The sequence below is a fragment of the Panulirus ornatus genome, chromosome 46 (assembly GCF_036320965.1).
Source record: "Panulirus ornatus isolate Po-2019 chromosome 46, ASM3632096v1, whole genome shotgun sequence".
In the NCBI taxonomy this organism is placed as follows: Eukaryota; Metazoa; Arthropoda; class Malacostraca; order Decapoda; family Palinuridae; genus Panulirus; species Panulirus ornatus.
The window spans coordinates 40,611,552-40,683,640 of NC_092269.1; the positions used below are offsets into that span (position 1 = coordinate 40,611,552).

General features: G+C 38.2%; 3 protein-coding genes across 4 annotated transcripts; 2 read left to right on the plus strand and 1 right to left on the minus strand.

Moving 5' to 3' along the window:
- Positions 1-4,639: 4,639 nt before the first annotated feature.
- On the minus strand, positions 4,640-57,921 carry Hel25E (ATP-dependent RNA helicase 25E). Of its 2 annotated transcripts, none has more exons than XM_071689265.1 (10): positions 57,898-57,921; positions 18,925-19,136; positions 16,567-16,694; positions 15,844-16,120; positions 12,882-13,000; positions 11,025-11,156; positions 6,167-6,313; positions 5,482-5,619; positions 5,196-5,360; positions 4,640-4,973 (listed from the first exon to the last, which is right to left on the minus strand). In XM_071689265.1, the coding sequence occupies exons 2-9, from the start codon at positions 19,133-19,135 to the stop codon at positions 5,229-5,231; spliced, it is 1,284 nt and encodes a 427-aa protein (XP_071545366.1). In that variant the 5' UTR covers position 19,136; positions 57,898-57,921; the 3' UTR covers positions 4,640-4,973; positions 5,196-5,228. The 2 variants fall into 2 exon arrangements, with proteins under 2 accessions (XP_071545366.1, XP_071545365.1); XM_071689264.1 differs by lacking the exon at positions 57,898-57,921 and adding an exon at positions 20,773-20,909.
- LOC139763294 (uncharacterized) lies at positions 22,888-26,344 on the plus strand. Its single transcript, XM_071689261.1, has 2 exons — positions 22,888-23,325; positions 25,163-26,344. Exons 1-2 carry the CDS (start codon positions 23,238-23,240, stop codon positions 25,321-25,323), a joined length of 249 nt encoding a protein of 82 aa, XP_071545362.1. The 5' UTR covers positions 22,888-23,237; the 3' UTR covers positions 25,324-26,344.
- On the plus strand, positions 29,884-58,989 carry LOC139763295 (uncharacterized). Its single transcript, XM_071689263.1, has 7 exons — positions 29,884-29,978; positions 35,281-39,414; positions 41,163-41,246; positions 43,730-44,518; positions 45,719-47,847; positions 52,457-52,547; positions 58,714-58,989. The coding sequence occupies exons 2-7, from the start codon at positions 35,311-35,313 to the stop codon at positions 58,846-58,848; spliced, it is 7,332 nt and encodes a 2,443-aa protein (XP_071545364.1). The 5' UTR covers positions 29,884-29,978; positions 35,281-35,310; the 3' UTR covers positions 58,849-58,989.
- Positions 58,990-72,089: the final 13,100 nt, after the last annotated feature.

Genomic DNA, 72,089 nt, shown 5'->3' on the forward strand with positions numbered 1-72,089 from the left:
CTCCCCTGTGTCTGCCCTCAAGAAACTTCCTGATACACCCGTGGTCTCACTGCTGTTAGCTAACCTTGGCGGTGTGTGTGAGCGGCGGCGCCCGTTGGCCAGCATCATCCCGTAGCGCGTGGTAATTGCCCTACTACGTGTAAACCCTCTCAGGGGCCGTCAACCCCCGGTCAGTCCCCCCTCTGCTATTCAGTATAGGGTCTCCACGACCTCAGCCAAACTTCCGTGCATCACCCTCCCGTCCTTGGATCTGTAGGAGCCGCTACGTGTCCCCGAGTTCGATTCCCGACAGCGGCCTTCCCCAGCACCCGCTACCTCCGAGGCGACCGCCCTGCCACAGTCCAGACGCCTTCACAAACCAGGTGGTGTGGGTCAGTCACCGCCCTCCCCGCTAAGTGGGTGACATGACCGCTCCCTTCCAGGTCAACTCCCGTCTGACGCGGCTCCCTCGGTGTATCGGACATCTCAAAGAATCTTGGCATCAATGCAACGACCTTTCGCTCCACTGACAACAGGTCATGAATCTATCATGATTATTCTCAGACAATTACTCAAAAACTGAATATCAAATTTCTAGTTATCTTAAGCTAATTAGTAAATCCTTAATAAACATCATGATTTACAAATGGACACCTTATCATATATATATATATATATATATATATATATATATATATATATATATATATATATATATATATATATATATATATATATCACTACATATCTTGTAACGTCATTTTCCATATAGTATTCGCGTCAGCTTACTGTACGACAGTAAGTAAATACGGTTGGGAAGGGAAACACCTCAAGGTGAGATAACTGGCGAGAGATGTAACCCTGAGACCATCAACCTCTATAACGGTAACATTATTGGAGAAAAGATGTCTTGGTATAGTTGACGCATGTCAGGAATATGTCAGTGCATGAACTCTCGGTTAGCGGTCAAGGTCTTGGATGCGGCTGCAGGTGAAGAGAACTATTCTGGGAACGCGCCGGGTAAAATGTGCAGTGCGGGGACCATGACCCTGGCTAAGTAGCGGCCACCTGCGATCTCAACGCAACGGCCTACACGATGTTCTCTCACGACTGAGAATAATTGCCTTCAATTCGTAAAAAGGTTTATATATATATATATATATATATATATATATATATATATATATATATATATATATATATATATATATATATATATATATATATATTTTTATTCTTAGTGTATTATTTGTTGCTGTTTATAGTATTATGACAACAATTGTTATATGTTACGAATTTCATTCTCGTATTTTTTCCACTAACGTTACACTACTTTGGTGCCTGATAGCTGTAAAGCTCTATACTTTTAGTAAAACTGCAAACCAGACAGATTTTTACATTGAAAAGGTGCATCTGTCTCAGGATAAAGCTCGAGGGTTCACATTTCTGGCTTACCTTTTGGCGGCATCAGTACATTGATGTCATTACGTGTACCGGGGGGTGGAGGGTAGCGGGCAGACCGTGAATGACGTGGTCCGGGAGGACTAAAGACACTCTCGATGCCATCGTGCAACTGGTTCCATAACGGATGTTCAACCACCGACCTGAGTACGGTGGGAAAATTGTAAGTTCGTGCTGAGCAAAAGTGCGAGGGGCAAAGATGATGTTTATGGAAACTGTGTGACGTATGCGGAAACGGTCGCTAGCGGGGAGATAGGGGTGTATCGTGACAAACTGAAGATTGTGGCGTTGGTAGCCAAGCCTCTTGTGATACATAACCACACTCAACGCTCATGATCATCCAACAACTATTAAGACCGTGTACCCAGAAAAAGTTTAGTCAAACTGATAGTATCTTAATTCATCTATAGCATTACTTCAACTATCCATATATATATATATATATATATATATATATATATATATATATATATATATATATATATATATATATATATATATATATATATAACGGGACATCGTTATCATACATTGGATCCCCAACCATGCGGGGATCGATGGGAACGCGAAAGCAAACAAGGCAGCTAAAGCAGATACACGCTTTAGCAACATCAAGGTGCATGTTCCAGCAGGCCTGCAACACGTCAAACACCAGCAACAGAAAGCAGCAGGGCTCCAGAACAAGACACCTGGACACCTACAATGCCGGATCCTGTGAGCCAAGTGGTAGATGATGGCCACAAAATTAAAGCCACCATATAACAACAGAGAAATAAGTTTAAACCCTAGTCGATTTACACCGTCTATGACTAGGGTACCAATGTAGTTGACAAAGAATTGAGGGCATTAGCAGACGTGTGTTTACTGTCAGGAGCCGTCAACGCACCTACTGGACTACGAAGTGACAGTCTGAGCAAGTCCTAAACTTCAATGAGGAAGACCATGTAATATCAGCAACCTCACTACTTAACAAGACTCAAAGTAACCAAATGGAATACCTGCTCCGCCGGACCACAGCTGAATATCCACCTCCCAGATGAAAATAGCACGCCCAGCACCATCTTCAAAAGAGGTTGCCAGCATCTCAGACCTTGAACAGACACACAAGACACAGGAATACCATGAATAAAAACCAGGAAACGGGCCGCCAATAGGCAAAGGCCTATGTCTTACCAAGCAGAGGTACAACAATCTTAAAAAAAAAGAAAAAATTGGGAACTCCCTCAAGGGGGGTGGCCACAGTAAGTTTACATAACTAGCTAACTCCATAGTCACTTCTTAGCCTTTAATGCGTCACCCTGAACAGGCCACCAGCAGAGAACAATTCTAGCAGTGTTTGTATAGGTTCCTACTTTATGCTCCTAATGACTAATACTACCCAGTGCTCCCGCCTAATATTCTTACTAACTACTTCTACCTAATGCTTCTGCCTAAATGTTCCTAACCTACTAGTTTTGTCTATTGCTCCTACCATTTTGCCAAAAGGCAGGGCTAGCATAGAAAGCTTACCACAAGAAAATCTCGAGTTACAATGAACAAGCTGTGTAAGTGCTGGGTAATGTTACTGATGACAAAGAGAGATCGTATGTTTCTGGACAGAATGCCAGTAGTCCACATGTGGGCGAGGCAGAAAGGAAAGACAGCTACCTGAAAAGGCCTTGAGCGTTGAGTTCAAACATGCAGGAGGGTCAGGCGTGCATGAAACAGCAAATTGAAACAATATGGTTTACATGGGGTGATGTACTGTCAATGGGCTGAACCATAGCATATGAAGAAAAGTACTCAAGGGAAACCACAAGGTCTGTGAAGCCTGGTTGTGGATGGATGACTCTGGTTTTGGTGCATTAATCATGAGAGATAGGGAGTGGATGTGAACAAATTAGGACATTTCTTCTGTTCCTGGTACTGACTTGCTAACCCAGGATATGGCAATCAACACTACAAAGTTTCAACATCCCAGGATCCTTCATGTTCATAATACAACTACCATAAAGAAGGTACCAAACAATTACTACTCAACTGCCCGGCACTCTCTACAAATACATGCACATGCAACATTACAACACTATATTCTACAATACTCAATTGCCCTACACTATCTGCATACAGATGAATAAGTAGCATTACAATACTTCATGATCTTTGGTCCAAAGCAGTGTATATGGCCAGCCTCCTGAGTTTTGCAGAAGGCTCATAAAGATAGAAAAGACTCCTAGAGTAGAAAGAAGATGTAAAAGACCTAACTTCCATTCTCTACCTGTCAAGTGCATTGCACCGAAACCACAGCACCCTAGACTTTTCCATGATTTCCCTAAACTGCTTCATATGCAATACTTCAGTCAGCTGACAGCATGTTGCCCCTTGTACACCACAGCACTCTAATTTACTCTATACCATGGTTGCCTTTCACCTTCTTGTATGTTCCAGCACTTAGCACTCAAAATTTTTATCATTCCATCCTCCTACCTTCACTTTGGTCTCCCTCTTCTCCCCTCTACTCCTGACACATATATCCTTCGTCAACATCTCCCAACTCTATCTGTATTTCTAAATGAAACTCCTATCAAGGGGGTAGCAACAGCAAAAGTGTCTCCATCTATCCCTGCCTTTACGCGACTTTCTCGCATACCCATTCCACACATTCTACCCCCACATCATTCCCTACAGTATATTCCACTCTGTTCCTCACTCCAACCCTTTTCTTCGTGCTATCATACACCCCCTTTGTAAATTCGTCTTGTATTTTTTCACACATGTCCATACCAATTCGAGGCATTATGTTTCACCCACTGCACAATTCATTCCCTTCCATACAAAATCTCTCATAAACCCCATCAATACTTTCTTCATTCCATCTTGTCATACCATATGTCTCAAACAAAATAACTCATTTCCACATCCTGGATTCTTAACCTTTGTGACTCATCCCATGGCCATATTTCAGCAGCATAGGTCAGAGCCAGTTAGACTCATTCTCTCTATGTCCAAACCATTTCAACACCTCTTCATCTCTCTCACCCATACTCCAGCCAAGTTTCTTTTCTAAACTTTATGGAAATGGTGTTAAAAATAGCTACTTTAATGAAATTATGAAATTTTTTCTACCATTACAAAAAAAATTCATATGCTAGAAGGAAGTCTGTAACCATAACTATAATAAAAGAATGCCTGCATCCATTAAGGTCAAACAAAATACAGCTAACATACTTTTTTATTGTTAAAATTATTTAAGAATATACTATACACATAATGCTTGTACTTTAGTAGCAAATGTCGCTGCTAGCACTTGGATACAAAATTAGCAAATACTATAAAAAATCAGTGTCAAATCATTAGACCAGTTATACTAACATATGCAAACCTGAATACTTTGGTTTTATCTCAAAATAATTCTGAACATGAAGGGTGTTTTCATTGTCACAAATAGTAAAAAAGGAAAAATCACAAAACACAGTTCATCTGGGTGTTTGTATGATATGGACTACACGTACACAAAACTCCTCATTCTTCAAAGACGAACTCACACACATTACCTTGGGGAAAAAGTAATTGTTACATTAATGAAATTGCATGAGAAGTAAAATACAACTACAGAATGCTTAAATGAAAGTAACATCAATAGGTAAAAGGCTTTCATCTGAAGAGAAATACTGACATAATAGAGCAACACCTGGTATATCACTTCATGTTTCCTCCATCCTTTACATGTTCCACATCTGTAATGTTCATTAATATTTTCACCCTTATACATTTACCTTAAGACTAAACACTTGTCTCCAGTTGTGGATTTAGCGCCCTTCAATATATGATGAAAGGTCGATTTCATCAGGCAGTTCAGTGATATTAACATCAAATCTTTCTTGCACTTCATTGAGGGTCTTAGCATCACTCTCTTCACTGACAAATGTTACAGCTAAACCCTGTAAAAAATAATAAAACAAATTATAGACAAAATGTGTATGTGAGACAGAGATTTAAAATTAATACAATAGAACTGATAATGTCAAAGACAAAATCTTCAACAATTCTCAACAAACCTACCTTAGTACCAAATCTTCCTGCTCTTGCTACACGATGAAGGTATGTGTCACTATCCTCAGGCATGTCATAATTGAAGACTATGTTTACTCTCTCAATATCCATTCCACGGCCAAACAGGTTGGTAGCAACAAGAATCCGCTGAAAGGTTAACATCTGGTTAGTGCCTTGCTGATTATCACCAATGGGTCAAACTAACCTCTAAAATTACCAAGATTTCTTTCACATTATTTTGCCATACATCACATCACCTCTTCTCTTTTCATCAAAATAATTTCCATAACTTTCTTACTCTACTACACACTCCAAACACCCGATATCTACCATTCTATCATCTTACATGTTCAAGTCTTTCAAACTACCAACTCCATTTACTCTTTAACTCTTTTTTGGTCCATACCACGCATTTCATAAACAGTGCCAATAAGCATAAAGTTACAGAAATGGAGTAAATTTAGTTGGAATAAACTGTAAAGCTCAGGCTGCAAGTAATGATCATACTATTCTAACTTTACCTATAACATGATTACAAGAGAAAAGTTGACAAAGGCAGATGCACTGTACTCTAACAATGGGAGATACTTTAAAAAATTGACAGTATGTTTCCTCTACAGTCAACACTTAACATTAAACCATTTCAGTGTTAAACTTACAATAAACAGAACTTGAACTACATAAAATGACAAACCTTCTGAAAATCTTTGAATTGCTGGTAGCGGCTAAGTCTTTCCTCCTGCTGCATAGCCCTATGTATAGCAATGGCTGGGAAGTTCTGCTCCACCAGCAACTGGGCCAAAGCCATGCACCGCTGAACAGACTTCACAAATATCACAACCTGGAATAATGAACTTTCTTCAATGACACCTTAAACATCACACTATGTAAATAAACTCATACTAGGACCTTCTTATATTTCATCCAATTATAGTGGTTAACCTTTATAAAATCTAATAAGTATAACTCTAATACAAGCAATGTATTTACACTGACTCTTCGTTAATGAAGACTTCATATATGGAAGCAAAAACGTGCAAGGGGGTAGAGGGGAGGTCTAAAACATTATGGTCTGAGCGTAAACTTAAAAAGGGAGGATCTGGAGAAAGTGTAATGTTTTTGATACCTTGGAGTGGACAAGACACCAGATGGAACCATGTAGACTGAAGTTGTGTTAGAGAGGGCAAAATTTCTGGGTAATATACAAAGCACGTGGAAGGAGGTCTTGAAGCATGCAAAGGCAAAGATGGCTATGTTTGAAGTTACTGTATTCACATTAGTGTCGTATGGATGTCTTGGGTCTTGAATGCAAAAAAAGGAAGTGGGTATAAAAGTGGAACACGAAATGCCTTAGGAAAACATTTGTATGAGGACGACTGATTGTGTAAAGGGGCAATGTAGCAGCCACAAGTAAAAGGAAGTAGTCTGACAGAATGCTGACCAGGGAGTGCCAAAATGGTTTGGGTTAAGAAGATCTACGAGTCAGAAGTAGCAGGGGCTTTGGACAGGGGGTAAAATGAGGTGGAAGAATGGAATGAAGGAGGCTTTAGAGAAAAAGTGCATGAAAATTCAGGAGGGTGAGATGCAGTATTTATGAGGCAACGTGCTGTCATAGGCTGAATTATCACATATATTACATTCAAGGTACACCACAGAATAGTTAGTGGATTCAGAGCTCTTGTTTTTGATAAGATCAAGTGGGGCCATAATTTTTCTGTTCCTAGCACTATCTAATTAAGGTGAGGCAATGGACAAGTATGAAAGCTATCAAACAGAAAACGTGGCAAAGCAGCAGCAATGAATGGGTTCTAGTTGGGTTCCTCAAGAAAGGGGAAGACAGTGTTGATGGCTAGTTACTCAGGCTTTTCATCGTATGTATGGCACAAGGTGAAGTGCCCAAGTAGCAGAACGACTGTGCAGTTTCCACTACATAAAGGCATGGAATAAATCACAACCTCATATTACTGAGTTTTTCAGTCCGATGAGTTCACAAAGTAAGAGTGATGACTGAAAGGGTGGTGGAATGCATAGAGCACCAGACAGGGGAGGAATAATGTAGCCTCAGGAGTTGTAGAGCATGTGCGGACAATGTGTCAACTTTAAAAGATTTGAGACAAATAATTAAAGGAGGCATTTGTACTTAGCATTTATGAACTTAAATGAGACCAAACGATAAAGATAAATAAGAGAAACTTTGTGGAAGATGCTACTTTGCTGTGGGAGAAGAGTTCTTAGATGCAGAAATAAAGTATGTGAGCAAAGAGGAAGAGAGAGGGGGGTGGTTCCAGAGGTCTGGAGAAAAACTGGAGGAAGTGAAGTGTTTTAGATATCTGGGAGTGGATTTGGCAGCGGATGGAACCATGGAAGCGGAAGTGAATCATAAGGTGGGGGAGAGGACGAAAGTTCTGGGAGTGCTGAAGAATGTGTGGAAGTCGAGAACATTACCTCTGAAAGCAAAAATGGGTATGTTTGAAGGAACAGTAGTTCCAACAATGTTATACGGTTGCGAGGCATGGGCTATGGATAGAGTTGTGCGGAGGAGGGTGGATGTGCTGGAAATGAGATGTTTGAGGACAATATGTGGTGTGAGGTGGTTTGATCAAGTAAGTAATAATAGGATAAGAGAGATGTGTGGTAATAAAAAGAGTGCGGTTGAGAGAGCAGAAGAGGGTGTTTTGAAATGGTTTGGTCACATGGAGAGGATGAGTGAGGAAAGATTGACCAAGAGGATATCTATGTCAGAGGTGGAGGGAACGAGGAGAAGTGGAAGACCAAATTGGAGGTGGAAAGATGGAGTGAAAAATATTTTGAGTGATCGGGGCCTGAACATGCAGGAGGATGAAAGGTGTGCAAGGAATAGAGTGAATTGGAACGATGTGGTATACCAGGGTTGACGTGCTGTCAATGGATTGAACCAGGGCATGTGAAGCGTCTGGGGTAAACCATGGGAAGTTCTGTGGGGCCTAGATGTGGAAAGGGAGCTGTGGTTTTGGTGCATTATTACATGACAGCTAGAGAATGAGTGTGAACGAATGTGGTCTTTGTTGTCTTTTCCTAGCGCTACCTCGTGCACATGAGGGGGGAAGGGGTTGTTATTTCATGTGTGGCGGGGTGACCATGGGAAAGAATAAAGGCAGACTGTATTATGTACATGTGTATATATGTATACGTCTGTGTGTATATAGATGTATACATTGAGATGCATAGGTATGTATATTTGTGTGTGTGGACGTGTATGTACATACGTGTGTATGTGGGTGGGTTGGGTCATTCTTTCGTCTGTTTCCTTGCGCTACCTAGCTAATGAGGGAGACAGCGACAAAGCAAAATAATAATAATAAAAAAATAATAAGTTTGCGTGCCAAAGTATGTAAGCTGAAACAGGGTCCGGGAGTGGAAACTCCTCAGGTCCAAATCAAACGAGGGAGTGAATCAATACCTTTCTTTCTTTTCTCTTTAAGAAAACCAAGTTTGTAAGAGTGGATAACACTGTCAACAAGTGTGGCTAGGTTACCTTGTAAAAATGAAACCCTAACATGCCAAAGAGGATTAAAATTAACCAAAAAGGCAATGCAGAGTTAGTTAAATATCTAAATTCTCCATAATGTTTCTAGGTTATCTTGTTCTAATAAGCTTCATTACTTTTACTCAGGATAATTCAAGACCTCTAGCACTGCCTTAGCCAAAAAAAGGCTTGTATGCACACAGAGGAAACAATATCAGTCAGCCATAACATCAATGTGTACAGAGGTGATGAGAACACCAGAAAAAAGTGCTTATTGATGTCATGGGAAACTGTTAAGGAGCATGACCAGGGTAACACAATTATAGCTAGAGCATATAAATAAAAATAGGTTAAGGATCATGAAGGTGGTCATGTGACAGAAGAAGGATAAAATAACATCTGAAAAATAATGTTTTTGAGTACTCACAGTAATACAATTTAGAGTAGGGGATTCACATGATACAAAACCAGATGAAAGGGAATGAAGCCATTCAAAAGCAAACAAAATCTCATTGGTCTTTTCTGGACATACTAGTCTGTTCAGTCAGAGGATAGAACTAAAACACATACTGAAATTACTGCCAATACTAAATGTGGAATTGCAGAGCAACATCAGCAGCCATAGGGTATACAGAATCCGCTGAAAATAGTGGGGAATGGCAGTTGTTCAGTCAGAAGAAAGCTCTACAGGACTTAAAGAATCTAATGAAAATATTTGGGAATAAAAGTACAAAACAAGCAATATCAGCAGCTGCTCAGTTTGAGAAAAGGACTAATATACACACAAGAGACTACTTATGGTAGTTTTGTGAAGTTTACGAGAAATTTCATCAGTGAATCAAAAGACACAGAGCATGAAGAATAATGAAGAGGAACATAGACCAGGGATCATACAGATGTACACAGATAATAAAGTGAAGCAGTTGAAAGAATATATACTGTTGGAGATGAAGAAATCAATTAAGTTTATGGGTTAGCCATTGAAGGGTACAGAAAAGTAATGAGCTAGCTACCAAAGAGTTCATGAAGAAAGTCATTGACAAAGAGGATTACAATTCTACAAAAAGGGATCTACATGAAAAGTGGATGTCACCAAAATTAGAAAACTCAATAGACTGATAAATGTAAATCATTAATTATTCTTGCTTTGGAAGAACATACTTAAGGAAAAAAAGGGGTGAGAGAAAATGCATATAAAAAGATTGCAGGGGTCTATGTGACTGCTCGATGCAATTTCCATGATAAAAGAAAAAAGAACTGGTGTATATACTTATGACATGAGGACAACCAGTAAAGGTTACTTCTGACTTTCGAGTTTTCAAGCCAGAAAGTAAATAGAAGAGCTAGGACACCTGGAGTCAAGCTGGCCTTTAATGAGTATTCATCAGATGTGATAAAAGGGATAGAAGCAGGTAGGGAGAAAGGTAAACAGCACAGTCAGACAACAAATTACTAGACTCATCACATGCCAAAAGGATGGAGCAGCCCTAATTGCATTCCAGATAGGTGAGGAGTGTTTGGAGGATGATGATAATGTTAGACTAAAAGTAATGTATTCAAATGGTGATGGATTACTAGTGTGTAGTATAAAGGCCTGGAATTTGAGGATTGTATAAGTGCTGGAGTTGTGGAAACTATGCATACCAAAGAGAAAAGATCTCACCTGTTGTGACCAAAGGGGTACATGATAGGAGGGAAGGAGGGAGGATTAGCCCTCTTAATAAATGAAAGTTTAGTTTGCCTTTTATCTAAAAGCAACTAATCCATAAAACATGAGTGAAAAAGTTGAAAACTTTCAAGAATGAATGTAAAGGAAAATATCAATCACAGAAGTTACAAAGTAAAACTAACTTGTGGGAAAGACCTATCAAGATTTGTAAAGCCTGATGATTAAATGGTTTCCAATTAGTCCCTTTAACTTCCCAAAAGGGGCACAGCAATAATTATCACTTCCTTATAATTCAACAGAATAAGCTTCTACACACAATCAAAGAAAACCAATTAAGATTTATTTGCAATTATTCATGATGAAAACAATCTTATTTACCTGGTTAAATTCTAGAGCATCAAGCAACTCAAACAATTTCCTGTTCTTTTCATTCTCCTTTATCTTGACATAATGTTGTTGAAGCCCGTGAAGAGTAAGCTTTGCTTCATCATCAACATAAACCTCCATGGGCTGTAAAGATAAGTTAGCAAAACGTTGCATATATAGGGAAAAAAATCTCTATTCAACCACAGAGGGAGTTAGCCACACATGCCAGAGTGTGAGATAAGAGGAATTTCTTCTAAAATATTTCTTAATTTTACTAAAAATAAATGGGGAAGAACAAAAAGTCTCTGGACAAGTCAATAATCATACAGATCTCCCTTATCCACCATTTAATGCAGAACCTGATGATTTTGAAGAGTATTCAGGGAATACTGTCAATACAAACTACACTTTTTTTTAATAACAATGTTGAATAATCTAGTAATAATAATAAAAATAAAAAGCAAAATTAGCAGATAAAGGAGAAATGGAACTAGAGCATAAGGGAAAAACATAAGTTGGATCATTCTTAAACATACTCATCCTGCCTATACAATCTACATGCAGTTACAAAAGAGGTACTGATAACATATTTGATGAAGCAACAATTACGATTTGGGCTATGCACCAACAATGCATGAATAATTGGGAATTCTATGCAAAGAGAACTTTTACTATGTCTATTCTTATTGATTTACAATTATCTTGTCTAGGCAGTTTGATAAAATGAGGACTGCAAAAGGGTGAACAAAAAATAAAAATATCTGTAATCTCCAAAAACAAAGTTACATCCCTCTGACTAATTCAAACATGTATGAATGAGCATTTCTCTTAAAGTCATATCAAAGGCATGTAATCTTATGAAGTGTTAGTTCTCTTATTTACTACAAAGATTACCCCTATAAATTACGAAAAGTCAACGAACTGCACTCTCGACCCTCCCATAATTCCCCAAACCTTGGTTGCCAGCCATGAGGAATGGTCAGGAAGGCCCCGGCGTGCAGGTTGGAGTTCACCTCCATCATCAACGACTAGGTGTCAACACAGCAGCAGCATCACCAATGTATCCTGTTTCTTCATCATCCACCCTCATTACCAACTCCAACTCGATGGAGTGTTCTTGGTTTGATGTCTTGACGGCCAGCTTCTACATTCTTCTGGTTGTGATGTGATGCGAATTGATGAGAAATGGGTAGGGAAGGTTAAGGTAACATATGGAGGATGCAGGATGGGTCAAGTAAGGTAAGGATGACAGGGAATGAATTGGATTCACATTTGCACCACTTGCCACGGTGCGAGGAATGGGATGTCACACTGGATACACTGTCCTCCCGATGAGCGTCGATGTGACCAAGTATATGCACAGAGGAGTGCACAAACACGAAAGGAGGAGCAGCAGCAAAAAAGCAGCGAGGCACTGGAGATATTGCACCAATACGATGAATGCAATAAGGATACAGGTAAGGATGTGCCAAACGGCAGGATTCAAGATGTGCCCTTGACTGGGTACTGTCAAGTTCAAAGGATAATTTGAAGGATACTGGTAGCACAATGAGGATGAGCTGAATTACTGGTTTTGATTTGTATGAATGATACACATGGTTTTAAAATTAGGGGCAGTTGATGATTTGGGGGAATATGGTAATGATTCCAATACGGCTCTTTGTGGGTGATGGATGAATATGACAAAGACTTGGCCTGAATTGAGATCTTGCTTCTTCAAGTTACTGGTGAAGGTCAAGAGGTGGGTTGGTACTGCCCCCAACAGGACGTACTTCCCACCCAAGGTATGTGGCTGACACTGAGGTAAAACACCAAGATGGGTGTGCAGATATACCGAAGTAGAAACAAGACAAACGCTTCAGTAATTACATCCTGCATGAACTTCTTGCAAACTGGACGAATCTCCTTGCTCAGTGTAGCGCTGAACATCATCACTTGCTTCTCATGAGGAGTGTTGCGAAAGATTTCCTGCACATCACGACGCATGTCTGAAATTGTAAAATTTAAACATAAGGGTGGGATAAAGAGACCACCACTTCAGATATAATTATAAATACCTCTTAAATACTAGGCATTGACAAATTTCTAAATGTACATACTGACTACTTGACAACCTCGAAATAAAAAAATTGTACTTGACATGCAATTCCCACATTAGAGATAGTGCTAGGAAATAGATGATGAAAGACCAAATTCATTCAATCAATTCTCAAGCTGTCATGTAATGCACTGAAACCACAGCTCCCTAACCACATCCAGGCCCAAGAGAACTTTCCATGGTTTATCACATACTTTTCACATGCCCTGGTTCAGTCCAACATCAAATCGACCCCAGGATACATGCCTTTCCAATTAATTCACCTTTCATCCTCTATGCTCAAACCCAATACCTGGGATAGGGAAGAAAGAAATCTACATCCATATTCACTGCATGTCATAGAAGGCAACTAAAGGGGGTGGAAGCAAGGGGCTGGAACCCCTCTTCTTGTATTTCAATTTCTAAAAAATATGCTTTGTGGGGCATGGAGGTGGATAAGGAGCTGTGGTTTGGGAACATTACACATGACAGCTAGAGACTGGGTGTGAGCAAATGTGGCCTTTTTCATCTGTTTCCTGGAGCTGCCTCGCTGACACAGTGGGTGGTGATGCGGTTTCCTGTGGGGTGGGGTGGTGCAGGGAATTTGGTCTCCTGCTTCTCGTTGTTCCCTCCACCTCTGACATACATTCTCTTTGTCAACTTTTCCTCACTCATTCTCTCCAAATGTCTAAGCCATTTCACTACATCCTCTTCTGCACTCTCAACAATACTCTTTATTACCACATCTCTCTCTTACTCTTTCATTACTTACTCGATCAAACCACCTCACACCACATACTGTCCTCAAACATTTCATATACAACACATCCACCCACCTCTGTACAACCCTATCTACAGCCCATGCCTCACAACCATATAATACTGGTGAAACTACTGTTCCTTCAAATATACCCATTTCTGCTCTCCAAGATAATGTTATCTCTTTCCACACATTCTTCATCGCTCCCACAATCTTTGCCCCATCCGATGACTCACTTCTACTTCCATGATTACCTTCGCTGCTAAGTCCACTCCCAGATATCTAAAACACTTCACTTCCACTGTTTTTCTCCATTCAAACTCACATGTAACATGTCCCTCAACCCTACTGAACCTAATAACTTTGCTCTTAATCACGTTTACTCTCAACTTTCTCCTTTCACGTTTCCAAACGCATTCAACAACTTCTGCAGTTTCTCACTTGAATCAGCCACCAGTGCTTTCATCAGTGAACAACAACAAAATCACTTCCCAGGCTCTCTCATCCTTAACAGGCTGCACATTTGCCCCTCTTTCCAAAACTTGCATTTACCTCCCCACGTCCATAAACAAATTAAACAACCATAGGGACATCACACATCCCTGCCACAGACCGACCTTCAATGGGAACCAGGGGGATAAGGGGAAAAGAATACTTCCGTCGTATTCCCTGTACGTCCTAGTTAGTGACTAAAAGGGGAGGGAGCAAGGGACTGGAAATCCTCCCAACTTGTTTTACTTTTCCAAAGGAAGGAACAGAGATGTGGGCAAAGTGAGGATTTTTCCCTATGAGACTCAGTCATCTGTTCTTGAAGCTACCTCATTAACACGGGAAATGACAAATATGCATGAAAAAATATATATATATATATATTTTCTCTTTCCAGCGGTGATTACACGGAAAGACTTGACAAAGAGGATATATGTGTCAGAGGTACAGGGAACGAGGAGAAGTGGGAGACAAAACTGGAGGTGGAAGGATGTACTGAAAAAGATTTTGAGCGATCGGGGCCTGAACATGCAAGAGGGTGATAGGCGTGCAAGGAATAAAGTGAATTGGAATGATTTGGTATATCGGGGTCGACGTGCTGTCAATAGACTGAATGGCCCCCTTCTCTGTTCCCTCTATTGGAAAATTAAAAATAGGAAGGAAGGATTTCCAGCCACCCCTCCCCTTTTGGTCACCTTCTACAATATAAAGGGAATACAGGGGTAGTATTCTTTCTCCTCTATCCCTAGGGATATATACATTTCCCCTTATCCACAACCAAGCAGCACAGACCTTTCCTTTGTTTCTCTTGGCCACTTCACATGCCCCAGTTTAGTCCACTGATAGTATGTTGCTCCCTTTACATAACTATTTCACAACATTTCCATCTACCTAATGTACACAACTATTTCACAACATTTCTTCAAGAACTTCTACATTAGTCTCCTCTTGGAAACAATGACTTTTTAGTACCAAAATTCAGAACTATTTCCAACACACGATTAAATCTTTCCCAATATCAAACTTAATACTCTCAACAGAGAAAATTCAAACTAATTACTATACAAATCAGATGAAAAGTTCAGTTATATAGATATCGTCGAAAGAAAAATTCTGTTATATGGATGCAGTAGTCCTATATCTACAGAGCTATCTTTCCTTACACTGATGAACCTCTGTTTACTAAATGAAATAGCCTGAATCCATTCCATCTACACTTTCACTTTACACATTTCACGGAAAACATAAAATTTTTCCAAAACAAACACCCGTTCCATTCTCCACGAGGTAAATGACAACTGTATACAGCTTTGTCCTACTGAGACTGTTCTCACAAAAGAATAAACTTAAGTGGTAAAGAAAATGAGAAATTTGGAAGTTTATTTCACTTCAACAAAAGGATCAAGGAGTGCAGATAAGTACTTGATTTGAGAGGCTATAAAAGAATTGGGAATGGAGTTCATGAAAACACATTGCAATGTTAATGGAAAAAATTATATACATACCTAGTTGTTCAAGCATTTTATCACACTCATCTAAAACAAAGTGCTTGAGATGACGGAGATTCAGCTTCTTGTTGCGAACCAGGGCAAGGACACGACCTGGTGTACCCACAACTATATGAGGGCAATTATTTTTAAGAGTTTCCTCATCCTTCTGAATATTCATGCCTCCAAAGAACACACCAACCTTGACAGTGGGCATGTACTTACTAAATCGCTCATATTCTTTGGCAATCTGATATGCCAATTCACGGGTGTGGCACATCACTAGTACAGACACCTGAGGAGGTAAAATGTACTCTTATCAAATTATCAAAATGACAATACCAGGATGCCACTTCTCAAATTTACAATCATTTTTTTAAGTTAACAATCTTGCATTTCCCAAAAGTTTTTTATACTTAATTGTTGATGATTGCATCCTCATTGACTTTCACCTATAAGCTTGTCTATCAAATTGTTCAATCCAACTACTATTTTAACATTTTTATTCTTAAACTCTTTTCTACATCCTACCCTTTCTCAATACCTTATGTCATAAAGTGCTCACACATTATGGCAAGAGCAGGTATGAAGTTTATGGCAAGTCAACATATGAAGAGCATGTTCAAGAGATGGGGCCCCAGAGGAGTAAAACTCCTTCCCCTTAGAAAACAAACTAAAACTCCTTCCCCTTAGAATACAAACAGATAATTACATAAAACACCCCTCTCGCTCTTAACATACCTGGCCATCAACTGGGTCAATCTGCTGTAAAGTTGCCAACACAAACACTGCCGTTTTGCCCATTCCAGACTTGGCCTGGCCAAGGATGTCCATACCCAACACAGCTTGTGGAATACACTCATGTTGCACTGTTGGAAGATGAAGAGTACTTCAAGTTAATCACCATACATACATATATAATAAAATATAACAAAGTACATCGTCTGTTTTTTTTCATCATCTTTTTATAAGTACCAGAATATTTTCCCACCTTCACGACACAATGATAGGTACAAGCAGCAAACAGTCTTATTTGTACAAATCTAATCCCTAGCTGGCAAGTACATTTCAAGACAACTTGAGAATGGATGTATGCAGACACTGATATTGTTTGTCAGCCCCCGACACTATCCCACATAGGCAGGAAAGGCAATTAGATAATAAAAAGGAAGCATCCCTCTCGAATGAACTGCAGGAAGAACTAGGAATATCCTTAACTGGTGATGTACCATTAGTTTCAAACCAGAGGTCCTGAATAAACAGTCAGTCTGTCCAAGCAAATAAAAGGGAGCTCTACCCTTGTCCTGCTTGTTTCAAATGACGGGTTCACCCAAGAAGTTTTCTTAAACTTAAATATTAGGAGTCTTATTAAGAAACACTGATTTGTAGGTTGTGTTCAAGTCCCTTGCCAATGTTTTGAAATCTTTTACTTGCTAAGTGGTCTCCGTTGACAACTTCATATGCACAGGTTCAGCCCACTAACAGCACAATGCCCCCTAATACCACTTTAATGACAAAATAAAAAAATATAATTATATGTTCATATTTCTAAACTGTGGCAATCAAATGTGGAATAAATCCCAATAATGAAATTTCTATTCATATGCCAAAATAAGAATATATGTATATGATGGGCATCAGATGCTTTACATGCAAAGCATTGAACATTAACAGAATTAGTTCACCTTTTCCAATAGTTCTTATGCATAAAAAAATACACTCATTTGGAAACACTCCTGAAGAGCAGTCTTGAACCCACAATCATCCAACTTCCCACATAATTATTTCATTTTTTACAAAAGATCTTAAAGTATAAAACCAGGTTGATAGAAACCTTCCAGAATGTGCTATGAATACCTGGAGTAAATGGAAAATTACTAAACATAGATAGCAGACTTTATTGGCAGAGTAAAGCACATGTGCAAATACAAATAAAGGCGAAGGTGAGTCTACATCATGGGCATAACATCAAGGCTGATCAATCTGTTTATGAACTGGATGGCAAGTCATGTAACTACAAGGGTTTTGAAGCAAGCCTATACTATGCTGGATGAGATGGGATGGGGACCAGTTGTTGTCTGAAAACAAGATATCTATGGTTGCAGACTGAAGAAACTAGAAGCTAAATAAAGCTTGCCAGAATGTATGAAAAGAGCAAGTTGAGAATATAGAAGCACTTAACTAAAATGATATTGTAAAGCAGGGAAGTGAGAAAAGATTATCTAAATGCAAATTAAATGGGATAAACCAGCAGGAAGCACAGTACTTTACATAACTGGGAAAGGACATAGAAGCATAAGTAGAAATGAGTGACAAAGTAGGGCTAAGTTCCCAAGTTCTTTTAGAAGTGTTTAAATTCAGTGCCAGTATGGGTAAAGATAGGAATGTCTCAAGATATAGTAGTCCCAACTATTGCAAGGTTGCTCCTGAACTCTCTTAGGTTTACATTTGCATTTCAAGAAGGATCAAATCTTAATCTCTTGGGATTTCATAAAAACTCGTCACATTTAAGTACTGTAACATCCTAATATGGGCCTTAATGTGTATCTGGCTTTCGTAAGTCATCTATATCACCAAGGTCACTCAAGATGATCTTAGATCAATCAGAACTGGTCTTAGGTCAACTACTTCATCTTATTACAATCAAAACTGGTTTTATGTCATGCACATTAGGTCTTACATCAACCATAGACTCTCTTATGTCAATTATTGTTAGTCTTAAGCACTATATAATACCATCTGTGATTACCCAAGACCTTTTCTGACATAAAAAAAAAAAGTATAGTGATTGTGATGTACCAGAACAACGACCTGAAACCATGGGCCTTAAGGGGGTGAGAGAATTACCCAGCCCAATACCTTTGAGAGTACACGATATTTTCATAATTCTACACTTCAAAACCTCTTCAATAAAATAACTTAACATTTGGTGTAAAGTACAGCATCTGCAAGAATTTCTACGAGCTAGAGATAAGAGGAAATTATCTAAGGTATAGGAGTCAAGATGAGCTACAAGAGGAAATATGTCACCTTCAATTACAGTATACAATCCATACAAACACGTGTATGGAAACCATCTTCACTTATTAACCAACTAACCTTCTGAGGGATGCTCAAATCCACAATCAACAATAGCTCGCAATATCTCTGGTTTGAGAAGGAAATCTCGGAATCCTGAAGAATGGATGGACACGTAGGTACCTTTGACATCTTTCTTTGCAGGGGCTGCCTCATTGGTCTCCCCTACTCCTGCTTCCACCGCATCTTCATCTTCCTCATAATCCAGAAGCTCAGTTTCTTGGTCAGCCATTCTGAAAGAAAAAGCTTTTTATGAGTATACAAAAACATATTTATCTATTGTGTGTAATATATACAAACTCTACAGGGAAGTTTTCTTGCTGCATTACAGCTTCACTCATCTTTTAAATTAACACACAAACTAAATAAGCTTCTATAGAATTCATACAATCTGATGTCATAACACCCCTTCTCTTCATTGGCTATGAGAGAGATTTAAAAGCATGTGTTAAGAAAGCATTACTTACACTCTCACTTATCCATTTATGCTTTTTTTACCTCAATTTCAAATCTCTGCCCACATGAAAAACTTCAAATACAAGGGATTAAAGATGCAACACCAAGACTCTGACACTCTATATAATAAACTCTACAGATTGTAAAGGAGACATTGGTACCAATTCCATTGAATTTCATCCACCAAAAAAGTGCATCCACATTCTAAAATCCTATCCATTTAGACCCTATGGCCCTGATCGCTGCCTTATGATAAGTTAGTTTCAGAAAGTGGTTGTAAACATTAAAGGACAATATGTTAGTACCTATACTGACATATTTGAGATGAACAGTCTGTAGGAACCAAGCATAACACCCATAAGCACATATTTATTAAGGAAGTTTTTTCATTTTAAGGACGCAAAGAAGCATATAATATTACTTTCAAACATCCATCAAATTATGAGATTTTCAAGTCTTGGAATTTGATGCATGTCCGAAACTAATAACTCCGCATAATATTCTATGCCAGAATTCTGCTTTGTATATACTACATTTCAGTTAGAAGCCAACAAACTCAGCTCCAGTATAATGAGGGTCAATGTAGTACGGCTTGATATAATACCGAGAGAAAATTGTTGAATGGAAAAACACTCAGAGGAGGATATACACATTAGCAGGAAGTTTCAAACTACCAGAGGAGGATATACACACCAGCAGGAAGTTGCAGAATAAATAAATACCTGAGACAATGAATGTGTGTCAGCTCACATGGACTAGTGGGCTTTCTGGCTTACGTTATTCATGACCTTCATTCCCAACTAGAGGTCTCATTTGTCTCGAAATCAAGTTATGTTCTCTCTCTAATGCTGCAGTCGGTCTGGTTTCAATTTAATATCAGGTTGTCTCGTTAATTCTGGATGTTTAACCAAAATGCCTCCAGCAGACATTATTACAAAGTGAAGGCCATAGGCGGCCATTACACCATCCTCAAAAGTTTCCATGGATGCCTTAGAAACGTCCTATGCAGTAGATAATGTGAAAAATGGGACAAATCTACTTATGCATTTCAAGCCACATTTAAAATTATAGTAAGTCAGGCATTAAAACTTTACGGAAGACGAAGCCTTAAATGAATTATGTAAGCACACCTGCGACACAAAATATTGAGCAAAAAAATATTTAGATAATCAATGCAACATGAGGTGTAAACGTACATAAGGTGGTAGTCGAAAATAGGTATACACAATCAAAATCACTGTATCCAGCTGTCAAAGATTAAACTAAAAGCAGCTCCATGCAATGGCGCCATCGATTTCTATGGCCAAACAATACAGATACAACTTTACTAACACCTATCCATCCTGTAGAATACAAAACATGACACGACTAGAAAAAAAGTACAACAGAGCATGTGTCTCGGAATATTCTAACCTGTTTGTTTACTTGAGACGGTAAAACTGGTCGGTAAAATGGCGTCCACAACCCAAGCTACTTGGTGCGCGATGGTGGCAAGACGGCGGGCCTGCGTCTCTCCTACCATGATGCCACATCTTAATTTAACGTTACTATTTTACACACTTCATACGCTGTCTGGAACCATTGATGATTCTTCATTAAACTCACTCTTTAAGTTTTATGGACTGGTTTAATTACTAAGATAGCCTTAAAGTTTATCTATCTAATTTTTCCCCCAACTTGGAATATCTGATAATGCCATATGTAATACAATTGGATATTGCTCAAAATATATCTATGTGCAACCCCCTTAAAACCGTGAATCAACTAATACCCCTTTTTCCATCATTTTCTCAGAATTATATAACTATTAACTTTCATACAATTCGGACAAGACTTAACCCTTACTTTTCTTAATACGTTCATATCAACCTAAAAATAACAATCTAACCTGAACAACACTTCAAACGACAAAAATATGTTGAATGTCCAAAATGGGAAGGATCCAATAATTATAAGATTCATATCTATCATAATATAGTAGTAATGTAATCATTCTCAAACTTTTTGGGAATCCATTACCGGAAAAATGGTCGGATGTACACAAGTCTGTGTATTATCGTACACTGGCATCTTAGGAAAGGCCCACCTGGCGCAAATATGTTAACTACTGTTTTACCACTTAAATTTACATCTTATCAATAGTTCATTAACAGCCTTTGAATAATTAAAATAAAATACTCTGGTGACGGTAATAAATTTGCACATTTTATTAGCAAGTGAAAGTTTCACCACTTTTAAAAGACTGGTTTTAAGATTTCATAAATTAATTGCACAATGTGTTGAGAGTATAAAATATTTATTACGTCAAAGCTCTTATTCCTTCCAGAAATTGTAAAACTTTAACAATATAAAATTTTCCTTTTAACAGTTGTCATGTATCGTTCCTCTGCGTACAATGGTTTAAAAATATGACTGTACCTGTCTCCTATCTTGTCTATGATGACATAACCTTAAATGTATGCCACTTATTTGTTCAACAACCATAGAAAAAATATGTTCCATACATTTATTAGAATATGTTCCATAGAATATTACATTGCGTTCAAAAGATAATGAAAGCAATTTGCCTACATTTAGAACCATAACTAGGTAAAATCATGTCTTCGAAGGATGATCTATATAAAGCATTGTAGTTTAATTGGAAATTTTATCGACTCAAGAAGCATCATATAACAAGTGTAAACTTATAGAACTTTATGCATTTTGATATAATGATTACTCACACGTTCCCTTATGAAAATAAGAGTAAATGTATCAATTACAAGCAAATATACACGGTAATTAACGATAAGCTCTGTTCAGACGTGTAAATTTATAAAATCAGACATTTGGAAAAAGAATAGTTACAGGCTGCGCCCTGATAACAGCTGTCAAACATACTGAGGCACGAATGATTGTCCAAGGTTAAAGTAACAGCAAAAGATGGCAGGCCAATGATAACTTACTGTCATAAGGCAGCTTGTCTAAACCAATCTTACACAATTACAAGTGTTGGACCAGGGTTACCCTAATATAGTAACGGGCGGGCCAGGGCTGACCAACGTAACAAAGAGCGGGCCTGGGCTGAATTCACATCGAGTGCGGACCAGGGTCATTCTAACATAATTTAAGATGGACAATGGATTCAGACAGTAGGCTATAGGTAGTCTAATATAACCAATGAGGGTGAACCTTGGCGAAAGCATCATAACAGAGGACGGGTTTAGCTAATATGTTACAGAAGGCGGGCCTAGGTTAAAATGTTAAGAAGGACGGGCTTGGGCTAATATGTGAAATAGAACGAGCCTGAGTAAATATGTTCCAGAGGACGAGCCTGGGGTAATATGCTACAGAGGGTGGGCTTGGGCTATGTTATAGGTGGGTCTGGATGAAATAACATTTAAAGAGAGCGGAACAAGGCTAATATACCGAGTCTAAAGAAGCCTGACCAGGGATAACATAACATGTATATATTAGTCAGACAAGGAATAACCTAACATTTACGAATATACGGTCTGGAGAAAATACCAAGATTACAGTAGACGGACCAGGAACGACGACTTCGAAAAGGTGGAGCAGAGATTTTATGTCATGTCTGTCGTCGTCGCATTTTAGTTGCAAGATGTCCAACACAAACTATCATCTCTCACTTAGTTTAATACACCCCAATCAAAAGGGATTTTTTTCTTAATAAAAACAATATTAAATAATCGATTTTTGATGGAATCGAGCAATATGTGACAGCGATGTTGAACGCGCCCATGATCAGCTGATTAGAATGTAAACGAAACTGACTGCTGAGATAACATACGCCTACTTGACGGAGAGAAATAATTCTACTAACACATCTGAGTTAACCAGTCATCTGCAGTCTACAACTATAGAAGAAAAAGCAAGACATGAAGAAGACTACTTCAGAAGGAGGTGACGGGCCTGCAGATAAGGAAAACGAAACGGAAACCAATAATGATGAAGATTATGACGAAGGTTTGTGTATATTGAGTAAGGTTATGATTAGGGTCGCCAAGATAGTATTGGAGGGGAGTTATGTTGTTGTTAGGGATTACCATCTATTTGAAATTCAATTATATTTGTGGTAGATATATTTTGATGCTGCTACCTCATTACCACAACCTGAGATTGTGCTGCCTTCTTATAAGGCTGATGCCTGTATATCTGTTTTATCATAAAAAAGCATTATACTTGTGTAGTGTGGTGTTAGAGAAGTACATGTTACATTGGCAATCAAATCTTTGCCTTTCCAATAGTTATTTTTTATAAAATCCAAGCTAAAACTATAATATCCACTTGGCGTCAAATCCAGTTATTCCCTACGGTCTTAATAAAGTAGTATACTGTCTCAGCTAACCTGCATTGCTTTTTTTTTTTCAACAATATGACCACTTCAATTAACTTTTCACACGTACCATACCAGAAATCACTTTGAATACTTCTGTTATGTCCCCACATCAATGATACAGTAAATTAGTCATTAACACACAAGTAAGTTTTCTTTTTGTATTGCAGCTGCAATGTATTGTAAATTGATGGGCAAACCAGTTAAGCTATAAAATCTAATGTGAATAAGTGGAAGGTTAATAGGATCAGCAGGGTTGTGGGACAGGTTAGTTGGTGTGTGATTTTCCATGGAGAAAAGAAAGGTTAACAAAGAGGATATATGTGCGAGAGGTGGAGGGAACAAGAAGCAGGAGACCAAATTGGAAGTGAAAGGATGGAGTGAAAATGATTTTGAGCGATTGGAGCCAGAACATACAGGAGGGTGAAAGGCATACATTGAATAGAGTGAATTGGAACAATATGGTATACTGAAGTCGACGTGCTGTCAGTGGACTGAACCAAAGCATGTGAAACATCTGGGGTAAACCATGGAAAAGTCTGTGCGGCTTGGTTGTGGACAGGGAGCAGATGTGGCCTTTGTTCATGTTTCCTGGCACTACCTTGCTGAAGCAGAGGGTGGCAATGCTGTTTCGTGTGGATGGGGTGGCACCAGGAATGGATTAAGGTGAGCAAGTATATGTACATATGTATATGTTGATATATATATATGTAAATGTTTGTACATTTGTGTATATATATATATATATATATATATATATATATATATATATATATATATATATATATATATATATATATATGTGTGTGTGTAAAAGAGTGGATTGGTCTTTCTTTTTCTGTTTCCTGGCACTACCCCACTGATGTGGAAAACAGCGATCAAGTATAATGAATAAATTTTATATATAAACATACATTCGCCATTTCCCACATTAGCGAGGTAGCATTAAGTAGAGGACTGAACCTAAGAGGGAATATCCTAACTTGCCCCCTTCTCTGTTCCTTCTTTTAGAAAAGTAAAAACTGGAGGGAGGGATTTCCAGCCCCCTGCTCCCTCGCCTTTTAGTCGTCTTTTATGACACACAGGGAATATGTGGGAAGTATTCTATTCTTTCCTATCCCCAGGGATATATATTTATATGTATACACATATTTTCTTTTTTATACTTGATTGCCCTTTCCCGTGTCGGTGAGGTAGCGCCGGGAAACAGATTAAGAATGGCCCATCCACTCGTATAAACATACATAGATATATACATATATACACATGTATATTTTCATACTTGCATGCCTTCATTTCCCTGCCTCACTGGAAACAGTATCACTACCCCTAATTGCCTTTATCACCTTCAAGAGATAGTATCAGGAATAGACAAATAAATAATCTCATTTGCACACAACCAGTTCTTAGCTGTCATGTATTATGTCCACATGTCACCTAGATACTTTATCACTTCAATATTTTCAGAGTTCCTGGTGCTGAATGCTGAACTAGATGCCCTGAGCTCAGCTTTAGATACCATTGAACAAAGGAATGACGCTATTAATGATCGTTTGAGGAAAATTCTTGAAGAAAATCGCTCTATTTTTGAAGAGGCACAGCAACCCAAACAGCCAACACAGCAGTAGACAGAACTAGGACATGAATTTAATGAAAGAGGGGTTATGAGACTTCTGTACTGTTTCAGTTTGACTTAAATTTGATATATGTTAACTCATCATCTGGCATGAAACTATGTATGACTATCAAAGAAAGAGATATTCACAAGGCTTTAATATTTTGAGAAAGTTACTGCCAATTAATTGATATACTGTTGATGGTTTAGATGTTCATAAGCATGCATCATAATGTTCATTAGTGAACATCATTGGCATTAGAAGAATGTACTGATGGTGCATCACTTTTCCAATGGAAAGCCAGATCTCTACCATCCTTATTATTATGTGTACATTGTGATGTTTCCTGAAGTCTTTTCTTTGGTTTTAGAGTTCTAGTAGGTCAACATGTTGCACAAGCAGTGTACTTACATTTAAGATAGTACTGCATACAGGTGATGTTACCATCTGACAATATTGTTTTATCCAACACACATTATACATTTTATATAGGCTTGCCCCAATTTGCCATTTCTTTTTCTTTTCCTGTGAGAAAAAGCTCAAAGTTTAGTCAGCTGTGCAGGATGTCATCATTATTCATGATGGACAGAGCACATTTTTTTTTTCCTGTAATGGCTTTTATTTTCATTTCTATCAGTAAAGTACAGTTCTTTGGGGGGAAAAGGAAATATGAAAATACATGTAATAAGCATCTTAACTGTTATGTTTCATGTTACAATAAAGCACTTAAATTATTTACAGAAGTTTACTGCAAGTTATAGCTGAAATAGAAATGAAAGAAATTTTGAATGTATTACTTGCATCAATAGTTATTATGCCATACTGTATACTGATGTTAATTGGTTGACTTCTTGATTTTAGGAAAAATTTCAAAGGTAATTTAATGCTTATTAGATACATATAGAGAGTTATAATAACCTGCCATTTCTTTTTCTTCTTTCAATGACATTCCATTGTATACCTAAGTATGCTTTATGTAAATAAAAGATTTGTAGTATTTGTAAATGCAAATAGAAAATTTTTTTGAATAAAATTGTGTATTCAGATATCCTCACAGGATTTATGTATAATAACAGAACAGCCTGTGTGTGTGCAAATGCTTATGTCTGATCATAGCTCCATGACACTGAAGGCTAGAAACTTGACCCTTTATACTTATGGGATCCCAGAGTAGTGCATCTGGTTATAAATTTTCCATTTTGGTGTGCATTTGTCAATACCATATCTCCATCAAGATGACTGCTAGAAAGTTGAAACGTAACATGAATACTAAAGGGTTTACCCTTGTGTGCAATCTTTAATTTAAATTTGATGCCTTTGTGTATGCTTATCAGTACCACAGCTGCATGACTATGACAGCCAGACATTTGAAACTTTACATGTATGCTGAAGGGACCCCAAGGCAGGGCCTCCGAGAGGGGAGTGCAAGTTGTACAATGTACCTGGGTATGGAATTTCTTGGGATCTCAGAAAATCAACAAAGTGCTCCATTCCACCCCTCTCTCATTTTCCATAACCTTTTTGGCCTTACAGCTCATGGCATAAAAACGTAGTGGATACAAATATGATGACTAATGGAGAAGGGAAGGGGAACTGATGAAAAACTTTGTACCCTGATAAAAGTTCTATAAGGGGCCCTCCCTCAAGGGTGTGCATCTGGTAAGATTTTTTAAACCTGATGAGTGGATGCAATTATCTATTTGTAAGTTAAAGGTTGAGAGCTCTGCACTCACGTTGCCCCTCCTCTAATACTTATCATACCAGTCACTGTCTTCGAGCTTAGACTATTCCAACCATCCATCACCCTTACACTAAAACCAGTATTTCTTTCATGTCTCTTGACAAGGCTCTTTCTCAAATTTTGATCATGGTCTCTGGTAACTCATCCTTGTGAAAGAACAGTTCACGGTCAACATCAACCATTTGTTTTATGAAGCTAAAGGCAGTTATAAGATTGTCAGCCTCTCTTCACTTTTTCTAGGAGGAAAATTTGGCAGCTCTCACCCTCTCATTGCTGTTAAACCATCTTAATTCTGGTCTTTAGCTCAGGGCATCTCTAGCAACTTATGATGCTCTACCTTTCCCTCACTTTTCTGTTCTGATGATACAATAGCTGTCTCTCCCATTGACAAAGCAACTTTCTTTGGTTCCCATTTCTCCTCTAACTCCACTTTGGATGACTCTAACATTCCTTCACCCCCTGATGCTACTCTTACTAATCCTATGCCTCTTCCCTTAATCTCTTTTCAGACCATCTGAAAAACACTTCTTTCTCTGGACTCAAGCAAGGCTTAAGGTGCTGATGGCATCCATCCCCATGTACTGAAAGAGTGTGCCTCTGAACTTGCACCTGTACTTGCTTGGCTCCTTTGAATCATGCTTTGATACATCCCATCCCTAAGAAGGGCAATTATTCTGACCCTCTAACTATCATCTTATCCCTTTGACATCTCCCATTTCCAAAGTATTTGAATCCCTCAATTCCCATATCCTTAATCCTCGAAAATCAGTCTCTCTGATCACCAATATGGCCTCCATAAGGCAACATCCACTGGTGATATTCTTTCCTATCTTACTAATGTCTGGTCATCATCCCTGAAAGATTTTGGGAAGTCATATGTAGCTGCCCTTGACATATCTAAGGCTTTTGATAGGGTGTGGCATTGGGGTCTCATCTCTAAGCTCTCCTCGCTCTCTTTGCTTCTTCATATCTAACTTCCTTTTAGGCCAATCTTTCTCTGTGGTTGTTGATAGATCAGCCTCCCCTTTTTCTCCATCAACAGCGAAGTCCCTCAAGGTTTTGTCATGTCCCCTACACTTTTTCTCCTTGTTTCATCGATTTCCTCTCCACAAATAATACAATGCATTCATACCCTGGCAACAAAACACTGCATTCAACATCCTTCAATTTTACTCCCTTTTCTTTGACTCGATCAGTATCTCTCCTTGACACAGCTTCCTCAATAAACTCAGCATTGGGCAGTGGGGTACACAAAATCTTGTGAAGTTAAATGCCTCCAAGACCCAATTTATAACCATCTCTCTATCAAATACTCCGCATAACTTTCGTCTATCCGTTGACAGTTCTGTTAATTCCACCTCTTGATTCAATGAACATACTTAATATTACTGTAACATCCAATCTTGGAAACCCTACACTACGGGAATAGCTGTCTCCCAATAAGAAACTGGGTGTCCTTTTAAGACGTCGAAACTTCTGAAGTTACCTCGTCTATACAAGGATTGATTCGTTCTTGTAAGGAGTAGTGCTTTCACATTTGGGGCGGTCCTGGCTCTGCATCCTTATTTGACAGAGTTGAGTTGAAAGCAGTTCGACTTATAAACTGTCCCAAGCTAACTGACCCCCTTGCTCTACACCACAATGCTGGTTCATTTTCCCTCTTCTATATAAGTATCACTTTGGTTTTTGCTCCCAAGAGCTGGCTGCTTGTGTGCCCCCAACCACTTCCTAGACCACGCAATACTCGGCAAGCTGCTGCGTCATATGATTATTGTGTAGCCATCACAGCTCAAAGGTAGGCCACTTTGATACCTACACGGAGCTCTGGAACGCCCCCCCCCCCCTATTATGTGTTTCCCAATAACTATGACCTAGTACATTTCAAAAGACAGGTCTTTCCTTTCTCAAAAACTTGTATATACTTTCCTTTGTCTTTTCTCCGTTTCGTAATTCTCTCTATAGTTCAATTAAGGCCCGGCCTTAAGTGGCATTTTGTCCATTAGGATAGAAGGAATACTTGTGGCACGATATATATATATATATATATATATATATATATATATATATATATATATATATATATATATATATATATATATATTTCATACTATTCGCCATTTCCCGCGTTAGCAAGGTAGCGTTAAGAACAGAGGACTGGGCCTCTGAGGGAATATCCTCACCTGGCCTCGTTCTCTGTTCCTTCTTTTGGAAAATAAAAAAAAAAACGAGAGGGGAGGATTTCCAGCCCCCAGCTCCCTCCCCTTTTAGTCGCCTTCTACGTCACGCAGGGAATACGTGGGAAGTATTCTTTCTCCCCTATCCCCAGGGATAATATATATATATATATATATATATATATATATATATATATATATATATATATATATATATATATATATATATATTGCGCGTCATCAAGATATTCCTGAGTCCACGTGGACTCATAGGAATATATAACATATATGTTTGATTTTTTAAAGAATTAGTGACCAAAAACTCTTTCGACGAGGAAAAGCTTTTCTTTTAATACAAATTTATAAAAGCCATCTATTCCATAAGTAATGCATGGATTGGGTACAAAGGCCTATGTAATAACTTGAGCATCTCAGCTCATGGAGAGTGTTAATGTGGAACATGGAATTGCACCAACTTAAATGCTTATTTTTATAAGAGTATTTACTGGAATAATACACATTTAGGTCATGTGCCACTTTTTTTTAAAAGTTTTGCGCATTAACGAAGTATCCAAAACGTGAAAAGTTTCATAAGATACCGTGTTTATTGTGGATTACAATCTCATCCTGCACTTATCATAGTAAATATTAATAAGGAACAATAACATATTTGTGTTGCCACTTGGCACATCAGCAACTGTTGTGTACACAAAGCAGACGACATGGCTGTCAGCGTGTGTGGCGGGTTTGAGGTCAGTAATGCATTAAATTTTACTCGCTACCTTGGTTACTGATTTGAACCTTATTTTCATTGTTAATATTATGGCACTCTGAGATTATTTCAGGGAGATAGATGATATTCATTCGGATACTGAGTTTGTGAAGTAAATATAAACCGCCATCGCTAATTTATTCACAATACCATTAAGCGGTAGACATTACAACGTACATAAGAGCCAATGTAATAACACATCCTCTCTGGTTTTCTCCAATTATTATGTTAGATTCGTAAGAAGGGACTCAATGTGTTCATTTGTAATGTTTAATTTAGGGAGCGCCACTTAAATAAATCCGCGAGGCCCAAAGATATGTGGTCAATAATAACCAGGGAAGAATCCTGGAGGAAAGCCAATGTAATTATTTATTTGCATGATGTTGATGGTCTGTTTTCAAAGCTTTTAACTTTTAATTCATATGTAAAACTGCATTTTGTTTAATGAATGATATCAGTTGAAAGGCCATTACAGTGTGTTATCTAAAATAAAGTATTTGAAGAGCATGGCAGTAGAGATTTTTCCAGGCCATAATCATATGCAAGAATACACTACAGTATTCTGCTGTTTGCAACTGGCGTTTTAGTTATATAAATAACTATGTATCAGTTGTAATTTTGTCTGGCCTTTGGTATGGTACAATGCTTTGTATTACTGAAGATTTAAGAAATCTATTGTTGCACCATTCCCTTGATCGTGTCTTTGTACACCCTCCATTCTTTTGGTTTACATAAAACTAGTTTATACAGTATGCATACGAATATACTTAGCTTATACTTAGAATTTATCTGAAGTTCAACAGTTATAGAGACTTGCCATGGCCACTTGAGGGATTACCCAAAGGGAATTGATGTCAGCCATAGATAGATAGATCAATACATAGATAGATTCTTGCTTTTTGCAATTACTGTATTATGCTGGGTTATCACTTAAGTGTTTTTTCTTTCTTCATAGTAAGTAAATTCTTAATTATGTGCCTCTATTAGTGAGTTAAATATGTACTAATAACATGCTGTCTTAGTTAAATTTTGACCCTACCTTATATTAATTACTTTATTTCAAACTGTGGAATCACTGCATAGCAATGGATTCCTTACACTTACTAGAAAGTATTTAGTTTGTGGAAACATGACTCTCAAATTTAACTCTTCAGTAAAACTCCAGTTTAGGGGAACCACAGAAATAAAATGGAAGCAATTCAAATAAATTATTTCCCTATACCAAGTTCAAATGATATAAACTAAGGCAGTGATTCCTAACTTGGTTGGTACCACCATCTAGTGGGTAATTTGAAATTATGGGGAATTAAATAACAGATTGCAGAAGTGGAGTGCTGCAAGGTTCTGTTCAAGGATTGCTTCTCTTGATCTGCATGAATAACTTGCCTGAAGTATTGGACTCCTTCCTGAATATGATAGCAGATGATGTCAGGGTAATGAGGGAAGTAAGAAGTGAGGATTGCATAAACTTAGGACCAAGGCAAATTAGAAAGTTACTCCTATATATATGAAAAAGAGACAAAATGTGTGCCTTGAACTAATACCCAATTAGTCTTACATCAGTGTTAGGTAAAATGATGGAAAAAATAATACGAGATAAAACTGTCATCTTGAAAAACACAAAATTATATCGAACAATCAACACCCTTTCTGCAATAGAAGATCCTGTCTGATGAATTTGCAGGAATCTTTTTAATGTTATTCATCCAAATTGGGATGAAAAAGTACCATTTGACATTGTATATTTAGATTTCCAAAAAACTTTTGATAAAGTACCTCACAACAGACTTTTATATAAATTTAAAACGCATGGAATCGGTGATGAACTCTGCACATGGATCAGAGACTGGCTTACCAGACGAATGCAGTGTGTAATATTAAATGGTGAAGGCTCAGGATGGCTGGACATAACGAGTGGTGTGCCACAGGGGTCGGTCACAGGCTTAATTCTTTTCACAATATAAATAATATAAATCAATGACCTAGCACTGGGCCTCATGTCTAAGATCTCCAAATTTGCTGATGATATTAAACTTTTTTTTTTTTTTTTTTTTTTTTTTTTTTTATACTTTGTCGCTGTCTCCCGCGTTTGCGAGGTAGCGCAAGGAAACAGACGAAAGAAATGGCCCAACCCCCCCCCCCATACACATGTACATACACACGTCCACACACGCAAATATTCATACCTACACAGCTTTCCATGGTTTACCCCAGACGCTTCACATGCCTTGATTCAATCCACTGACAGCACGTCAACCCCTGTATACCACATCGCTCCAATTCACTCTATTCCTTGCCCTCCTTTCACCCTCCTGCATGTTCAGGCCCCGATCACACAAAATCCTTTTCACTCCATCTTTCCACCTCCAATTTGGTCTCCCTCTTCTCCTCGTTCCCTCCACCTCCGACACATATATCCTCTTGGTCAATCTTTCCTCACTCATTCTCTCCATGTGCCCAAACCACTTCAAAACACCCTCTTCTGCTCTCTCAACCACGCTCTTTTTATTTCCACACATCTCTCTTACCCTTACGTTACTTACTCGATCAAACCACCTCACACCACACATTGTCCTTAAACTAAAAGGTAGAATTGTAAACAGGCATGACTGCAAAATAATTCAAAGAGATCTTAATCTCCTAACAGATTGGTCAGACACATGGCAAATGAAGTGTAATGTAGACGAAGAGTAAAGTTATGCTCTTTGGAGACAAGAATATACAATTACAAACTATTCAGAAATTCTCAAACTAGGGTAAATGAAGAAATGGACCTTGGAGTTGTCACTGGCAGCAATCTAAAATACACTAAACAGTGTCATGCAGCAAGTAAAAGAGGCAACCAAATGTTAAGTTTCACAGTCAGGAACATAGATCACAAGACACCAGAAACAATGCTCATGCTTTATAATTCTCTAGTAAGACCACACCTTGAATATGCAGTCCAGGTTTGGTCCCCAAACTATAAAAAAGACATGGAGAAATTAGAACAAATTCAAAGACATGCAATAAAATTGATCCCATCCTTCTGAAATCGGGCATACAAAGAGAGGCTAAAATAATTGGATCTCCTCCCCCTTAAAAGCATAAACTTCTCAGGGACTTAATCCAAGCATTCAAAATTCTGAAGTTTGATAAAGTAAATCATGAACATCTGTTCATATTACACGAAAATATGGTTACCAGGACAAGTGGATTAAAACTTAAGTTAAAAGATGTAGTACAGACGTGGGAAAAAGCCTCTTTTCCTATGGGTGTGTTGAGCACTGGAATAAGTTACCATCAGATGTAGTGAATGCTAAGACTATAAATATCTTCAGAAGTTGTTTAGACAAATATTTTATAAATTCAGGTATACTCTGAGAAAAATGCCAGAAATAAACTGTATAAACAGCAGCAGTAACAGAGACACTAGAAGGCTCATGTGCAGTAGCAGGGAGTCGGTGATAGCTTAAAAAAAACTGCTGAGCGGAATTAAATTTGTCAACTTTTTTCTTTTTTTTCTTTTACTAGACAACCCAGTCATGGGCCAATCAGGCCTCCTGTTGCCTATCTTTCTCATGTAAACCATCCCATCCATAAAAAATTAAACAACCATGGAGATGTCACACACCCCTGCCACAGACCAATCATCACTGGGTACCAATCACTCTCCTCTCCTCTCCTCTCCTACCCTTGCACATGCCTTACACTCCTGATAAAAACTTCTCACTGCTTCTAGCAGCTTGCCTCCCACACCATAAATTCTTAAGCCCTTCCACAAAGCATCTTTATCAACCTTATCATATGCCTTCTCCAAATCCATAAATGTTACATACAAATTCACCTGTTTTTCTAAGTATTTCTCACATAAATTCTTCAAAGTAAACACCTGATCCACACATCCTCTTCCACTTCTAAAACGACACTGCTCTTCCCCAGTCTGATATTCTGTACATGCCTACAACCTCTCAGTCAACACCCTCCCATACAATTTTCCAGGAATACTCAACAAACATATGCTTCTGTAGTTTGAACACACCTTTACCCCTTTTGCCTTTGTACAGTGGCACTATACATGCTTTCTGCCAATTCTCAGGCTTTTTGCAATGATACATGCATACACTGAATATCCTTACACAGTCACCCCCTTGCTTAATAAATTCAACTGCAATACGATCCAATCCTGCCACCTTACCAGATTTCATCTTCTGAAAGGCTTTCACCACCTCTTCTCTCTTCACCAAACCACTCTCTCTGACTCTCTTACTTTGCACACCACCCTAACCAAAACACCCTACATCTGCTGCTCTGTCATCCAACACATTCAACATTCCTTCAAAATACTGCATCTCCTTCTCACTCCATCGCTACCTGTTATCACTTATCCCCTTGCCCCATCACCAATGGTCCCATTTGTTCTCTTATCTTATGCACATTATTTACCTCGTTCCAAAATATCTTTTTATTCTCCCTTAAGTTTAATGATACTCTCTCAGCCCAACTCTCATTTGCCCTCTTTTTCAACCCTTGCACCTTCCTCTTGACCTCATGTTGCTTTCTCTTAAACATCTCCTATTCTTTTGCACTCCTTTCCTGTATCATCCAAATGCCTCTCTTTTCCCTTTCACTAACAACCTTATTTCTTCATCCCACCATTCACTCCCTTCTAATCTGCCCACCTCCCACCTCTCTCATGCCACAGCCATCTCTTGCACATGCCATCACTGCTTCCCTAAATACCTCCCATTCCTCACCCTTTCCCCTCACTTCATTTGCTCTCACCTTTTGCCAATCTACACTCAATCTCTCCTGGTATTTCTTCACACAAGTCTCCTTTCCAAGCTCACTAACTCTCACCACTATCTTCTCCCAACATTCTCTCTCCTTGTTTGAAAACCTCTACAAATCTTCAAATTCGCCTCCACAAGATAGTGATTAGACATCCTACCAGCTGCCCCTCTCAGCACGTTAGTTTAAAAAGTATTTTGATTAAGAAAGTTCAAGAGATAGGACCCATGAGTGTAGAACTCCCCTCTTGTACAGAACAAATAGATAATCACAACACAGAAGTGGAATGACTTCAACAACCATATGTCTTTTGTTTAACAGCCTGTTTTAGCAGTTACCTATTTTATCCATATTATAGTTTACTTTTTTAAGTGAAAAATATTGACTTTAGAAACTTATCTGTCTAGATTAGCTTTAATGGGAATTTCATAAAGTCTCAATTTTTATCTTGAATTTTCTTTGTCTTGGTGTTTTTATAAAATATTATCAGGTATTTCTTTTTTTTCTTGTAGATAAATTCGGGATGGTAAGAACACAACCCAATGTCGAGTGATGATGACACATCAGAGGAGATTGTGGAGGAAATTTGTAACCACAGTGACAGTGATGGAAACGTCTCCAATTCTGAAAGAGATTCTTCATTGTTCCCTTATGTAGCTCTTCAGACTGGAGAGAAAAGTGGAAGTAATTTATTGGAATTGGGTGAAAGTATTAGGGATGAGTATAAAAGGAATGTGGATCCAAGATCTTTTTCTCCAAATGCTAAAGATTTCTCAGATAAACCTTCCCAATTTGAAGGACATAGCATTATCTCTGAGAGTATACTATGTAATTCTTTGACAAAGCAAAATGAGACTGAAGAGGAGAAAGCGTTGGAGGATGAGGAGGTGGCATCAAAGAGATCACATAAATCTTCATTTCAAAACAGAAACCATAAGCAAAAATCTAAAATTTTAAAGTGTTGTTCAGGAAATGAATTAACAGGAGCTTCAGATTTATCTCCAGTATCCAGTGACTGGTCTGCTGAAAGCTTCAAAACACAAAGCTCTGGTAGTAATAGTGTATACATTAAAGACAGGTCTGTGAGTGAAATCTCAGTGAGTGTTCCTAAACTAAGTGTGTTTTCTTTGGATTCTGCACAAAAAGTCAAGAGCTTAGTAAAACAATTCAGCTCTCAGGATGAGGAAACTGATGTGCCAAGTATTGGGGCCATTAAGTCAGTTCCTAGGCAGCTCTCTTTGCCTGTAGAACTTTTTAGAAGTACTTCTGCAATGAATTCTTTAGTTTCTATGCAACATGAAGAGAAGTGCTCCTCAGTGGTAGAAGGATGTTTTGATACACATTCTCACAGAGATTGTGTGTCATGTATGGTTTGCTATTTTCAAAGTCAAGAAAAAGAGACACATTCTTTTGACAAAAGGTGTAGGGAATTACCCAGGAAGTTTAACCAACTATCACCTAGGGTAAAGGCTTCTTTGGAAAAAATTGGTACTTGTTTATCTAAGGGCTCATCATTAGATTCTCAAACAAATGTTGATGAAAGAAAGATTCTAAAGAGCAAAGAAAACATAAAATCTCAACAAAAAACAAATAAAGTAATAAAACCTTTACATGTAAGTGAGAAAGAAAATTCTCCATGCCATAAAGCCAAGCTAAAAGAATCATTAGAGAGAATTTACGAAAAAAAAGATCATTCACAAGAACAGGCAAAGGATTCACCAGACACAGGGATTTTACATTCATGGAGCTCATCTTGTCAATCTTCACCAACAAAGGCAAGGAGAGCAGTATCACCAACTAGAAATCTGCATGATGAAAAGGGAGAGAGTGGCTGTGAAAATTCTAAGAATCTTATAAACAGTAAAGCAACGCATGAAGATATATGTGACACTGAAGAAGAAGTAGAAGACATGCCAGAGGAAAAAGAAACAAAAATTGTCTCAGGTTATGTAGATAAAGAAAATGACAATGTATGCTCCAGGGAAGAAGGATTACCAGTGGCAACTAGCCATCATTTGGACCGTGCTAACAGCTCTTTAGAACCCTCCAACTTGCGTGTATCTTGCGATAGTGGTGGAAAAGTTGATCATTGTGTCTTGATATATAGTCATGCAGGATTCCAAGAAGAAAAGTTATCCAGTAATCACAATATAAGATCACAGAAAAATAAAGATGTATCACTTGGTATTAACAGAATAGTCAAAACACCCCTTAACCATTTCAAGATAGATTACAAGGAAAATGCAAACATATGTGACACTGAAGAAGATATGCTTGAAGAAAAAGATGGGAAACTTATGTCAGATTATGTAGATGAAGAGAATGACAGTTTATGCTTAAGCAAAGAGAAAACTTCATTGGGAAGAAGCCCTCATATGGACAGTGCAAACAGTTCATTAGGGCCCGCCGAATTACAGATAATTTGTGGTAGCAATGGAGAAGCTGCTAATGGTGATGTGATGTGCAGTCATTCAGGTTCCCAAGAAGAAAATTTTTTTGGCAGTCACATCACTGCCTCACAGATAGGTGAAGAGGATGCATCACTCACAGTTAATAAGATGGTTGAAACACCCCTTAACCATTCAAATCTAGAGTACAAGGACAGTGTACATTTCTGTGCAGCTGAAAGCCTAAATCAGTCTTCAGAGAGTAAAGTACAAACAGCAGCTATGTCACATTCAAATACATTTGATGTGACAACAAGCAATTCAGGTATGGGATTAGTTAATGCCTCTAAAGATAATTGCTTGTTGCAATCAGAAAAAAGGAAGAAAAATGACTTGCAATTGCTCGAAAGTCAAAGTGAGTTTTCTTTAAGCTTGGAAAATGAGTCATGTGATGAGCTTCTCCATATTGATATAGATCATTCTGGGGATGATTTATTTGCTAGTGATTTTTCTGACACTAGTGAAATTGTTATGGGATTGATTAGCAAGTCTCCCATCTCTGCCATTACTGAGAGAACAGAGGAATCTGGACAGGAGATTGAAAATCTAAACCATAGACTGGAAAAGGAGTCTGATTTGTCTTCTAACAGCAATAAAGATTTTATGAATGATTTGGTTGCTCACACTGATTCTGGAAATGAGTGCCAAAATATTGAACAAAGAGTTATCAATGCAGGTGCCATGGAAGGTCCTACAGGTGAAAAACATTATCCCTCCTTACCATTTACTATAGTTAATGATGAATCTAGTCAGTTTACTGGTATTTCCTCTGCACAAGAGGGGAGCTTAGTACAAACACATGTTTCACTACAAGTCAGGAGTGAACCAGTACATACACATTCTAGTCATCCTTCTGCAAGTGCAGTGGGCCAAAGTAGTTTTAAACTTGGAACAAAAGCTAAATTGCCAGTGTTTGCTGGTCATGTAAAAACAAGTAAAAGGTTTGAAAAAAATGCCACCCCACCGTTATCTCCAACCATCAAGTCTCCCTCTGGCCCTGTAAGAGCCACATTACACCGTAATGCATCTAAGAGTATGCACAACTTAGCATCAAACCATGGCTCAAAATCCAAGACTCAGGGATTGCAAAATCGATCAATGAGTGTAAGCACTGATAGTTTAGAGAGAAACAGCTTGAGAGCAAAGTCTCTGTCCCCAGGCCCTTTGTCTAGACAGACAGTGAAGTGTGGTTCAGAATCAGGTCAGGGAAATTTAAATCGTCGGTGCATCAGTGCCATAGCCCTAAATGAAGGTGAAGGTCAGATTAATTTGAAAAGAAACAAGAGTTTTAGTTTAAGTAAGTTAAATAGGTCCAGGAGCTCTAGTTTGACCAGCATAGCCAGTTCAAGGAAAATTGACTATAGTCAGATCCCAAGTAAAGTACGGCAGTACATTAAGGATATGAAAGAGAAAGATCTAAGAAATTCTACCAGGTCTCTTCCTTCAACTCCTGCAAGAAGGTCTATGCAGCAAATGGCTTCTCAAAATATAATTTTGGATGAAAAGTTCCTTAGAGAATTATCACAGCTTGATGAGAGCGATATACCAAATGATATGAGAGAGATCAGGAAACAAATTCTTGGGGAAAAATGTGATCGTAAAAGACACGAAGAAATCTTAAACTTGTTAATCAATGAACGAAAATTACGCCATGCCAGTGATACAACACTAGCCACTTTGCAACTGCGTTACGATAATCTTAATGCAAGGTTTGCAGAAAAGCAGAATGAAATTGACCGACTTCGTTTCTACAAAGACATACACATCAGTAAGGAATATAACATTTCAATCAAAAGTCAAGAAGAAGGGAGATGCAATAAATCTCATAATACAACTCAACCAAACACCCCAGGCAGATATGCTGATCGATATGAACCCACACCCAGTTTGTCAGAGAGAAGATCTTCATATCATGTGACTCCTCCAAACTCTCCAAATATCAGGTCTTTGTCTCCTACTATAAATTCATCCAACCTCATTAAAACTACCCACACACCTATTATTGATCCAAAGTTAAGCATTATATATGACCCCAGTATTTCACATGCATTCGAAGATAGTATCCAAGGAGACAAGACAAGTAACCAGCTCATATTAAATGACCCCCAAAAAACAGGGGACCTGGAGATAACAAGTTCTTCTCAAGGTGAAGTCTGTTTACAGTCATGGATGAAGGATGCTAGCAACCTTTTAAAGAAGGTATGTTGATTACCTATTTGTACAGTACAGGTAAGGAGTTTTACTTTTAAACTCATGGAGCCCCTACTCTTGAACATTCTCTACTATCGTACAACCTCTTAAATTTATCTATGTTGTCTGCATTAATAATGTCTCTGGTCATTCAGTTCCATTTATCCACAACTCTTATGTACTATAGAAATATTTCTTACCATCCTCTGAAGTCCTATTTTCTAACACCTTCAAGTCCATGTTATGTCTTTTGGTTGCTTTCTCCCTACACCTCTTGAAAAACTGTTCTCTGTACACATTATCAGTCTGTTTTGAAAATTTAAGGGTTGTGATCAGGTAACTCCTCACTCTTCTTTCTTCCAAGGTGGGTAAATTTAAAGCCTTCAGGCTTTCCCCGTAACTTAGCTGTCCTAATTTTGAGATCACCTTTGTTGCCCTTATCTAAACCTACTCTATGAGCTATGTAATTCTGTAGGTGTAGTGACCAAACCATAGAAGCATTAAGTTTAACCTTATGTAGGATATGAATAGCTTGCTAAACATTTCCTTACTCATTTACTTGATAGCTATTCTGATATTTGCCAGCAGACAATATGTCTCCTTAACTATTCCACTAATCTGGGACTCTGGCAGCAAGAGTACTGCTCTTACATCTGGGGTGGATCTAATTTGTATCCTTACTTGACTGAGTTGAAAGTGGTCTAACTTATAAACTCACCCAGCGTAACTTAAAAACTTGACTCTCTTGCCCTTTGCCACAATGTTGGTTCACTTTCCCCTCTTCTTTAGGTATTACTTTGGTTTTTGGTCCCAAGAGCTGTGCTTGTGTGCGCACATCACTAGCTAGACCTATGCATTACTCAACAGGCTGCTATGTCACAAGATTACCATGGCCTGTTTTGGACAGTTTGTTTTTCTACACCTCGAAGCTTTGTTGCTACCAATTTTCTCATGTCTTTCCCAATAACTACGACCTGGCACATTTTAAAAAGATTGGTTTTTCACTTCCTTCAAAATTCCTAAATAAATTTCCTTATTTCTTCTCTATCCTTTTCATAATCCTCTGTATATTTCAGCATGTATTAGATTTACTTGACAAGTATTCTTTGCAAGCAAAGCAAAAAACTGAATGTGCTTATATTCTACGTTGGGGATATGTGTTAGATAACAGGAAGGCTCTTTGAAGCAACCACCTCACAGTATTGTGTAAAGTGTTAAAGATAATATATATATATATATATTTTTTTTTTTTTCCCAAAAGAAGGAACAGAGGGGGCCAGGTGAGGATATTCCAAAAAAGGCCCAGTCCTCTGTTCTAAACGCTACCTCGCTAATGCGGGAAATGGCAAATAGTTTAAAAGAAAAAAAGAATGTAAGAAGCAAGGTTCCTGTATCATATGAAGTAACTGAGGATGATTGGGGAAAAATAAGAATATGAAAAGAAGTAATTATAATGAAACTGGATGTAGCTGTAATTGTAGCTTTTGTTAAAATTAAGAATTTTCACAAGCCTTAAGCAGGGGTGCAGTATTCGTTTGTGATTAATGAAACCAGCAGTACAGGATTCCGTTTAACAGCCTTAAACCTCATCAAAAGTATTGCCGCCATAGGGACCCAGGTCCTACTGATGACCCATAATATTGCCTTCATGGGCAAATACAGCCAATCAAAATGATATATGTTTTACATGAAACTTTTAGATACAATATTGTATTTACTTAATATGTCAATTCACATTTCTGTAATGTATCTTGCAGCTGAAAGAATTTGCCTTGCTGGAGGGTAGTGCTGTCCTGCAGCAGAGTGAAAGAAGCATCATATGGCATAGCATTCTGCATCAGGTATACAACATATAAATTTATTTAATATGATCTTTGCCATTTCTCATTTTTAATGCTTTCACTTCCTTGTGCCTCACAAGAGGAATCACCAAAAAACTGTTCTTAACTTATTTAAGGTTTAAAGTTTCCCACCTTCACTTGAATTCCCAGCTGATTATAATTGTCATCATGGCAAGAAGCCAGATTTACACACTGACTTATTCTTAGAGTAAAAGAAAATTCCTCTTAAATTGGTGTTTATACTTTTGATGAAAGTAAATTTTTCCATTTATTCATGTAACTAATGTTCTATGTAAATTATATGTAGCTATGTAAATTCTGTGCACAATATGTAAAAGATATGTATAACGCATGTAAAAAATATGTGAAATCATGCCTGGAAAAAATCATAAAGTGTGTAATGTGTTCAGATATGTGTAGAATGAAATCACAACTGGATAAAAATATAATTAACTTGTACCTAAATAAATAAGGAGCATCCATGCTACCTAGCAGGCCATATTGTCATCCTTTTAGTACTCTCCTGATCCAATAACTTTTCCTTCTCTGAAACATGCTATGGTGAAGCCTGTTCTCAAAAGAAGTGTGACTATTCTTTCCTTTCCAAATGCCATTTCATATCTGAGGCAACTAATTATTCAATTTTTGTGAATCTATTGTCAACTCCCATTTCCTTAAACATCTTGAATCTGTCTTCTTTCTAATCATCATTAAGGTTTTTGTAAGGCAAGATCCATGTTATGCATTATCAATTCTGAAAGATTGTGGGGAATCCTGTATTGTAGCCCTTGGTATATCAAAAGCTTTGGATATGGTATGGCACTGGGGTCTCACCAAGCTCCTCTCCTTTAGCTTCTCTCCCTCACTCTAACTCTTCATATCTAGCTTGGTCTTTGGTCCATCTCTCTCTATAATTTTGGATAAATCAGCCTTGCCCACTTTCCCTATCCGTAGGTGTGTCCTCTGTGTTTCTGTCTCGTTTTGCATTCTCTTTCCCCTTTTTATCTAAGATTTATCTTAACCCCAAAAGGACTGAGTCTTGGAAATGTAGGAAGGTCCCAGGACTGGGGTTTCTGAAAAAAAAAAAAATAAAAAAAAACCCTAGTGTAATCTGTTAAGGGTAAATATGATTAAAGGAAAAAGAGAAACCTGCTGTACAAGCATTTAGGTACTGGCATACTATGCTAGTTGAACTTGTCACGTGTTTTTTGAGTTTTTCAGACTCACACATCTTTGTTTCCTCATCATCACCAGTAGATTACCTTTACATGAAAAACTCTTGCCAGTGATGACAGTTCAACATTCATCAAATCATTATCACCAACGCATTCTTCTACTTTCAAATCACCTCCATCTTTTTCTGCTTGATCTACATCTCTCCTCTTCACAGTTTCATGCATAAACTCAAGCTTGGGATAGTAATTCTTAGTGGAGCAGATGCCCATCACTCTTTTAAAACCCTCCCACAGCTTTCCTATCCACTTTGATGGATTCTAATTCCAAAACTCAACACAGTAACTATGTACCACTGTAACATCTATCTCAGAAAAGCCACAGAACACAATTATGCCTCTGAGGAACTGGTAAATAACTGATAAATCTGCCTATGAGAAACTGGGAGTCCTGTTAATGCTGTAAATCTTTTCTGAACAGTTGCCCCAATTATACAAAGGACTGCTCTGTTCTTGTATGGAGTACTACTCTAACATCTGGGGAGATAAAAGTTTTACATGCATGCAAGACAGAATTGAATCAAATGCAGTCCAACTTGCATCTTTTCCAGTCTGACCTCAAAACTTGACTCAACTTTTCTGTGCAAAATTGTTAGTTTTCGTAACCTATTCTGTAGGTATAACTTCGGTGCTTGCTCCAAAGGGCTGGCTGTTTGTATGCCTTCACCATTAGAGATCACATAAAACTTTGCAGGCCACTGCATTGCTTGATTACTATGCAGCTATTGACAACTCAGGTCGGGCTGTTGTAATGTGTTTTTTCTAATGCGCGGCAAAGTTTTGGAACTCTGTACCCCAACATCTTTCATAACAGCTATGACTTGCACTCCTGAAGGCAGGTTTTCTGCTTCCTCCAAAATACAAAATTTGTTTTACTTCTCCAATCCTTACTTTTTTCTCTCTCTAACCCATTTCATTAATAGAGGCTTAGACTTTTAATAGACTTTTGTCCTTAACTTGGGGCCCTCAACATAAGAAATGTGATCATTATGAAAATTTACAGGGAACTGGTGTCATATATAAATTAAGAAGCATATAGTGAAATAAGAGCCCTTGTTGGATGATGTACATTACTCTAGATGTATTTGATGGTTTTATAACTGAGATATTAGAGAATGGTGAATTACAGTTATTTCAATAAAAAGTTCAGTCGTTATCTGTCACACCTTTAGAATTGTTAGAAACAGGCATTTAATGGGAGCACTATGATATATATCTCTCTAAATTCAACTCTACTTTTTACTTTTCCAGTATTGGTGTCTATCATCTCAGTTCCCAGTGTTGACACTTCTACCATCATCGCATGAGCCAGGTCATATGCTGCAGGAACTTGGACAATCATTACAGGCTACTGCTTCTAGGTTTGAACTTGACCTTGCAGCTAGAAAATATCAAGAAGGGGAATTGATATTAAGTGATATAGATACAGTTAGGTCTCCTGGGGGTGATACTGGAGTAATCAAGGGAAAAAGCTTAAACATTCATGCAGCTGGATCTAGGAAGTCTGTTGAGGTTGATAGCTGTGAAGATGGAAGTAAAAAGCTTATCAGCACTGCGAATGAGCAAAGATGCTATGACATAGATACTACAGTGCACAATTGTGGCAACAGCAGGAAAACAGATGTTCTGGGTTGTAAGAAAGATGTAACTGGACAAGATAACCAAAGTGCTTTGCATTTCTCACCAGCAAAAAGGTCTAGAGAACATCCTGGTTTTCATGGAAATACTTTCATGAAAAAGATTGAAGGTGTGAATGAAAATCTGACTCAACTAACTCAGAAAAGTTATGGTACTCTGCATAGGGTAGATAATACTGGAGATCCTGTTCTGTTGCCTGATGCTACATCTTTAATTTGTGAGAATGATAGCAAGAAATCTCTAATAAATCAGAAGACTATGCCTACAGAGGATTTATACCCTATGTTGGAAGGTCCACTTGGTCATCGGTTTGTCTCTGGAAAGATTGACACAAGCGCTGCTGCAGTTTGCAGTCCTGCACACTCAAGGGAATCCATGAAGACTGTTGGCCCACTTGAAAAGGCAAGTGCAAGTCTTCCTGTTTTTATAATTATAATTATGAAATATATTAATCTTATTATTCTTAAGAATGTAGAGGGAAATCACTGTATATCTTGATCTGGATGTTTTGTTGGTATGTGCAAAGCTTTGCACTGTGGCAATATGCTAACCAGTAAGGTCATGCACAGTGGTGCTATTTATCAGCTCGTGCACTAGATAAAGTCAGCAAAAAAATAGTATAGAGTTTCCTCTCATGATAGGCAGCCAAGTCTGACCTCACCGCCTCAAGATAACTTCATTAGTTCACCTTTCAAAAGCAGAACCAATAGGATGCTTTGTGATTCTCTTTTCTTGTTTAGCTAGTGATTATTCAATTTTATCAGAATTTTACCAGTTGTTGTATTATCCTTTTCTCTATCATATTTTTAACTTTAAAATGTTCGTTTCTTCTTTTATTCTTCTTATCTGAAATAAGTGCATTTTTGCTAAATTTTCTGCCAGTCACATTCATGTTAAAATGAACTTACATAATTCCTGATGTCTTAGTCCATGGTATCCAAGAATATCCCATCTTTATTGTTTGATAACATTTAATTATTGCTACCTCAAAGTCATGTAGGAAATAACCTTATACTGTAGCTGCATATTTGTTTTATTTTGATAATCGAATGTGTTTGTTTTTCAGTAACTGGAGAAAAAAGTATGTTCACTCAGTTAAGAGGCCATGGTATGGTGTTACTGTATTGTCCATAACTTCAAAGGTTTTAAGTTAGATCTCATATATATGGGCATGGTTAGAAGGGTTTTTTATCATAAGTGATTGAGGGTTCAGATTAATTGAGCCTGTAAGTAGCATAGCCCACGTAAATGAAAATCTTTTTCGGTGCTGCACACTTCTTTACCAGTCTTCTTTATGATGCTATTCTCATGCCTCTTTCACCAAAAATTTCATTTTCTTTAACCTTTCATCAAAGCCTTAGTTGCACTATACCTTTCTAAAGTTTTCTTGCATAGATTTATTATTAATTATTCATTTCAACCCTTTCTTCTATATACATTACTAAAAGTATTCCAATATCCTGTTGCATAACTTTAGCTCATTAATATATTTCATAATTATCCACACCATGAGCTCATTTGATTCTGAAGCCCTTTCTTAAGAATTCTGCTTCAATGCATATGTGCAACTAATAATATTAAGATTTTGCTTCTTTCAAATAGGTAAAGTTGTGGCAGGCATCACTGATTGATCCAGAAGTGCCTCACACTGCATATCAGTCTTCCTCAGACAATAGTCCAGTTCCATCCATTCTCTCACTAGATTCCAGTCATCCATTTGATCCTCGTGAAGATATCAACAATAGCTTTACCAGTCTTCAACACGACCCTGACCAGATGCCCCTCAATACTGGTAAAACCCTTTCAACAGATTGCATTGGGATTCTTAAAAATGTCAAAAACAAGGAGGCTAATAATCTTCAAGGCCACAGTGTTGAAAATTCTCCACTGCATTCCCCAGAAAGACTGGACTGTGATCTTCCGAAATGCTCCTGGAGGAGTAACAGCATGACTCCTCGCCTGTCCTGGGGAAGAATGGTAAAAGCACGTGACCTTGACAGTGGCTGTCCTGGCTCAGAGCAGAGCACCAGAGTAAGTCATAATGCCAGTCTTGATCAACCAGAGCAGCTTGACATGCCAAATTTACAGTCAAGCTTAGATCTAGCCACAAATGATAATGATGAAATACCAACAACACTGATACAGCCATTGCAAACCTCTAGATGTGAGAATGAAGAACAAGCTGATGACTGTGTTTCTAATAAGCATATTATCAAAAGTGGTTCCAGATGTAGTACCCATTCTTGTTATGAAGACAAGGAGTTAGAGCATGAAGCTGATTTGTCACCATCTATTGATCTTGTTACAGTGGCCTTTCCAAGGCTTGGTGCCTGCCAAGTAATGATGGATAATAAGAAAAGCAGTACATTATCTGGTAGCAGAAGTAGCAAAAATAGTACAAAAAATAGAAGAGACCATTGTTGTAGGCATGATAAACAACAGGGTGTCAAAGATATAACCAGAAATGAAAGACCTTTGAGTTCTGACTACAGTATCATGGATGAATCTCGAAGAGGAACAAATAGCAGAAATTCAAAAGTAAGTAAAGATAGTGTAGTCAACGGAAGGAATTCACATAACCAAGATACTGAGTTTAATAGTGGTATATTACAAACCCATCAAAGAACCAAATTGAAAAAAATGCCAGATATGAAAGCTCTAGAATCAAATGAGAAAAGCAGAGGAAGGCACAGTGATAAAACATATGAGTCTGCCCGGAAGGAACAAAATACCAAGAGGAGTATCACGTCACCCTTAGCTGAGGAGGACCATTTAAGCCAAACCAAGTCCCGCAAATACAGTGCAAAGTATGTCAACAGAAATTCCTCTGATACATCAGATATGTCTATAAGCTCCCACAGTATTCATAATAACATATCAAAATTGAAAAGGGACTTGAATATTATAAAATCACAGATGATGAATCTTACAAGTGAAGTCTTCCATGAAAATAAGAGAAAAAGAAAGGGAGGTTGTAAAGGGAGTTCAAATAACCAAACTTCCTATCTAGAAGGAAGACAGAAACCCATTAAGGCATTAGAAGTATCTATTTACTCAGATGATTGTGAACATGACTCTGATATCACAGTTCAGAGTTTTCAAGCATTCAACAATCCAAAGTCCAGTTGTTCAAAATATAGAACTAGCATGCTCATTAAAACAGGAAAACATCACAGATCTTTCTTATCAGATGGGAACTCACAAGATTTTCAAGGAGACACAAGTGTTCAGTTCTCAAATTCTTCCATGGATATGTTATCTGAATCATTTTTAGAGTCCAAGATGGAAAGATTACCCAAGAGCACTCCCAATAGCAAGGAAAGTCAGTTTAAAGAGCAAAAAACTAAAAGTCTTCCAAATTCAGTGAACAACAAAGTTGCTAAAACAGTTAAGGATATGACACAGGGGTATGAAACCAAAAGAAAGTTATGTTTTGAAAATGAAGTGGAAACTAGTGAAATTAGAGATCATCATACTAATTGTAAGAGGTCTTTTGGAACTCTACCTTTTAGTCACCTAGATACTAAACATGTATCAGTACAAACAGAAAGCAAGGTGGAGGGCTCTCATATTTGTAAATCAATACAAACAGCTTCAGCTAATGAAACAAATAATGAAGAAGTTAAGAATGAATCTTCCCAAACTAAACACCAGGGCAGCCAGTCCATCTTAGTTCCTGACGCCCAACTCATCAGTGCAGCAGCACCAGTAATATATATTCAGAACTACAAGTAAGTTTGATATGTTGATAAGTTAAAACTGTTAATATGATCATTTAGGTCTGGAAGGACAAAAATTTTATGTTTGAAGGTATAGTAGTTCTAACAATGTTGTATGGATGTGAGGCATAAGCTATGGATGAAAATGTGCAGAAGAGGGTGAATGTGTTGGAAATTAAAAGTCTGAGGACATTTTGAGGTGTGAAGAGAGTTGATTGATGGGTTAGGGGAGAGGTGTGGTAATGAGAAAAGTGTGGTTGAGGAGGCTGAGGTGGTTTGAGGAAAGGGGAGAAAATGAGTGAGGAGTGGTTGACAAAGAGATTACATGTGTGAGAGGTGGTGAGGAAAAGAAAGGAGAGACCAAATTAAATGGAACGATGAAATTGATAAGATTTTGAGTGCTCTGGGACTGAACACGGAGCAGGTGAAAGGCATGCATGGAAGAGAGTGAATTGGAGTTATATGTGCTATACATGGGGTAATGTACTGTCAATGAACTGAGCCAGGGCCTATGCAGCAGCTGGAGGAAATCACAAAAAGGTCTGTGGAGCCTGGTTTGTGGATAGGGGGCTATGGTTTCAATGCATTACACATGAAAGCTAGAAAATGGATGCGAGTTAATGAAGCCTTTTCTTCATCTGTTTCTAGCACTACCTTGCAAATGTGGGACACAGCGAACAAGTATTGATATATACATATATACAGATGCTTCCTGACTTACGACCTATGCGTCTTATGATGATCCGTACATACGACCGGAAAATATATGAATTAAAAAAATATACATAAATATAAAAATTATGCTTGGTCATACATCCGCCAGTGCAAACGGCTGCGTGGGTATGATAGTGAATGTCAGACGATCCTGGCATTGTGTACATCACAGCATCTCTCTCAGTACTCACTGTCAGTTACTCTTCAGTAAGCATGTGTTATTCAAATGAAACTAACAAATTCTGTGCAGGCTTAAACCATTTTTGTATTAAAGTTCAAAGATAATAAGCAAAAGGAAAAACCCATCACATGTCCATAGATCTAGCAAGAAGGCGAGGAAGAAGCTCAATCAGGAGTTGAAAATGAAGGTAATCACCCAATATGAAGGGGGAAAAAAAAGTTAATGTGATTGCACATGGTCTACAGTCGTCCCATTCTACGAGCTCCACAATTTTAAAGGGCAAAGAAAAAATATTTGAAGCAGTGAAAGGTTAGGCAAGTATGAAGTCTGCGATGATAACAAAGCAATGACAAGGGCCCCTCCACGAAATGTTGTTGATGCTTACTAACAATTCAGGGGAAGGCTAGAAGTCTTTATGAGACTTTGAAGGAGAGGGCAGGAGATGATAACATTGAGAACTTCACAGCAAGTCATGGTTGGCTTAATAGATTTAAAAGATATAGCTTGCACAACATTTGAGTCACAGGTGAAGCAGCAAGTGCTGACAAAGGAGCAGCTGAAAAGTTTATATGAGAAAGACAGACAACAAGAGGCTTAATTGACCCACTGGGTTGTCTGGTAAAGAAAAAAAAAGAAAAAAAGAAAAAACTGCAGAAGCTGGTGACTGAGTTTGGTAAAATGTGTGAAAGAAGAAAGCTGAGAGTAAATATGAATAAAAGCAAGGTTATTAGGTACAGCAGGGTTGAGGGACTGAGGGACGAGTCAATTAGGAGGTAAGTTTGAATGGAGAAAAACTGGTGAAAGTGAAGTGTTTTAGATATCTGGGAGTGGATTTGGCAGCAGATGGAACCATGGAAACGGAAGTGAGTCACAGGGTGGGGGAGGGGGCAAAGGTTCTGGGAGCATTGAAGAATGTGTGGAAGGTGAGAACATTATCTCGGAAAGCAAAAATGGGTGTTTGAAGGAATAGTGGTTCCAACAATGTTATATGGTTGCGAGGTGTGGACTATAGATAGGGATGCGCAGAGGAGGGTAGATGTGTTGGAAATGAGATGTGGTCTGAGGTGGTTTGATCGAGTAAGTAATGAAAGGGTAAGAGAGATGTGTGGCAATAAAAAGTGAGGTTGAGAGAGCAGAAGAGGGTGTATTGAAATGGTTTGGTCACGTGGAAAGAATGAGTGAGGAAAGATTGACGAAGAGGATATATGTGTCAGAGGTGGAAGGAACGAGAAGTGGGAGACCAAATTGGAGGTGGATGGATGGAGTGAAAAAGATTCTGAGTGATCGGGGCCTAAACATACAGGAGGGTGAGAGGTGTGCAAGGAATAGAGTGAATTGGAACGATATGGTATACTGGGGTTGACGTGCTGTTAATAGATTGAACCAGGGCATGTGAAACATCTGGGGCTTGGATGTGGATAGGAAGCTGTGGTTTCCTTACATTACACATGACAGCTAGAGACTGAGTGTGAACTAATGTGGCCTTTTTTGTCTGTTTTCCTGGCACAACCTCGCTGAGGCTGGGGGTAGTGTTGTTTCCTGTGGGGCAGAATGGCGACAGGAATGGACGAAGGCAAGTCAGTATGAATACGTAAGTGTGTATATATGTCAGTGTATACCAGGGGATAGGGGAGAAAGAATACTTCCCATGTATTCCCTGCATGTTGTAAAAGGCGACTAAAAGGGGAGGGAGTGAGGGGCTGGAAAACTTCCCCTGCATTATTTACTTTTCCATAAGAAGAAACAGAGAACGGGGCCAAATGAGGATTTTTCCTCTTAGGCTCAGTTGTCTGTTCTTAACACTACCTTGCTTATGTGGGAAATGGTGAATATGTAAGAAAAAAAGAAAGAAAGAAGAGAAAAAAAAAAAAAAAATATATATATATATATATATATATATATATATATATATATATATATATGTGTGTGTGTGTGTGTGTTTATTATGTTTAATCGCCATCTCCCGTGTTAGCACAAGGAAACAGATGAATGAATGACCCAACCCACCCAGATACACATGTATATACATAAATGCCCACACATGCACATATACATACATTTCAACATATACATATATATATATATATACACATGTACCTATTCATACTTGCTGCCTCCAGCCATTCCCGTAGCCACCCCACCACACATAAAATAACAACCCCCCTGCACGCGCATGCACAAGGTAGTGCAAAGAAAAGACAAAAAGGCCACATTCATTCACACTGCCTCTAGCTGTTATGTGTAATGCACCGAAACCACAGCTCCCTTTCCACATCCAGGCCCCACAAAATTTTCCATGGTTTATTCCAGATGCTTCACATGCCCTGGTTCAATCCACAGACAGCATGTTGACCCCGGTATACCACATTGTTCCAATTCACTCTATTCCTTGTCCGCTTTTCACCCTCCTCTATGTTCAGGCCCCAATTGCTCAAGATCTTTTTCACTCCATCCCTCCACCTCCAATTTGGTCTCCTGCTTCTCCTCATTCCCTCCACCTCTGCCACATATATCCTCTTTGTCAATCTTTCCTCACTCATTCTCTCCATGTGACCAAACCATTTCCACACTCCCTCTTCTGCTCTCTCAACCACTCTTTTTATTCCCACACATCACTCTTAACCTTTCATTACTTACTCGATCAAACCACCTCACACCACATACTGTCCTCAAACATTTCATTTCCAACACATCCACCCCCCTCCACACAACCCTATATATAGCCCATGCCCTGCAACCATATAACATTGATGGAACCACTATTCCTTCAAACATACCCATTTTTGCTCTCCGAGATAATGTTCTTGTCTTCCACACATTCTTCAACGCTCCCAGAACCTTTGCCCCCTCCCCCACCCTGTGACTCACTTCCACTTCCATGGTTCCATCCACTGCTAAATCCACTCCCAGATATCTAAAACACTTCACTTCCTCATTTTTCTCCATTAAAACTTACCTCCCAATTAACTTGTCCCTCAATCCTACTGAACCTAATAACATTCCTCTTATTTACATTTACTCTCAGCTTCCCTCTTTCAAATACTTAACAACCAAACTCAGTCACCAACTTCTACACGAGAAAATCTAGTACACAGATTTTTTTGGACCTTTCTTTCAACTTCTTCAAATGGTATTTTTATTTAGACAATGTGGACTTATGCTGTGTGGCTCTTTGGATTTATCTTTCAGGAGGATTGGTTTCCCGAGTTTTTCAATTCACCAGTGAAAGATGATATTTTTGCATTGGGGTTTGTCTTATATGAAAGTTTTTTCTGTAAACCCCCTTTAAGTCAGTATGCTCTCACTTTCATGTGACAGACTGTAGTGAAGAGAAAGGTTGGTACTGAAAGTAGGAAACCCTTTTCTTTCCAGGGCAGTGTTCTGTGAACAATTTTTCCTGGAATGTTCACCCTCCCACATCTTCCCCTCCTTTCTGAAAAGCCTCATTTCTCTGCCTGTGATCATTGTGGGCTGGTGCCCAAAATCTACATATAAGCCTGCATTAGCAGGTAGAGGACAAGTGCTTTTGGACTATTTACAAAGGGAGAGCAAAGGCTGGTGCCTCCCCATCAAAATATGAGTAGCAAGAATCCTGACCCATGTATTCCCAGGTAATGTGTATCGAGTTCATGGCACTCAGCCTCAGAGGGAAAAGGTACTTCATCTTTCAAAACCTACATTTCTAGATAATTTACATAAAAATGGTATATTTGTTCTTTGTTTCAGTTGTGGAAGTAAGCCTATGGAGGTAAATCCTCTTTGTGATAACGAACACAAGACATCACCACACAAGGGTCATAGTAAACACAGGAGAGCGGTAAGCAAACTGAAATTTGTTCGGATTATAAGTAATTTTTTTTATTGTAGATCCTTGACTTATGGTAGGTAGCCAATGATCAGGAGGTATATTATCATTACTAACATTTGACAACTCTTAATTCGCACAGCTTATTCTTCTTAACTCTGGATTTCCCTGCGGTGAGCACTGTGCACTAGCCTTGCCTTTTGGCAAAGCAATTGGAGCAATAGATAGAAGTCATAGTTAAGAATTCTTAAGAAGGGGCATAGGGTAGAAACTTTAGGTAGAAGTAGTGGGTAGGAACATTAGGCAGCATTAGGAAGTAGTCATAAGGAGCATTAAGTAGGAGCCTCCGCAGACACCGTGCAAGAGTTGCCCTTTGTTAGAAGCCTGTTAAGGCTGAGACACTAAGGCTAAGAAACAGCACTGGAACCTTTGCTCCCTCCCCAACAGTGACTCACTTCCCCTTCCATAGTTCCATCCGCTGCTAAGACCACTCCCAGATATCTAAAACCCTTCACTTCCTCCATTTTTTCTTCATTCAAACTTACCTCACAATTAACTTGTCCCTCAACCCTACTGAACCTAATAACCTTGCTCTTATACACATTTACTCTCAACTTTTTTTCTTTCACACTCTTTACCAAACTCAGTCACCAACTTCTGCAGTTTCTTACCCAAATCAGCCACCAGCGCTGTATCATCTGCGAACAACAACTAACTCACTTCCCAAACCCTCTCACCCACAACAGACTGCATACTTACCCCTCTCTCCAGAACTCTTGCATTCACCTCCCTAACCACCCCATCCATAAATAAATTATACAGCCATGGAGACATCACACACCCCTGCCGCAGACCAACATTCACCGAGAACCAATAACTTTCCTCTCTTCCTACTCATACACATGCCTTACATCATTGGTAAAAACTTTTCGATGCTTGTAGCAACTTACCTCCCACACCATATACTCTTAAAACCTTCCACAAAGCATCCCTATCCACCCTATCATATGCCTTCTCCAGATCCATAAATGCTACATACAAATCCATCTATTTTTCTAATTATTTCTCATACATTCTTCAAAGCAAACAACTGATCCACACATCCTCTACAACTTCTGAAACCACACTGCTCTTCCCCAATCTGATGCTCTGTACATGCCTTTTAACTTCTCAATCAATACCCTCCCATACAATTTCCCAGGAATACTCAGCAAACATATGGCTCTGTAATTTGAACACTCACCTTTATTCCCTTTGCCTTTGTACAACAGCACTATGCATGCATTTCGCCAATCCTCAGGCACTTCACCATGAACCATACATACATTGAATATCCTTACCAACCAATCAACAACACAGTAACCCCCTTCTTTTATAAATTCCACTGCAATACCATCCAAACCCGCAGCCTTGCCTTACCTTGGAAGTGGAGTGTTTTAGATATCTGGGAGCAGACTCAACACTGAATGGAACTATGGAAGTGGAAATGAGTCACAGGGTAGGAGAGGGGGCGAAGGTTCTGGTAGTGAAGGATGCGTGGAAAGAGAGAACATAATCTCGGAGGGTAAAAATGGGTATGTTTGAAAGAATAGTAATTCCAACAATATTATATGGTTGCAAGGCATGGCTATAGATAGGGTTGTACGGAGGGGGGGTGGATGTGTTGGAAATGAAATGTTTGAAGACAGTATGTGGTGCAAGGTGGTTTGATCGAGTAAGTAATGAAAGGGTAAGAGAGAGGTGTGGTAATTAAAAAAGTGTGGTTGACAGAGCAGAAGAGGGTGTGTTGAAATGGTCTGGACATATGGAGAGAATGAGTGAGGAAAGATTGACAAAGAGTATATATGTGTCAGAGGTGGAGGGAACAAGGAGAAGCAGGAGACCAAGTTGGAGGTGGAAGGATGTAGTGAAAAAGATCTTGAGCAATCGGGGCCTGAACATACAGGAGGGTGAGAGGCTTGCAAGAAATAAGAGTGAATTGGAACAATGTGGTATACTGGGGTCGACATCCTGTAAATAGACTGAATCAGGGCATGTGAAACGTCTGGGGTAAACCATGGAAAGGTCTGTGGGGCCTGGATATGGAAAAGAAGCTGTGGTTTTGGTGCATTACACATGACATCTAGAGACTGAGTGTGAATGAACGTGGCCTTTTTTTTGTCCGTTTTCCTGGTGCTACCTTGCTGAAGCAGGGGATAGTGATGCTGTTTCCTGTGGGGCAGGATGGCGCCAGGAATGGATTGCTATATGAAATGAAAGCTTTGTGGAAGATGAAAGCCAGCAAGGCGGCTGGTTTGGATGGTATTGCAGTGGAATTTATCAAAAAAGGGGGTGACTATGTTTTTGACTGGTTGGTTAAGATATTCAATGTATGTATGGCTCATGGTGAAGTGCCTGAGGATTGGCGGAATGCTCCCATAATGCCATTGTATAAAGGCAAAGGAGATAAACATGAGTGTTCAAATTACAAATTACAGAGGTATAAGTTTGTTGAGTATTCCTGGAAATTATATGGGAGGGTGTTGATTGAGAGGGTGAAGGCATGTGCAGAGCATCAGATTGGGGAAGAGCAGTGTGGTTTCAGAAGTGGTAGAGGATGTGTGGATCAGGTGTTTTCTTTGAAGAATGTATACGAGAAATACTTAAAAAACAAATGGATTTGTATGGAGCATTTATGGATTTGGAGAATGTATATGATAGAGTTGATAGATATGCTCTGTGGAAGGTATTAAGAGGATATGGTGTGGGAGGCAAGTTGCTGGAAGCAATGAAAAGTTTTTATCAAGAATATAAGGCATGTGTACGAGTAGGAAGGGAGGAAAGTGATTAGTTCTCAGCGAATGTCGGTTTACGGTAGGGGTGCGTGATGTCTCCATGGTTGTTTAATTTGTTTATGGATGGGGTTAATATGGAGGTTAATGCAAGAGGTTTTCAGAGAGGGGCAAGTATGCAGTCTGTTGTGGATGAGAGGGCTTGGGAAGCGAGTCAGGTTCTCTGATGATACAGCGCTAGTGGCTGATTCTGGTAAGAAACTGCAGAAGCTGGTGACTGAGTTTGGTAAAGTGTGTGAAAGAAGAAAGTTGAGAGTAAATGTGAATAAGAGCAAGGTTATTAGGTACCGTAGGGTTGAGGGACAAGTCAATTGGGAGGAAAGTTTGAATGGAGAAAAACTGGAGGAAGTGAAGTATTGTAAATATCTGGGAGTGGATTTGGCAGTGGATGGAACCATGAAAGCGGATGTAAGTCACAGGGTGGGGGAGGGGCTGAAAGTTCTAGGAGCATTGAAAAATGTGTGGAAGGCGAGAACATTAGCTCGGAAAGCAAAAATGGGTATGTTTGAAGGAATAGAGGTTCCAACAATGTTATATGCGAGGCGTGGGCTATAGATAGGGTTGTGTGGAGGAGGGTGGATATGTTGGAAATGAGATGTTTGAGGACAATATGTGGTCTGAGGTGGTTTGATGGAGTAAGTAATGAAAGGGTAAGAGAGATGTGTGGTAATAAAAAGAGTGTGGTTGAGATAGCAGAGGAGGGTGTATTGAAATGGTTTGGTCACATGGAGAGAATGAGTGAGGAAAGATTGACAAAGAGGATATATTAGGGAACGAGAAGTGGGAGACCACATTGGAGGTGGAAGGATGGAGTGAAAAAGATTTTGAGCGATCAGGGCCTGAACATGCAGGAGGGTGAAAGGCATGCAATGGAATAGAGTGAATTGGAACGATGTGGTATACCGGGGTCAACGTGCTGTCAGTGGATTGAACCAGGGCATGTGAAGCATCTGGGATAAACCATGGAAAGTTTTGTGGGGCCTGGATGTGGAAAGGGAGCTCTGGTTTCGATGCATTATACATGACAGCTAGAAACTGAGTGTGAATGAATGTGGCCTTTGTTGTCTTTTCCTAGCACCACCTCGCACGCATGTGTTGGGAGAGGGTTGTCATTTCATGTGTGGCGGGGTGGCGATGGGAATGAACAAAGGCAGCAAGTATGAATTATGTACATGTGTATATACGTACATGTCTGTGTATTTATATATATGTATACGTTGAAATGTACAGGTATGTATATGTGCACGTTTGGACGTATATGTATATACATGTGTATGTGGGTGGGTTGGGCCATTCTTTTGTCTGTTTCCTTGTGCTACCTTGCTAACGCGAGAGACAGCGACAAAGTATAAAAAATAAATGAATAAATAGATATACGTGTGAGTGTGTTTATATACGAGGGGGGTATTAATAAAATAATAAACTAGTCCTTACGTGATAGTTGAAAATTATCAAGTAAGATTTCCCTAGTTTAATTGAAATTCCTTCATATGAACATTAATTACCTAACTAGGCCAATGGACTGCCAATTATACTGTGACCACTCACTTTGCTGTAGGCTTAAGGAAGGTGATTAACATTCTTACCTTTAATATTCAAATCTAATAACAGCTGTAGAAATGATGTGGCATGCATCCTGACACACATGCTAATAATAACTAAAACACTCTAATACATAAGTGTACGGAAAAATTTAGAAAAAGCACAATCACAAATGAGCTAGCTCTTTCAGTATGTAACTGAAGAGCAGAGGAATAGTCATGGGAAATGAACATAAGTGAGGACACTGCAAGAGACCTATTAGCCCATGCTAGGCAGGTCCTGTCCACCCTACAACCAACCGCCTGAACCTATAAACACATCCAATCTTCGTTTAAAGCTTCCTAAAGACCTAGCTTCCACCACTGTGCTTGGCAGCTTGTTCCATAAATCTACTATCCTATTCCCGAACCAATATTTACCCACATTGCGTTCAGTTCAAAACAGCAGTACACTGTAATTTCTGCCGCACAACATAATAATGACTTGCTGCTCTGCCCAGTCTCGATATTGAAAGTTCACTCAAGGAAGCATTAGCTGGTTACATGTCTTAAAAATATGATCTTACCTTTACAGACGACAGGTTGTACGGGAATCCGAGCTTGCGGGAATTCGTGTTTAGTGAAGGGCCATGCATGTCATTTTGGTCAGGTTGGACTGTACATGCAAGCGGATCCGGACGTGCGGAAGACCTTGCTCAGCAACGTCCCACGTTCCCAAAGTCTAAGTCGGTCTGTCCATGCATGATTCACATGCAGCTTGGCACGTCTGGCGTACATCTTGTGCGTCAAATTACAGCTCATTGCTTCAGTTCACATACTGTTATGGTTCTCACTATACCCGTGTTGGCGCTTGGCCCCAATGTTGCTCGGTTGGAATTGAAGTTATTTGTGTGTCTTGTGTACATAATATTGGCTCAGTTCCCTTACAGGGGTACAAGCCATGCACATTTTGTAGACAATAAGTGTAAAACAGAGCGAGGTATGGCTTACCGTCCGGGATTTCTGGTAGATGTTAGCGTTGTACACTGCGGCCTCAGCAAACCGTTTCCCTGGTGGCAGACACTTATCTATGCAAGACGGGAAAGTACCCTCTTATACCGGTGAAAAAAATGAGCACTAATACGTCGTTCAGCGCCACCAGTTGATTGCACGCAAAACTAACTTGTTACTTTTAAAGTAACCTAAGATGTTTGGTATTCAGATAGATATCCTTAGAATACAGCTGACATTCGTGTGTATCTAAAACTATACAATATATATATATATATATATATATATATATATATATATATATATATATATATATATATATATATATACGTAAATAGTGCATATGAACGCGCACTACCGTATTACATGCTAACCTCAACAGCTAGGATCTAACCCGGGTCCCTGCGTAGGAGGCGGGAGTAAAACAGCTGGCCTAACTAGCTGTAGTAGTCCCGCCTTCTACGCAGGGACCCGGGTTCGATGTTGGAGGTTAGGTTAAGTTGGTCGCTAATATATATATATATATATATATATATATATATATATATATATATAGCGTTAATGGTATGGCCTTGATCAGGGACGGCTAAAAAAATCGTGTTAAGTAGGGATGCCTCTAGCTTCTGTTGTCAACATGTGTCACATAAAGATTAATACATTAACGAATTACAATGAAAATGCGACTTGCACTTTGGTAAATATCCTTTTCTGTTATATTAGTTGTGCGGCTGCACATTTTCAAGTCAATGACTTTATCACAGATGCAGACTTAAGGTATATTTGTATTTTGTAATTTAGAAAATAATTCTGTTTCAGGGTAGTGCTCATGAATTGATGGTTTCCCTGGATGAAGCAACCACCCTTGCAGAGAGACTTCGGCTAAGGTCTGAAAATATGTTATCGTACTTAAATTTGCACTTTACCGTCCATTCTAACCTGAATTCATCCTGAGGTATAAGATTGTCTTATACTCTTTCATTCAGTGTGCCTTTATTCCTGTGGAAGCAATATTAGGGGAGAGAAGAGAGATGTATCTGATGAATTCCATTTATAGAAAAGAAAGTTAAAACTTTCCCCACTTTTCATGTAGGTTTATTGTGATATCTACATTGGTTTTATACTATTAGATATTCAATATGTAAAGTTCCTTGTTGACTAATAGCAGAAATTCTAGAGTATGTTTAATTTCTTTAGATTTCGAAGTGGTGCTGATTAATCGAAGGCATTACTCTCACTGAATGAGGTAAGAAAAATGCAGTACCTTAAACATTTTTTCATTCCAAATACTACTTGTCGTTTTACAGTGTACTTAACTCCATAAAACTTTGGAACTGTATTACTGTATTATTTGTCGTTTTATAGTGTACTCAACTCTCCATAAAACTTTTGGTACAGTATTAATAACAATTGGAAAAAATGAAGACTGGGATTTTCTCAGACGTAAATCTTGACATTTTCATATCTGCTGTTCATAAACTAAATAATATAACAATGAACAAGGATGAAACAAAAGGCCTTTCCTCATTTAGGTCATTCAAGATCACAAAATAAGACATGCTATACATATTTAACTTCTGGTTCTAACATTGCAGCACTTTAAGTACAGTACAGCTTTTAATAGAAGCATTTTGTACCGTATGTGATCTTGGTGAATGCAAGATTTATATCTATTTTTATGACTGGAAAATTTTTTCTAGTTCCATAACAAACCTCCACTTTTTATGTTTGGTTTTGGTTTGAGAGGATTTTTGGAACAAAAGGGTTAGAAGTGGTACTTTTGGTTTACTATAATCTTGCATGTAGCATATTGTAATGAGTGACAAGATATTTAGTCCTCATATCCTTTAGTTTAAAAATATCAAGAATTCAACAGCCCACATCCAAGATTCCTGCCAAATGACAAATTTAGATGGAAGGATGGAGTGATAAAGGTTTTGAGTGCTCAGGGCCTTTGCAACATTAACATTTGTCACAGCTGTAATAAACCCATGTTATCAATTTTCAGCTATTTTATGCTATTTATGAACTGTCTTGACTATAGTTAGATTATTAAAGCTGAACTGTACTTAGAAATGTGAAGTGATAACATATATCTTGATTTTCAAGTACTTAGATTCTTGGACCCAAAAGTTTTCTTTGACTTTCATAGGTCACTTGATACTTCTGCATAAAAAGTCATACTTTATCTTTTCAGTAGATATAAGGCAGAAAATGCTATGTTGAAAAGAAGCAAGTACTGTAATAAAAAAGTGAACTTTGATGTTTTGCAAACTGACAACAGCAAGATATTCTGAAATTTGCTGGCAAGTTACCATCCCAGCATTTTACATTGAATCAGTGGTCAAGTGCTGCAGCCACAAAATTAATAGCATTGAAGTATATGCTGAGTTTTGTCTTTAAAATTATTTTTTTTTTATAGTTATAAAGAGTTACCTACAACTGAGAGATGTTTATTCACTTTTCTTAAACTATTAGTTACTGATGAGGATCTTATATGTATATATACTGGATATATGTATAATTACCCCAGGACCCCTTTTGTGAAAGGATTCTCTTTGTTACTCCAACTTTTTCCAAGAGTTCTTGCAACTCCAAGGCTGGGTTATTACCAAGAAGCAGGGAAATGATGGACCTAATTTTGAATGAGATCTTTGACAAAACTTTACATCTCTAACTGATACATCATCAGAAGTAACTTTTCACTCACAGTATAATTTCAAGCAGGTGAATTCCAATAACAACTAATGGGACTCCACCTGGTTTGGGTTACACTTTGAGTGAAAAGTCACCTTTGGCAATGCTGTTTCATAAGGAAAAAGATCCAGGGGTAATTATATATAAAAAATATATATATTAAAAGGAGAGGCTAAAATAAACCATGTTCATTTATGCTCAGTTCCATTTACTATGTATAAATGATTATTCAGCTCATAAGTATATAATGCAAAATCACCAAATGCACACGTACAAAAATATAAAAGCACAGTACAGTATTTATAGTCAAATTTTCTTATTTGGAAAATGTGATATATGTAGCCCCCACAATATGTACTGAAGTTTCTGTGTTAAATGATGTAACTTGGACATCAATTATAGCATATTTTTCTAATAAGTAGCTGACTATCTGCGTCAGCTAATTTGATATATGCCCTTTTAGATAGTCTTTAGTAGTTAATAATGGGATTTCAGAAATTTGGTAAGTAATGATTTTGTCCATTGGATTTGAAAAAAAAAAATAATGTATAATAGTTTCTTACTGTCAGATTTGAGACAGTTATACTGTATGTTATCCATAAGTTTGGAAAAATATTTCATTGTAAAATGTAAGATTACAGTATATTTTTAAGTTGATATTGTGTAATGGATGTTCTGTGATTTTATGAAAGTAATTCATTTTAATGTGGATCATTTAATCTGAAGGACCCATTTCATCACTTCTGAGAGTACAAAGGAAGTTTTTGTGTTAGGGTTTGATTTCAAATCTGGAAATTATTGAAAGGAATAGTGGAAATTTTTTTGAATGGAATATATGTATGAAATGGTCATTAACTTCCATTTTTAAGTGAATGCATGATCTTTTAATAATATGTATCTGTTGTACTATCATATTTGCATTGCTAACTCCTAGAATGGATGAAATGATGGGTAATGCTGAAATGAGGTATTTAGATGGTACAGTAAGATAAGGGTCAGTAAATGACATAAGCTAGGGTAATGATACAAGGTTATATTGAAGAAAAACAAGAAATTCTATTGATAAAGTCTTTGAAATATACATTTAGACAATTCTACATGGTGTTAGGAATATTATATATATATATATATATATATATATATATATGTACATATATTGTTTATTTATTGATGGGCTTGAAAATAGGGAGACATGCAAAATCATGCCAAAAAAAAATCTATTTCTGTTACATACCACTGGTGAAGAGATAGTAACTCACATAAAGTAATAGTTATATATTTTGGCTAAATACATCTACAGGTCATGTAGTTGTTGTTTGCTTGTACTGACAAAGTTATGAGAAAATTATGAGGATATGGTGAACAGGTGACAGTGTAGGGAGAAAACATAGAGATATTAGAGTATAATTCAAGGGTAACAGTATTGTTTTTAATAATGTGTTTAATAATGTTTGTTAAATAATAAACCAAGATGTAGTGATGTGGGAAAAGAAAATAACCCATTTTTGAGTTCATGAAAAAATACTAAAAAACACTGATGAGAAACTTATATTAAAAAATTATACTTTTTTTGCACTAGCTGTTTTTCTTTGTTAGAAATTCTTTAATGGCATTAATTATTTAAGCATTTTGATAGTTCAGCGACTTAACAATGGTATATGGAAAGTTTACAAATTCTTCCAGATGAGCAAGATCTTTTGTTTGTTGTGAACAGGTTGTATTCATTCTAACCTGTAAATCTTTAAAAAAAAGTTCTGTGCCAAAGGGGACCCATTTTTTTTTTTTTTAAAGGAAGCTTCCTAAGATATGCTGCATGATATGCACTTGTGTTACAGTATATACCTTGTAAGAGAACGGAATATATTAAGGTTAAACTATTATATCAGAATAATGTTTTAATGTGGTTTGTTAAAAAGTTCCAAGATGTTCTTCTCTGTCTTCAAGATATAATTTTCCCCCAATTAGTCATGCATAATATTACTTGATATTTTCATTTCCATCAGTCTTTACCTTTATGTGCCATCATAACTTTTTTATTTTGGTGCCAAAGAATTATACTAATTCAGTTACTTTATACATTATTTTTCTGCCAACAAAGTCTGTGCACAGTAGAAATGGGAACAGTAATGTAGTTTAATAAATTAGAACGGAACTATTCTATACAGAAAGGTTACATCCACCTTTTTCCTTTTTCACCTCCTTCCAAATTCTTCAGCTACCCTTCTTTGGTTTCCTCTATCAGCTTAACATTATGCTTACATAATTTGTATTCTTCCTTCCTCCTTTGCTGAACTTTCACTGGTACATTCTTATTGAGCAATCTACCATGTGCTTTTTTCTTCTCTTCTACAGCATTTCTAATATCTCCTATCCACCATGCATTGCCCTTTTCATTCCTGTATCTCACACTTCCTTGAATCCAACTACTGATTCTACAACCTTTGCTAGTATTTCTCTATATATCATTAACTCACAAGGAAGGACTGCAAATGATTGGGATATGTATGAGACAGTGGGAAATAAAGAGGGAGGTGCAGTGTTGAGAAAGAGGGCAAATTAAAGTTGGCTTGTTTTGGAAGGAGGTTATTAGTATGCAAAAGACAAGAGAACTACTAGGAACATCAGTGAAGGGGACCAATTGGGAAGTGCTAACAGATACTGATGAAGTAAGGAGGAGTAAGTATTTTGAAGGATTTGTTATAAAGTGTCTGATGAAAGGGTAGCAGATGTGGGGTGCTTGGATTGGTATGGTATGTGAAGTGAGAGGGTTATTTATGTGTTCTGTATCAGTATCAGGAAAGCCTTTTCATCCTGTAGTTTTATTCTAGTTCCCTGTTCCCATTCTTTGCCAGTATCTTCTCTGCTATTTTCATTCATATCTAGTGTGGTCTTTGTTGTATTGCAGAAAAGATTTTTATAAAAATCAGTGAAGTTCACTAGTTTTGGAAACTCTGTTGTCATGGCCGCCCCTGAAGGAGTTCCAGCTGGGAACAGGCATCAGAGATATAGATAAGATAGATAGATATATAGATAGATTGTTCATTGGAGAATCAAAGCTTCAGCCACCAAAACTTTCAAATGTACAGTAAGTTACAATGCTATTCCATCATATAAATAAAATAACTGGATGTGAACCAAGAGGCTCTATGCATCTGATCCATACCAAGGAACTGGGAACATATCTAATGTAATAGATGTATACGGCTTTATATCAATATAAAGAAAATGTTTTCAAATAGTTTTGTATCCAGCTTGCTGACAAAGGTAATTATTATTAACTAGTATTAATATTTGCAAACCAAAGTTCAATATAGACTTCTCTCTTCACCATTAAACCATGTTTTTTCAACAATGTTACCAGACTGGTAGTTAGGCAATGCTTTTATGACTGGAAAGTATTAATGTTTGTAAAGTATGTAAATATGATATTTCTAAGCATATAGAAAAGTCAGAGATATTCATACATGATGTATGCTGTATCACTGGTAATATGGCTGTAATAGTAACCATATATTAATTAATAATTTGCAAATGAATGACTTTGTCTTAATTTTATGTTTTCATTTGTAAGAGTCACTCTGATGAATTCAAAGGAAATTGTTGCATTGACATCATAAGTAAGCAGTGATGCTATATTTGCAGCAATGAGCACTAAAGTGAGAGGATTTGAAAAAATAAATATATAAAAATAAAGGACTTGACATGAGATTTTTTAAGTGAAAACTGAAGGTTCCTTGGTAAAATGAAAATTTAAGAAGACATTGCCATTGGCCATATTCACACTAAAATTAACATATAAAGGATAATGACCAAACAGTAATCATTCCATAATGTTAACCAGTCCACAGTGTAGTATCTTGTATATATGTATAAAACAGTATGAAGTCACACACACACAAAAGGAAAAATTTTCATTTACATGTTGATATACATTCCATTTCATTTTTAAGAACTCTTCAAAAATCATTATTAGTGGCATTGGTAAAAATGATTTTTCTTTAAATATTTTGTTTCTAAATATGGGTGACTACATGTTTTCCTCGTTTTATCTTGCTACATGATTAACTTACAGTCCAGTCAAATATATGGAACATCGTTCTTATCATCAGCCTTTCACTGTGGATGGGGGAACCAGCCCCTTCCCTCAGTGCACCAGGGAACATTTTTATTGAGGCAGTGAAGAGAGTAATTCTCCAATTACAAGAATATAGAATATCTTTTAATTACCCTCGGTTGTACTGTACAGCCACCTCAAGGGGTCTCAGGGGGCATAATGTCAGCTAGTCACTGATGCCTGTTGTATGAATATACTTTTGTGTTTTTCTTGTTTCTGGGTCATCTTACAATACTGTCTGTGATGTCATATAAGTGTTCATATAAAAATATCTGCATGAGACTAATAGAATTTTAGTGAAATGGTTTAAACTATTTCCTGAAGTTTTATTCCCCTGTATACATTGTGATAGTATGACATATTCCTTTCTTTGACATCTGGAGGGCAGCTGAACCCTGAACCCCCCCCCCCCTCCTTTTATTTCCTAATCGCAGCCACTAGCAAATCTTTGTCACCTTGTAAACGAAACCGACATAATCTTAAAAGAATGAGTTTACATGGAACTGTAAGGCGGACGAATGTATGGCCTTTAGCAAAAATGTTAAACTCCACAGAGCAAAATTTCATCATTACAAACTTACCATCACCTACAAGTAATAATTAAGCATAAATTTGGTTACTTAAAAATTCATATGTAGCATAAACAAGTGCCATGACTTTGCTTACATTTGTAATAACATCTGCTGTAGACAAGATTTTTAACCACAAATTTAAAATATACTGATGTTATCCAAGTTATGTGGTTTTATTATACAGTTTGTTACTCCTTATTTATATAAATACAGGTTCAGTATATAATTTTTTGGATCTGCCAGTAAAATTTAATCTATTGTTATCCTTTAAAAAACATCTTTATAAATAAGGTGTGTGCTTAACCTGGCAACTTCTACACCAAAAACTTCGAAGTGTCCGGCAAATGTTAATTAACAAAGGATATTGAAATACTGATTTGATACCACTGAGAACAACATGCTACAGCAACATCTCACGGCAGTCAACCTCCAAGTGACAGCATTAAAGGTTACTACAGATATTGTGGCCAGAAACTCAAAAGCGATTGATGAAATCAGAGAATACGTCTGATAACACAACAATCCATAAACATGTTCGCTCGGAATGAACAATATGGCAGGCCGCTCTAGAAGTTTGAATCGAACCGATTTGTGTACCGATCCCATATAGGAGACTGTCAGTCCCAACACATAAACGACACTGGTCATACAACCTGCAACCTGAGCCGCTGCCTCTACATCCACTTACAAGAAGGTGGAATCATCAGAACGACTTGACCTGTAGAATGTGGGCCGTCGCTAAGCGTGGACTGTCACGCACATGCACAGCGAACTGATCGGAAGGACTACGTCCTGCCCGGACTCCCGTGCAGCTGGTGGTCCATACAGCTAAGTTGATGTTTCCTTAACTGAACTTTTATCAGAAACTAAGTAGAGCCGCTAGTGCGTACTATGTTGTACGGCAGGAATGACAGCGTATAGCTCGTTTTGAGGTGGTTTTAAGTACATTTAGGAAATTTTCTGTACACTTGTGAATTAGGGTGGTTATTGGCAGGTGCACAGGATGCATACCACATTACTTCTACCACTGATATTAGATACAAAGATCAAATGTAAGAATATTTGCGGCCTTTCCTTAGCCTACGGGAAAGTGCAAGATCACTATGCTTGACAGTCTAACGGTCTACGTGGGTCATTAATGTTATCATTAAGGGGTTTTACTTAAACCATGGCTTATGGGCCCCCATGGTAATTTTACTTGATCATCATCTATCAAGTGTGTGTGTGTGTGTGTGTGTATATATATATATATATATATATATATATATATATATATATATATATATATATATATAGAGAGAGAGAGAGAGAGAGAGAGAGAGAGAGAGAGAGAGAGAGAGAGAGAGAGATTCACCTGTGCCTGGAAGCAGCGCCACGAATCGTGGACCTCATAGAAGCGGGCGATCTCCTACAGCGCCTGGAGGAGTACACCGGCTCGCTGCTTCTACTTCTCGTCCCTCTGCACACGCCATCAGGAATCTGACACGACCTCTGGAAGTCCTCAGGAAACATTCGCGTCTCGGTGAGTCATTTCGTACTATGAGGGATCTTGTCTGTGACCTGGAGGGGACTCGGATGTCTCTATCTCTCGACGTCATGGGTGACTGAAGCTTCGATGACCTTACATGTACCATGACTGCCGTCACAGCCACATGCAGATGGCGTCACTGGGGAACAGAAGACACAGATGAAACCTGACCTTGGGAACGAGGTCATGACACGTATTCACGTACGAGTAGTACTATCATGCGCAAAAAAAATCCACATTACGTTCCGTGGGTCATGTGTGATTATATATATATATATATATATATATATATATATATATATATATATATATATATATATACATATATATATATATTCAACAGTACCACCCTTGAGCATGACGGTGTGACCCTTAAGCACATTACGATGGCCTAAGGTTTGTACCGAGTACGTGTCCTTCTGTCTAAATGTCATACTAAATATATGGCATACACTTACACAAACATATAAACAAAGACCTAAATGCTAAGAAAAGGAAACGTGCAAGCGCAAACAAGCATACGTACACATGCGTGTGCCTTCGTATCCTTGTTGGTGCTTATCCGTCCGTGTCTGTAGATAAAGATACACTGACACTGAAACAAGAAAATACTATTTCTATGATATCATTTCTAACTGTAACAACATTAATAACGACTGTTAAGGTCAGCCTCTTTAATAATTACCTACTTCCTATCTACACTTCACTGTTCACAAATAGAAGCTGCTGAAATGCGAGCACTAAGGTTAATCTTTCATATAAATATGAGCAAGATGAGAAAAAAAAACCAATATATCATACAAAAATTAAATGTCACATCGGTTGTAGAAATATACGAGAAGGAAGAGTCGTGTACATAGAACGGAAGACACGAGATATACTAAGAAATATTTGAACTGTACCTGAGGAGGAAGACGTGCAGAGGGGCATCCTAAGAAGAGATGGGCTGAGGGCGACAAGAGCTTGCGTGAAAGATGGGAGACACTGGAAGACGTTGTCAGTAAACAAGAGACTAAGAGGACATAACGAGGAAAGAAGACTGATTGGGAGGCCGGCGATTTGAAAGACGTGAAGTAAATCTAATGTGTATTGACAAGAAATCTGCATTTCTATGTCAAATGTATTTCAAAGAAACTAATGCACTGCCCACATACCTCTTCATCAATCCATAGCAAAACACAATCCGTTTACTCACTCAATTCTTAACACAGGATTACCAACTTAATAGGTAGACGTGTTGACCTCATTCATCAAAAAATAGTTTTTCGAAATACTGGTTGGTTGTATGGGCTTTACGCCTACCAACTGCCAGGGTCATTAAGGCTGTCAACGTAAGTTACATCCACCAACCGAAAAAATCTTTTAACACCTTCAGGTGCTAAATTTACGACCACATGCACTCTCACTACGCATGTGACCCACGGTAAGTTTTTACGATATTCTCTACGTCACTCTGGCAGATATATATACGAATGTAACCAAGACCACATCAGGGAGGTGACTGAGAGACGTCAACGAGCGGGAGAAACTATCCACCCGGCGTGAAGTTGCCAGATGTCATCAGATCAAAACGTCAGTAGTCAACCAGAAACAACAAGCGTTATATTTTATATACTGAATCTCATGATAATCACATGGTACCGTAAGTTATTCAGTGAGGCGATGATTCTAGAAAAATATCAATTATATGGTATAGTAAATTATTTACAGGCGACCTGAGAAAAATATGAAGAATATTGTCAATTAATGTATGTGCTGAGGAGGTAGTTTACTGGTATTTCGATCTCTTAGCCTCATTTTTTGTTGCAATTCCTGTTAGTGTATTTACCGTTTCGTCAGTTAGTTTTTCTTGCTAAAAATGTAAACATTCTTCCGTCCTTTCCGCCTATCCTCTATCCCAAAATTCCACTCGTATCCTTTGGTTAATAAATTCTACTCTATTTCAAAGAATTGGTCAAAGTTAAAAACCCCGCTAGGTATGATTGGGGCCTAGCCTTTGACCGGACCTAATAATCCCCGGACAAATGTGTTTGGTGGCTCAACCTACGTCTGCACCTGCTGTAGTAATCCTAGACTCCCACACTCGATGTTCAGAGGTGGCAGGTCAAAAGCTGCCGCTGTAATTAAATAAAATAAAATATCTGATTAATATTTCCACATTACGCGCCGCTCTTACCACGTTAATCTCAGACAAACAACATGCAGAGAGAAGTCAGAACTTGCGACATTCGGCTTCTACATCTCGTATTCCCTTTGGAAATACCTACCCCTCCCAGACCTGACCTCGCCTCCTCTTATATACCACAAAAGGAAGTCAGTCAAGCCTTAACTGTGCCCTTAGAGACACAAGCTCACATACTAGCGCCTCGACGTCTCCAAACAGGACGTTGACGAGTCCTCATTGTGGCCTTCACTCCACCTGCACCTGAATGCCCTCTGTTACCTCACCTTATATATCCAAGCCCATATATCACTACTGTTGTTGTAAAACGCGTTTCTGCGTCCCTCTCAGGATGACTCCAGTGATCCAACCACGAGCACCCGCTAAAATTCCTCGAGCGAGATGACTATCTACATCAAATCCAATAAATCAGTCATCTCCCACCTGATGTGTTCAATTCCTCTCCATTCTAATTTCTTATATTTCATTTCTTTCACCACCCTCATCATCAAAATCTTGGATATTTTCATACGAATCTTTGGGAATTATATAGCGAGTTAACCCTTCAACATTTATAGTTTTCTCTCAATATCCTAAAGAAAACGAGGAAGTCGCAAATCAAGTAAATCATTCTCAAAATGTACAATACTTACGCTCCTTCGAATACAAGCTGAGAAACTTGATTCGCAGTTGTTCTAAATAGCTACTTCATTAACAAAATCTTATTTTCTAGGGAGAGAGAGAGAGAGAGAGATGAAGGATTCAATTTCCGTGGGTAAGAGTAGAACGTGGCGCTTTGGAGAGTTGGTGAGTGACAACTTAGTTATTGGGCTCTCGCAATCAAATGAGCCTCTAACTCCTTCATTTGAAGGTATAGAAAGGGTTAAGTAGATGCTGTATTCTCATTATAGATATAAAAGGCTTCCCATCTGACTATACACTTTGCAGTTTAGTGTGACGTGACATGACACAGTGCAAGTTACAGTGACGCATTATGTGAGACTCCTCACACACACATTCTGGCTCCAACTCATGATTATCTTATTCTTGAAGCAAGCCGTTCACAAGGGTTGTGCCATCCTGATCAAGTCGTGCCACAGTGCTTAAACGTCGTACTATTGAGCTCACGGGTCGCAGCATCGTGATCAAGGGTCGTATCGTGTCAAAGGTCGTACAGTCGTGCTAACATAATGACTGTACTGTCGTGTTCATCACGTATATCGCCATCTCTACCCTATCCGTTTTCCAGTAACACAACAAAGCTCTCTTTTGCCATAACCATTACTTAAGTTTATTAAAAGCAAAGTGATAAAAAATAAACATAAGCTAAAGTATCATTCAAAATGTATAGATTTCATGAGGCACAAGGGTTTGGGACAAATAATCTCACGATTCTAACGATACAAAAAAAATTTCTTATCTCGATTACGAATTTCGTTCGACAAAATATGGTGAAACGTTTCAGTCCAAGCTAAATAGTAGAGAAACTGGTAATTACACTGCCAGAACTATCGGCGATGGAAAAAAAACAAAACCCATGTCGGGAGTACCGAGGAAGCTCGTTTGATGATATGCTTCCGTTTCACCAGACAGACGCACGTAACGTGTGTCAGACGCGCCCCCTCCTCCGAGCCACTTGTCCCTGTCCTCGAACTCTTTGTTTTCTTCAACGTCCCGACCCCTTGATGACCTCAAACCCATTTCATTCCAGGTCGTCCTGCTTGGACGTCTTCCTTCTTAGGTCCAGTTAACCATAATGTTTCTCTCAACTTTATGTATTGAGGTTGATCAAGGATGAGGAGGGAGTTACCATCATGAGTCGCACAACCACAGCCAGCCTGCCAGGGATGATGGTTCATACCCGACCTTACTCCAGCTGAGCACGCCTCACATCACCAGTGGATATCTCGTGTGTCGTGATCGTACTTCGTGTGTGGTGTTCTAGATTCCATCTTATCTTGCTTTTGTTTCATCAATGAACGTGTTATATAGACATACTGAAGATTTTTTGCACAAATAAAGTGTGTGTATTGCAGTCTTATGAGGCGAAGATACGTGTGCGTATGTGTGTGATTTCTATCTGTGCATCATGGGTTGAGAGTTTCACACTCGTGTTCCCTCACCTCATAACCTTATATGTTTATCATGTTTCATTTGTATGTTATGTATGTATGTATGTATGTATGTATGTATGTATACGCACACACACATACCAGCCAAAGCCAGACATCATGTGTGCCTGTTTTAAAACCAAGTGATATATGCTTGTGTTGACCTTTATGTGGTACAGTCATTTCAGTACGAGGGACGTGGTCTGCAGGAACTCGGTATTTCCTGCAGGATGACATGAAGTTAATTCACTTTTGGCGAAAAATCTCGTGAAATCATTTCCTCGCCGACCAAATCTCTCTTACCGGCCACGCTTTCTGGAGATTTGGAAATGGACAATGTTATATTTATGTGTATCGTCTGCTGGCAACCGTCAGTGCCAGACACACATGTCCGAGAAAAGTGAATAGTAATCACAACAACAAGGAGACATCACGTATACAAAATATCAGAAAAGTTTGAGACGAATAAAAGGAGATTGTAGCGTCCAGACAACACAGGAAATAAGCGTAACAGGAAAAAAGTATATAATTAGAAAGGAAGAAAGAGCAATAACAGAGGCGAGAGATGCTGCGAGGAGATGTATATGACAAAAATAGACACGTCCACAGGAACGTAACTACATAAAAAGAAATATTATCATGGGTAAAAATCTGACGCGGACAGAGTATTACACACTGACTGTATCTTACACACGAGAGAGCGATCACACTATATCATAAGCAAGGTACATGATGAATAATACATAAAAGGAAAGGAAACATAACTAAAAACAAGAGGAACATTTGCACGAATACGTCTCATTGGTTATCTCTTGTTACTGGCTGCTTCCTAAGCGAATTAATCTTAAAATCAACTCTCCTGCATGACTGTCACTATACGTGACGGTTCTCTGTCATACAGAGGAACAAACACACACACAGTTCACCAGGTCAGAGAGAGGAACTTGCACAGTGACTTTACAACTGTACTCATTACATGGAAGCCATACACCAACAGATCTGACGAAGGATT

Coding starts and splice junctions, on each gene's coding strand:
- LOC139763294 (XM_071689261.1), top strand. CDS start 23,238: ATGAAGAAGACTACTTCAGAAGGAGGTGACGGGCCTGCAGATAAGGAA. Junction 23,326..25,162: donor TGATGAAGATTATGACGAAG/GTTTGTGTATAT, acceptor CAATATTTTCAG/AGTTCCTGGTGCTGAATGCT.
- Hel25E (XM_071689265.1), bottom strand. CDS start 19,135: ATGGCTGACCAAGAAACTGAGCTTCTGGATTATGAGGAAGATGAAGAT. Junction 16,695..18,924: donor ATTTGAGCATCCCTCAGAAG/GTTAGTTGGTTA, acceptor ATCTTCCAACAG/TGCAACATGAGTGTATTCCA. Junction 13,001..15,843: donor TAAAATGCTTGAACAACTAG/GTATGTATATAA, acceptor TTACAATTTCAG/ACATGCGTCGTGATGTGCAG.
- LOC139763295 (XM_071689263.1), top strand. CDS start 35,311: ATGTCGAGTGATGATGACACATCAGAGGAGATTGTGGAGGAAATTTGT. Junction 39,415..41,162: donor CTAGCAACCTTTTAAAGAAG/GTATGTTGATTA, acceptor TGTATCTTGCAG/CTGAAAGAATTTGCCTTGCT. Junction 47,848..52,456: donor ATATATATTCAGAACTACAA/GTAAGTTTGATA, acceptor TCTTTGTTTCAG/TTGTGGAAGTAAGCCTATGG.